Source organism: Scophthalmus maximus, chromosome 5 (assembly GCF_022379125.1).
Source record: "Scophthalmus maximus strain ysfricsl-2021 chromosome 5, ASM2237912v1, whole genome shotgun sequence".
Taxonomy (NCBI): domain Eukaryota; kingdom Metazoa; phylum Chordata; class Actinopteri; order Pleuronectiformes; family Scophthalmidae; genus Scophthalmus; species Scophthalmus maximus.
In genome coordinates, this window is record NC_061519.1 from 7,450,216 (window position 1) to 7,511,163 (window position 60,948).

At 40.5% G+C, this 60,948-nt stretch overlaps 2 protein-coding genes across 3 annotated transcripts; one reads left to right on the forward strand and one right to left on the reverse strand.

The window, feature by feature from the left end:
• Positions 1 to 4,310: 4,310 nt before the first annotated feature.
• LOC118311487 lies at positions 4,311 to 33,381 on the forward strand. Of its 2 annotated transcripts, none has more exons than XM_035635408.2 (10): positions 4,311 to 4,749; positions 7,734 to 7,895; positions 9,851 to 10,048; positions 10,798 to 10,956; positions 14,920 to 15,000; positions 15,222 to 15,378; positions 15,656 to 15,700; positions 16,555 to 17,019; positions 24,921 to 26,425; positions 27,467 to 33,381. In XM_035635408.2, the coding sequence occupies exons 1-10, from the start codon at positions 4,522 to 4,524 to the stop codon at positions 27,512 to 27,514; spliced, it is 3,048 nt and encodes a 1,015-aa protein (XP_035491301.2). In that variant the 5' UTR covers positions 4,311 to 4,521; the 3' UTR covers positions 27,515 to 33,381. The 2 variants fall into 2 exon arrangements, with proteins under 2 accessions (XP_035491301.2, XP_035491302.2); XM_035635409.2 differs by having other exon boundaries at positions 4,311 to 4,722.
• A 5,879-nt stretch (positions 33,382 to 39,260) lies between these two features.
• Positions 39,261 to 60,683, reverse strand: LOC118311386 (tissue factor). The gene is made up of 7 exons (XM_035635228.2): positions 60,454 to 60,683; positions 58,666 to 58,780; positions 56,128 to 56,217; positions 46,027 to 46,133; positions 44,746 to 44,924; positions 43,490 to 43,655; positions 39,261 to 39,783 (listed from the first exon to the last, which is right to left on the reverse strand). Exons 1-7 carry the CDS (start codon positions 60,518 to 60,520, stop codon positions 39,638 to 39,640), a joined length of 870 nt encoding a protein of 289 aa, XP_035491121.1. The 5' UTR covers positions 60,521 to 60,683; the 3' UTR covers positions 39,261 to 39,637.
• Positions 60,684 to 60,948: the final 265 nt, after the last annotated feature.

The window sequence follows — 60,948 nt, forward strand, 5'->3', positions numbered from 1 at the left end:
CATACGAGAGTTAACACTCTTTGATGGAGTTTGGTTCCTAGCGAATAAATATACAATTCATTTCACACATTCTCGCAGAAAAAAATTATATGCAGGAAAGTTTTGTGTTGAGCAAGGTAATAGCTCAAGGGCTAAAAACTTCACTCATAAAGACAATTTGAGAGGGAGCCTTATTGCCGCTGTGGAGCTGCTAAAACCCGACTCCTGGCTCAGGAGGTAGAGCAGGTCATCCACTATCAAGAAGGTCGATCCCTGGACACTCCAGTGCGCATGCCAAAGTGTCCTTGGATAAGACACGTAACCCCAAATTGCCCCTGATCTCTGTGCCGCTCTTTATAGAAGCACTGTATGTGTGAAGGGGTGAATGTGACTTGTACTGTGGTTAAGATAAGATAAGATGAGATTAACCTTTACTGATCCCTCGTAGGGAAATTCAAGATAAGACAAAAAAATCGCTATAAAAATACAGTCCACCTAGTTCATTGGAGTTGATGATATATTATTTGTGTTCACTCCAGAAAATTCTGTGGTCCCCCCTTAAGTTGTAATGAGATATGCTGCCTTGATTCTGTGTCAGTCTACTGACACATTGTGCTTTCCCTGCACTGTGAGCACCCTCTTCTGGCAATGCAGGAGTTGAGCATCATTCCCTTTGTAGACCTCTTCAATAAGCCGTCTCCTACTGCTGGTCCAGGAATCAGTGTGGGCCTATTAGGAAATTCCACATGTTGCACCAGTCTTTTATTTCTGAGTAATTTAATAAAGCTGCAAACAACAGCAAAAAAATAAGCTCTTCATTTCACATTTAGCAAGTTGCACTCATCTGTGCAACCTGTCAACCACACTGCAACAGGCATTACTGCCTGTCTCACTTGCAAGAAAGCAGCTGCTACAAGAAAGTTCTTGGTACGAATCCAGGTTACAACCAACCAACCAAGTGTCTGCATGGGTTTTCTCCAGGGGAGGGGAGGTGTTGAGAGAGGGGAAAGACACATTGTTGGTTTTATTTATTGGGCTTTGTTTATAATAGGAAAATATGAAAAAAAAATTCCAGCATTATTCCTCAAAGCTATCTAATATGTGCATGAAATATCAGCAGCTTTCAACCTCATTCCTGAGCTTCGTCCCGTTTCCTCCCATAAAGGAAATGTCCAAAGTCATACAGATTAGGGTTTGGTTAATTGAAGACTCTAAATTGACCATAGGTCTGAATGTGTGAGAATGATTGTTTGTCTCAGTATGTTGGCCCTGTGATGGGCTGGCGACCTGTTTCTGCCTCTTGCCATGTCAACGCCCCCCAAACTTTAAAGGATAAAGCGGTATAGATAATGGAGATGAAGTTCAAATGCCAGTGGGTAGTTTAAGTTTGTTAATTCGCATTTCATATTAGAGTCAGAATGAAACGTATAATAGGGATTGCAAATATCTAAAAAAAATATCTGTGTGTTTGTGTGAGCATATTTATTATTATTATTATTATTATTATTATTATTATTATTATTGTTATTATTATTATTATTATTATTATTGTTATTATTATTATTATTAATTTATTTTTGTGGGGGAGGGGGGCAGAAATATGGTTGTGTATGCTGTTGTGCTTGTTGTTAAAATGCCAAGTTGTGAGGGTACAAATACATTCAGACCACACTGGCTGAAAACAATAGACCATCTGTGATCAAGAACAGTGGTATTATCACCATTGTTTAGACACACACACACACACACACACACACACACACACACACACACACACACACACACACACACACACACACACAGAGAGAGGCTGGAGTGAAAGGGTGTGGGTGGGAAAGGGAAGGCTTCTCTTTCTGTTCAGATACTGTATGTTGCCCTCTAGTGATCATAAAAGAATACATATACTAGAACTTGTTGTACTATGTAATACTTTGTTTACATGTAAATGTAACATGTAAATATGGATGATACACGGTGTCACTGCTCACATATGGAATAATTTTGTAAAATTATTTCAACGGAGAAACTGTTATCAGTCCATTTACTTTGCTGTGTAAATGGGCTGTATTTATATAGCACCTTTCCAATCTTACAGACCACTCAAAGCACTTTTATAGTACAAGTCACATTCACACACACATTCATATAGCGCTGCTGTTTACCATGCTTTTTCTGTCACATTCATCTTGAGGGATCTTGGGGGGATCTTGAGGTAGGTGACCCAGACCTTCTCATGGCCTCAGATAGTGGACATTTTTCTATTCTCGTCCTATTAGATCTTAGTGCTGCATTTGACACCATTGATCACAATATTCTATTACAGAGACAAGAACACATTGGAATTAAAGGAACAGCACTAAAATGGTTTAAGTCATATTTATCTGATAGATTTCAATTTGTTAACGTTAACAACATGTATTTGTGCTTCCATTTCCATCGTTTCGCTTTGTATTTGCGCTTCCATCTCGGCTTCTTTCACCACCAATACTTGTCTGAGTTTAACAGTTACTGCCCGGGCTTGCAACGTAGCGCTCTCCAACTCTGCCTTCCGCCAACCAGACGAAGCCGAAGATGAAGCACGGGAAGAAACCCTTGGAACCTGATCTGGAAGATCTGTCCGATTGCCGCACCTTTTTGTCATAACATGTAGCCTCTGCAACACGTCTCTCTGCACCGTCTATCCAGACAACAATCTCTTGCATAAAGACCTCGACGGCAACGGCCTTGGGTCCGAACCAGCTAGTTGGATCTCTGTTCATTTCGTCCTCCTCAGAGTGTTGATGATACGTCCCTTTGACGCAGTTATCTGAGTTAACTTAGCTTAGTTTCCCTTAACCCAATGGCTTGCTCCCTATCATTTTCCATTGCCTTAGGTGTGACTTTTGTCACCCATTTCAACAGCTGCATCTTTGCTTCCTTGCTCCATTTGCTAGGTTACTGGCTTACCTGGTTCCTTCCTCTTTAGAGAGATGAACTTTACTCACAACCTCGGTACCTTGGGTTTGACGTACTTCTTTCCTCTCCTTGACCATCCATCCGTGTTGAGCAGGTTTTCTTAAGAATGTGTGAGCTGAGACTCGTTGATTTCCTCGAATGGACTCGTGTACACCAATCTGGTGGGAAAAAGCTTCACGGTACTCCAGTGTAAAGGGTAGAACGAAACATTTAATCCACAATTTGTGAAACCTTACAGATGTATCCAAAGCAAAGTACAGATGGGTGTACTACGGTAAGAAAACCATGTTGCTCGGTAGGTTTCTGAATCTCAACTGAACTAACTGGTCAGCATCAACTGATGCATCAACTGATGCTGACGAACAACAGAGGCACATTGATACGTTGATGTCCAGGACAAAAAAAGCCATAAGCTACTTCTCTTAAGGTGACAGTAACATGCTGTGTTAACTATTAGACCTAAGGTACTATAAACAATATAAACTGCACTCATTCTAGACTAAGCATGAACATGAACATGTCGCAGTATAACTCGGCTCCCACAAAGATCATTGCATTTATAAGTGTCATTATTTCCATAATCATAAGTATCAGTTTCGTAGAGATTAAAGCAACTGTTATACAACACATCTCTCCGCCGATATGTTTACATTAGATGTCACTAACTGTTTGTGTTTTCTCTCTCTCCTAGTGTATCGTTGACTCCAGAGCGGCAGGACCCAAATCCATCATTATTATTATTTTTATTATTACTAATAATAACAACAACATAATTGCATCTATTAGTGTCAGTATCAATTTTGTAATTATAAGTATCCGTTTGGTAAAGATTAAAGTGGCGGTTGTACAACTGTCCTCTCTCTCTCTCTCTCTCTCCTCTCCTCCTGTCTCTTCTCTCCCCCTCTTCCTGCCCACCTCTCCTCTCTCCCCCATTTCTTTCCTCACCCCAACCGGTCTAGACAGATGACTGGCCACAACTGAGTCCGGTTCTGCCAGAGATTTCTTCCTGTTAAAAGGTTTTTTTTCTTCTCCTCCACAGTTGCCAAATGCTTGCTCATTGTGGGAATTATTATGTTTCTCTGTGATAATATTGAGATTTGAGAATTGTTGGGTTTCACTTTGATATAATATTGTGAGGTCGAGTCACAATATAATGTTATGATTTGGTGCTATACTAATAGAATTGAATTGAATTAAATTGTGTGTGTGTCCGTGTGTGTGTGAGAGAGAGAGAGAGAGAGAGAGAGAGAGAGAGAGAGAGAGAGATGCATACTGCAGTGGCCAGTTATGGTGATGGAATAGAGGGGGAGGGGGAGGGGGAACAAGAGAAAGAGGTTAGAAATGTGAGGACTAGAGAAGCAGCATGAGGATAGAAGGGAAAGGGGAAGGAAGAGGAGAGATATGAAAGGAGGAAAATAGAGAGGAGGAAGGACATTCTCCTACCCTGCTGCTTTCACTCTAACTCACCCCCCTCTCTTTCCATTCTCACATTGGTGCATTCTGCCCGTATGCATCGATCACGACACACACGTTCACAGAGGCAACTCCGCCTCCTCTGCAGTGTAGAGACAGCTAGCAAGGGAAGCAATGGAGGAGCCAGCAGTGCAGCAGGAAAAAATAGAGGGATCATGGGAAGGAGGACATGATGGAGGGAAGGCAGACTGGAAGAATGAGTGCTCCCTCTCCTCCCTCCTTAAACACTCTTGTCTTCTCTGCTGGTCCTCTCCCAGGGACACTGACGTCGTTGAAACGGATGAAGGAGTCCTTGCCAAGACGGCCGAGATCAGAGTAAGAAGACCGCAACACCTAGCACTGGTGTGTGTGTGTGAATGTTTATGTTTGAGTAAATGTGTGGAACAAATTATATTCCTTTTCTGTGTGAGCGTAGTGTTTTTATTTTGGGACTGCTCCGTTACTGGATTCCCCATGATGCTGTCATGTAATGTCGTTATTCTGTAAGACTAAGACTACATGAAGCTGTAGATTTACATGTGCTCAGTGCAAGTCTGAATTACCTCGGGGCAAAACTCAGGCCCTGAAAGCTGCTGCTATAATGAAGGGTTTGACTGAAATCATCAGGACCTAAAAACAGCTTCTCCAATCACACCTGATCTAGTTGTAAAGTTGTCATTGTTACAGTTAATGTCATGCTTACTGCAACTAAGACTGCTGGCACATAGACACTCTCCAGCCTCTGAAAACTCCAGTCACAGAAATCACTTAAAGGTGACATATTATGCTCATCTTCTGGCTCAGACTTTTAATTTGGGTTACTACTTGAAACGTTTTACATGCTATAATGTTCAGAAAAGGCATCAGTGTCCTCATACTGCCCATTCCTGCAGCTCCTCTTTTCACCCTCTGTCTTAAACGCCTGGATTTATTTTAACCCCACCTCCCGATGAACCCTAGTCTGCTCTGATTGGCCAGCAGGCCCAGTCTGTTGTGATTGGTCAACCGAACCAAATGTGTAGGAAATGCCACACCCCTTCACCAGAGATGTCGTGGGTGGGTCCAACTGTGACATCAGAGGGGGAGAGAAATCTTAACCAGTTGTTCGGAGCCAGGCTATAGATTTTAGACAGTCTTTTTCACAGTTTGTTGGCGGGCATGCTCCACAGATACCTGGACACTGAAAAAGTTAATTTTGCACAATATGTCACCGACAGAAAAAAACTTATTTCATGACCTGATTGATTGATGTTATAAGGAATTGAATTTAAGATGAAGATTATCAGTATTTACTAATTACATGGGAGACTAAGAAAACCTGCGGATATTCACACTTGAGTAGTTAAAATTTAAAATCATGAATGTCAACTTATGATGTTTAATAATTTTCTGTTGAAAGCGAGTATGTATTTCGCGTTCTCCAACAGATCCGTGAAGACGGGACAGGATATGGTTGAGAATGGAGAGATGCAGCGATGAGGCATTTCCTTACAATACTAATATATACCATATACAATCCCCAACAACCACAACATCAAAATCACTGCTATTTAACTGTACTGAGTTTTACTGAGAGGTGTTACAAATATTTCATTCATATGGGATGGACAGCCAACACTGTTCAAACTAATCAAATAAAAAACATAATATTAAAAACTGGCTGAGGCAGGACTGCTTTATCATTTTCGCTTTATCTAGTTGTAACTAATAAACTGTAAGGTACAGAGTTTTGGTAATTTAATAATGTAATAATATTGAAATAGATTAGCCGACATCCCACATACATACCTCGTCTTCTTGCAACTCAAACAGCTTAATTAGGTGCACACACACACATATATATATGTTAATGTAAGAAGTACCTGTACCTCATCTGTCACATACATCATTAGTAACGTACAGTAATTATACTTTTTGACTCAGAACCTCAGCGATTACGCTGCTTATCAAGCAATATCTCAAGCAGACACCTGACCTGACCACACAGGTCAGATGTTAGAGGGAAATTTAATTCTGGTAGATATCAACAATTCATATCAGACAATTCATATAGTTAAATAAATATTAAATAGTTGAATGAATATGTATAAAATACTAAAGACACAACTAAGCAATAAATATAATAACAACATAGAATAAACAACACTAAAATCCTCTAAAAACGTCACGTAAGAGGTTTGCACATCTGAATGATTATTTGTCTTTGCTGGGTTGTTTTTTTCTGGAGCTGATGTGAAACCTTCAAGCTTCCAGGAACAGCATCAACATACTATTGTGGAGAAAATGACGGCCATCCTGCACAGAGCGACTCATTTCCTCAGACCAGAGGAGATGGAGGATGTGGAGGCCAGTTGCTCGTCTTGCTGGTCATGAGGCGTTCTGCCGTGTTGCTGGTGACGTCGATGGTGCCACATCAGGATTCTTCGTCTTTAAGATTCACAGGAGAGACAATACATCAACAGAAAACTCTTCCCCTCTGTGCTGCGATACTGTGTCTGTTTACATTCGCAAACCAGGATCAGTACATGATGCACTGGTCCTCTGCAGCTCAGCCATGTACGAACAGGTGCTGCATCCACCAGCTGGTAATTTCAGTTGGGAACTGGAGGATATCGGCAGCCTCCGGTTGTAATCATGACACCAAACCTCCAGCCTGTTGAAAGTAGAACACCCTCTGTCTCAATAAACACAGACAAGAGACAAAGCAGATTATTACCTTGACTTTGAAAATACAGTATACATTTAATACATTTAAACAGAAAGTCCCGTACCGAACGGTTTAATACAAATACGTGTATTGTTAAACCTCTAGTTTCTAGGCTGAAACTAGTAAATCCGTCACCGTGCCCATTACAGGGCCAATAAACAGAGACAAACTAATTAACCTAACCACAATCTGCAAGTCTTTGGGCTTTGGGAGGAAGCCGGAGAAAACCCATGCATGCAGACTCTACACAGAAAGGCTCTTGGTTGGTTGGTCTGAACTGGGAATCAAACCACGAACCTTATTACTGTCAAGCGACAGTGCTAACCACTGCACCTGCTCTGTAATAGCATACAGTGTGTGCACCCCCGAATGAATAATCAGCTCCAGGTAGTCTGCTTTTTGCATAGGAGTACTTATAGACAGCAGGATACATAACCAGTGCACAGGGATTAAGATGAAGTCAGTCAAACTATGTGATCTATAAAACATCAACTTGTGCCTGTGTGTGTTTTTACTCCACAGATGGATGAATTGGAATTATTCTAAACTGTGGACTTTGTTTGTGTGCGTGTGTGTGTGTGCGTGTGTGTGTGCGCGTGCATGTGTGGGTGCATGCATGCATTCACATGTATGATCATAGGAGCTGGAGAACGCAGTGGCTGTGGAGAACTTAGAGCTTCAAGAGCAGCAGTCAGACCGCAAGGAGCTGGAGGAGATGCTAGTTAAACTAGAAAGCCACAAAGAGAACCTGGTACAACAGATAAAGGCAACTAGACAGCTCTGCTATGAAGAAAGTCAACAGGTAACGATGAAGACCTACGGTACAACTAGTCCTCTTTCACTGTAAACTGCATGAAAACTTCATACACCTGCAGTGCAGAACTTATGCTGTTCGTCCTTGCTGTCGATATCTCTCTTTTTTAGGCTGTTGTCCCTACACTGTTTCTTTTTATATGGAGCATCAGAGACGTTCCTTATCTCTGATAGACTCTGCTGTAGCCTGTTTTGTCTCTATCATTACAGTTGCTCCCCTCTTCAACTTTGGTAAACTTGTTGCTTGATGTGTATCGCCACAGACACCATATTTTTAAATTTTGAAATACAGAGAGATTTACGTATGTGGTGCTGATGGGCATAATCGGCACTGTGAGCTTATTTGGCATTACATTACATATCATTCATTTAGCTGATGCTTTTGTCCAAAGCGACAAGGTCAAGAAGATTGTTCCAGTGTAGATATGCAGGAAGTTGAGTGAAGACAGCATGTTCAAGTGTTTTGGAAAGGAATGGTAGAAGAGAGACGGGTCTTTAATTTTTCACATTAGATGGGTTGAGTGTGGGTTTCTTAAGAAAGCTGCATTAACAGTGTTGGGAACCTAACCAGTTGTCAAAGAGGTATTTAAGGTCAGGAGTGATAGACTGAATAAGGTGAGATGGGAAAGGATCAAAGGGTCAGGTGGTGGGGTGGTGGGAAGTGACTAGGGATAGTACCTTACTTGGAGAGAGTGGTGAAAAAGATGATAAAGAAGGAGATGAAGGAATGCCAATTTAAGAAAGTAGATATACTCAGCTAATACTAGCAGTCCGAGTAAGATATCCCAGTAGCTAAATGCACAATAAAAAAGGCTTGTGAAACTGGAAATAAAGCTAATTTAGGAGTGCTAATCACAACAGGACTCAACTTAGAATCAGTCTGCAAAGACAATAAAATAAGGCTTCTGAAACTAGAAAATTAATAAATATTAATCAGTAATACTAATCACAACAGACCTCAAATTAAAGTAACCCGCTAATCACAGAAGAAACTCAACTTATAATCAGTCTACAAAGACAAACTGTTAACCTTAAACTACAGACAGAACAGTTTAACAGAGAATGCCAATTTTCAGAAAGTAAATATACTTAGCTAATCTAGCAGTCTTTGAGTAAGAGATCCCAGTAGTCAAGATGCAAGATTGAAAATGTGCCTTCTCTGTTAAAGCCATTTCTTTTGGAGGTCTGTGATGCTGCACTGGTGTCTGTTTTTACATTGTTGAAGGATTTCTGACTGGACACTACTGCAAATCAATAACCATAGTGATGAATCTTCTTCTTCAGATAGTGGTCCCTATTTTAATGATCTGAAGGGTACCGTTTGAATCGCACATGCAGTTATGCAAAACCCGACATGCCACAAAAAATGCTCCAGCTTTCTGAATGCTGTATTGTAATGTATAATAGTACGCTCTTGACGATTCACGCTCAAAGTAGCAATGCAATACTTTCCAATTGACCTTAGGATATGTTTTTTTCATGTCAGTTGTGCAGTGCCTGTCTGCGCTCTCAAAGTAACAACCCGCCACAATTTACCTGGACACACCTCATTGTTAGACCGACATACTCATCAACGCAGACATCGGGCGCAAGGTTATTTGCTACTTTAACAATGTGTGCACGGGTCTGAAAGTTTCAATGGCTGTTATGTTGTGCAAACTGCTGTGTTGCGCAGGTTGTAAGATTAGGGCTGATTATCCCTCTGACTGTGTCAAATTATTTTCAGAAAATTCAATGACTGCCTGAAGTTTGCAATGCATGGATATAATCAGATACTGAGTTTCCAATGAGTGTTTAAAAAGTATAAGAAAAATAAGTATTGACTGAGGTCAGTGTTAGCAGTTTGGCAGCAGTAGCACTATAACTTGGAACAAATAGTCCATGTTTGTTTTATAAACAGTTTACTTTTTTAACAAATAACCATCTGGGCTGGATTCTTGCCAGATCCTGTCTCTACAGGCAGAGGAGGGGCAGAAGGAGAGCCAGGTGGAGGAGTATGAGAGGGAACTTGCCAGAGCCAGGTGGAGGCTGAAGAGGCTCAGAGAAGAGGTGAAACAGGCCAAGAGGAAAGTGGAAGAGGCTGGAGAGAGGAACACCCCTCTGCAAGACTCCATCAGACAGTCCTATGAAGAGATCCTGCAGGTACCAGAGAACATGCATCTTTATATATGTACTGTATCACCATGCACACACACTGCATGATTGTGTATGTATATATGATAGAAACACTAGGTCTGTGCTATGTGGGTAATAATTTAATTGATTTATTGACAACATACATTAATCATAAGTTTTGTAAATATGCCAGTGTTAGCTTGCGGGCAAATTTTCAGTTGCAGTCCTTTGGCTAGATTTTGAGACATTTGGGTGATAAAATTGAAATACCATAGACAAAAAGACCATAAAAGACACCAATAGCATTAAGTAAGAGTTGAAAAGACACAAACCATTCAGAAGGGTACAAAACCACTAGACAGTAACACAACAAATACCAACACAGACAAAAACAGACACAATGGGGAGAAGTAAGGTGTTCCATAGTTGACAGGCACTTACAGAGAAGCATATTTGGTGAAGGAGCTGGACCTGAGAGTGATTTCATAGTCAGGATTTTGGTATTTAACAACAGCATTTCTAAAAGCTTACAGTGTGTGCACAGCTTTCGCCAGAGAAAGGTAGTTTTTACAATGATTCACCACGTAAAGTTATTCTCTATTGATATTCATGGGGAACTAATTATATCTATGAAGTAATTAAGTACAAATTGTCAAAAAATAAGTTCTGTGACGTGTGACTTTATTTCACAGTTTGATTGTTTACTAGCAGGTTTACTACGCCATGGTGTTGGAAAAAAGTATTTAAAGTCTAAATCCATCACTGTTTCCCTGTAGGAGGAGCACACACTGTGTTCTCTGTCAGGAAGTGCAGTCACTCCAGAAAGTCAGTTAGAGGAGTCAACCTCTCCAGCAGACACCACCGAAGATGATCCACTCCCTCTGAGGCCATGGGGAAGGAGCCAATCACTGCCCGCCTATGCTGACCTGATAATGGTAAATCAGAGTAATGATGTTGAGTGCTGCTTGAAGCACTTCTAAGTGAACATTGCATCAAAATTGCATTGTCGGTGTAGGTGTGTAAGTGTACAATCATAGACTTGTGTATAGAAATAGTCTTAGACTCCGGGTCCGTAAAGTGAAACCAATGTGTAAAAGACTAAAACATTAATAGTCTCTCAAATTTCCAGCGGAGGGCGACTCCACTGGTTGCAAAAATCTGTTTCTACTGACGTCTATGAGAAAATTACCCATGTGGGCATTGAAGTCTCCCAGCAGAACAACAGGGTCCCCTACTGAAGCCCAATGCAGGACTCTGAATACTCTGAGCTGCTGTTTGGTGCATATGGAAAAACAACAGCCAGTCTCCGGCGGAGCTTTTCTGGCATCCCTGTAGAGGTTGGGGGCATTGAACCCGAGTGGGTAATGTTCAAATCTTCCATTGCTGAAGCTGAGTGAGCTGTGGTCTCATGGTCTTAGGTGCCTCAAGAGGCGGTAACCCTCGAACACCGTGATGGACACCGGCGGTCAGGGAAGCTGTCCGACTGAAGAAGGAAAAAAAAAAGGAGAAGGACTTTAGGTCGGCACCAAGGTGCTTCTGGAAAACCATTCGGCATCTCAGGAGGGGGAAACGGGGAGCCATCCAAGCTGTGTACAGTAAGGAAGGGACACTGTTGACCTCAACTGAGGAGGTAATCGGGCGGTGGAAGGAGCATTTTGAGCATTTTGATGAGATCCGCCCAGACATGCTGAAATCTTTGAGTGTGGAGGGGCTGTATTGGTTGAAACGTCTCTTCAACATTGCGTGGGAGTCTGGAACAGTGCCCAACGAGTGGCAGACCAGGAGGTGGTTCCCCTGTTCATAAAGGGGGACCAGAGAGTGTATGCCAGTTACAGGGGTATCATACTCCTCAGCCTCCGGCTTAAAGTCTCCTCCAAGGTGCTGGAAAGAAGGGTTCGGCCGATAGTCGAACCTCAGATTGAAGAGGAACAATGTGGATTCCGTCCTGGACATGGAACAATGGACCAGCTCTTTACTCTCGCAAGCATCCTGGAGGGGGCCGGGATGTATTTTGTGGATCTGGAGAAAGCGTATGACGGGGTCCCCCGGGAGATACTGTGGTAGGTGCTGCGGGAGTATGGGGTGAGGGGGTCACTTCTTAGAGCCATCCCAACTCAAACGAGAGCTGTGTCCAGGTTCTCGGCAGTAAGTCTCATTCGTTCCCGGTGGGGGTTAGCCTCCACCAGGGCTGCACTTTGTCACCAATCCTGTTTGTGATATTCATGGACAGGATATCGAGGCATAGTCATGGTGGAGAGGGGTTGCAGTTCAGTGAGCTGGGGATCTCATCACTGCTTTTTGCAGATGATGTGGTCCTGATGGCACCATCGGTTGGTGACCTTCAGCACTCACTGGATCAGTTCCCAGCCGAGTGTTGGGCAGCTGGGATGAAGATCAGCACCTCTAAATGGGCATCTCCCCTGGGAGGTGTTCCAGGCAAGTCCAGCTGGGAAGAGACGTCGGGGAAGACCCAGGACTAAGTGGAGAGATTATATCTCCACACTGGCCTGGGAACGCCTCGGGATCCCCCAGTCAGAGCTGGTAAATGGGGTCCGTGGAAGGGAAGTTTGGGGTCTCCTGCTGGAGTTGCTGCAGCGGTTGAAGATGATGATGATGATGACTCTTATGTTGACAGGTCAGAAACAGGAAGTAGTTTGAGAGGACGCTCTGTGTTGTGAGGACGGAGAAAAATAACTTCATGCCTCAATATGTGGTTCCGCATTAAATCCAGCTTGAGGTTATTCTCATAATCTGTTGCAGTGAAAACGCACATGACAGAAAAAAGCCACGCATGTAGTCTGCACAATGATTTTTTTCAGAAACACGGAAAAGGGAGAGAATATGGGTGAAGAGTGTTGTTGTGCTACAGTTCCTCCCCTGGTTTCCAGGTTATCGCTATCCTGTCTGTCACATCACAGCTCACACAGGAGATGGGTTCCCCGACGTGTCCAGATATTTAGCCTGCTAGATATCTGAAATACGTCGGCGAGGCCTTGGTGAGTCACTTTGATCTTGTTAGTTTTATTTGAAAGCTGTAGTTAACAAGATAAGATAAGATAAGATATACCTTTATTTGTCCCACAATGGGGAAATTCGGGCATTACAGCAGCAAAGTGGACAGAAGAATTTATTTACTAAAAAGGGTTAATATGTACAAAATCTAACAAAAAAATTACATTAAATAAAAAACAAAGGCATATAAATACTATACACAGAGCAGTAGCATAGAGTAACAGGAGAGAATCTGTGCTCAAAGTTAAAAAGATGCTATTAAACAATAGCATTTTAATTTAAATACTTCCTTTGTGTTGATTCTACATTAATTCCAGTTTTTAATTTAAATATTCATTATTACAAACTTCTGTCTTAAGAAGAAAAAAAGCTATTAATCGCGATTCATTACAGCAAATTGTGCAGTAATTAGTTCATTTTTTGATTGATCGACAGCACTAAATAACATTTAATAGCTGTAAGAAGTTTTGTGCTGTTTTTTCAGTGTAGAGCCCTGTTCAGCGCTCTGCACCGCTGTCGCTCTCTCACTCCCTCGAACATATTGACCCATATGTTGTTGAGCCGGGAAACCTTCAAAACATCCACAACATTTTTATTGTCTTTTAACATCAAATCCTCATCATTCTTATCAGTTATCTCCTCTCATCATGTCATTTTACTTCATGAACTACCACTGATACACAAAGTAAGGCAGTAGAGAAGGTAGAGGCAGGATTGGAATGATATATCACTAGAAACTATAGCATTTGGGTACATGCATGACAAACCATAACTCTCTCAACTCTTATCTTTAATTTCTTCAAAGCTGTTTTCTTCAAAGGACCTGCGGTTACCTGCAGCTTACTGCTACAGCTCACAGGGTAAATTTGTTAGACAACAGCAGAGTCATTTCATACTCACCACACAGCTGAGAACAGAAATCTTTTTTTCTGGTTTTAAGTCTTTCGGCCATTCATCACACTATCTTTGAAAGAGCACAAATTCAAACATACAACTTTATGAAACATACATTTATTTTTTGTGAAAAATTACTTTTTCAAAAGAATTTCCTCTTACTGTACTCAGTACATTGTTGAACACTGAACAACACTATTTTGAACAAATAACTACTATCGTCCTCTAAAATGTCTGACATTGACTATAGGGACTTGTATCTGAACAAATTTTGTCACTAAGAGTTTTTTTCACATTCCTCTCCTGGAGTAGGAGATTTCTCTGCAATAAGAAATTCAAACGACTCCTGGGCAAGATTAAGTACGTCACATACACAAAACCAATCGCTGTAAGAAACCCGAAACTTCCTGTGCACCCAGAGGCAGTGCATCCATGAGAGGACGGCAGGTGTGTGAGCAGACAGTTAGAGTAAGCTTTTGCAATTTGTGAAAGTTTTATGGCTGAAACTCGCCTATGTTGCCGCTAGCCATCTTGTTGCGCACATTATTCCACCGGTCAACCTAGCGCCAGCAGCTGTGGTTAGTGGGGCGCGCTGCCTGTGTTAATTGCATATCAACATGGAGGAAGAGTTAGCTCAGGACAGGGGAGGTCAGAAATAACTGCTAGGCATGCAAGGCCCAAGACACTTGTTGAGAATTTTCAGTATATTTCTTTTCTCCACCACAGTCTTGCTTGCTTTTCTTTGATATACGTGTCTGGGATGGGATGCATCACTTGTGCAGTCTTACAGATCTCCAAGTTGAATAATCTTGTAATCAGTATAGACCAATATAATGTATTGCCACCGTAGTTCCATTTTTTTTAACAATACAGGTAGGAAATCCTCTATCTGATTGATGAAGTTTTATTTTATTTTCTGTCGATGAACATTAGTAAAAAAAAAAAAAACAATTTTCCAAGCCTCTCATTGTCTCTGTCTGTGTGACTAACAGGGGGCCAGCGGTTCATCTTTCTGCAATAATCTGGCAGATACCAGAGAAGAAGCAGACGACAGTGGGACCAGTTCTCCGAAGGTAGCTTAATTTCCCCAGAACCCCACAGCATAACTTAGGTCATTCATTAAATTACATTCATTTTTCTGATGCTTTTGAGGCAGGTAGCATTAAGGGCCTTGCCTACAGTAGGATCGAATCCCAACCTTGTGAACCAAAGTCAGCATGTTAAACCACTAAGCTATACAAGCTGCTACATACATACATACATAAAGCACTTACTGTGTTGTCTTGTCCCACAGATGGGCAGATCTGACATAGAGGATTATCCAGAGGAAGGGGAGATCAACAGTGAAGGTGGAAGGGAGAGAGAGAAGGAAGAGTGCATTATCAACCCAAACCCCCTCACCAAGCTTGACTTCTACCAAGCCAACCCCTTTGCCAGCTGTCAGAGTGACTGTATGTATCAGACAGAGTCTAATGTGGGCTCCATGCTTGTTGTGGCTGGTCCAGCAAACACCCATGCATCCCCACTGGGTTCACCACCTGATTATTTCCCTTCCCATCGCCTTCCAAAACATCAATATTTGGATAATATGTTTCTCAAGACTAGAACAACATAAAGCAAACTCAACCCATGAGCTCCCTGAATCAAATGTATCTTTTGATCCCACTTTTGTAGTTCATCTTGCTTTATCTCATTAGTTACATTTAGTGAATTTTCTCTGTCTCATAGATGACCTTTTCGATGAAGACCTGTTCCCTAAAACTGACACATCTGGTGAGTAGTAAACCTTCAGGAGAATCAAGGGTCAAGGTTGGAGTTATCACGCTAACTATGTTCTTGATGGAAATGTTCAAATGTAAATATAACCACAAATATAGTGTAAATTAAAAGTATGATTTTAAATTATTTCAGACAGCAGGGTCATTTAACTAAGTTAATTTACTCAGTCAAATCTTAGGGTGCTTACATTACATACTAATTTTTCCCTTTTATGGTAATTCTATCCCCTCTATCCCACTACAATTCACACACATGCTCATATTGTATATTGTACAATATAAGCTACAATATAATTATAGCTTAGACTACCCAGTGTATAATATAATATAATATAAGACTGAATGAAAGGCATGAAATACTTGATTTTTATTTTAAAGCAACACAATTTTCTTTTTGACCTTAAAATACAGCTTCAAATAGATGATACATAAACTTATAATGGATAGAATGGCATCTCTGTCAGTGCCACAACGCTCCCTCAATGCCTTGTGTTGGCATTATATATATATGCAAATCTTTTGTACTGTGCATTCTTACATTGTTTTGCTTTAACTGTTTTTTAGTTAAGTAACAGTTTGAATGCAGGACTTCAAAATTGTAACAGAATAGTTTTTTATGATGGTATTTTAACTTTTACCTAACTAAAGGTTCTAAATACTTCTTCCACCACTGCTTTTACATACTTGGTTTCCATCTGCTGCTGATCAACATAATGGAATTGTTGCTTCAAAGTGTCAAGTTGCATGACACTGCTTTTTTTCTGTTTTCAATATGACAATAAAAACTGTAATTTAGTGACATGCCAGTCACTAAGTACCTAAGCTTTTGTTAAATGATCTCTTTGGCAGATGGATATGCTTCAGACCCTTTCAAAGGCAGCGACCCCTTTGCAGCAGATATGTTGTTTCCAGAGACAAATATTTGCACTGAAGAGGCAGGAAATGCTGGTGATGAGGCAGACACTAGTCTGTCCCTTGCTGACAACAAAGCCTCCACAGGAACTCAGTGCTTTGAGTCGGAATTCCCAGATGAAGACAGCGACATAGAGATCAGCTACAGCAGAGAAGACCTGGACACCATCGCTGCTGTCGATGATTCTCGTGGATTCAAACCCATTCAGAGCTCGTCAGAGGAGCTGGGGCCAGAGCCTATCCAGGGCTGGAGGTCCCAGGGTCAGTATTCTGTAGAATCAGACCCTAATGGGTACGAGCTGGACCTTGGTGCTATCTCCCCTCCCTCTGACATAGAAGAACACAGTCTGAGATCTTTAGCTGGAGAGGCCACCATTGAAGCACCAACCGGACTGGAAAAAGGTAATTTATACTTTTTATAGTTATTGTACACTGATGTTTACAGTCTTTTGACTGAAGTCATATTAGATGACTGGAATGACCCCACCCTTTCTCTTGTTTTTATTATTATATATCTGCATGTGATACATTTTGTTGAAATAATAATAGGTAATCCCATATTTCCATACAATATATTGGCATAGAGTGTCTCTCAATGTGAAACCCTTTCCTAATTATATACATTTTTATTTTCCTAGGATTTGTTACATTGTCTGAATCCTGTATCCTAGAACATTGAACACTGAACCTTTTTATGTTTTACATATTTATGTTTAAGCAATTTTCATCCCCTCTACAGACTTTTGACTATAGTGTTTCAGAATTCTTAGTTAGAATAAAACTTGTCTCATTTTAATTAAAATGAACTCAAAGTTCAATTTTATTTACATAACGCCGTATTCATTATCTCAAGGCACTTTACATAGTAAGGTCGAGACTTTACAATATTACAGAGAAACTCAACAGTTACCACAAAGAGCAAGCACTTGACTCCCTTTTAACAGGAACACATTCGGGGGGTAGGCAACCCACCGTGACGTCACCCGTTGATTTGTGAACTGTAGTTTTTAAGCCTAGAGTTTCAAAACAAACGATTGAGACCATAAACTCCTAATAAAGGATTGAATTTAATAAAGAGGAAAGAAGTGACTTACTTCATAAGGAATAACTTTATTATATTTCTTATATTCAAAAAATAATAGCATGGAACAATTTGCTCACTGTTTCGGGGGTTTAGTTGTCTGGTGTCGCTTCAGTTTGCAGGGTTTCAAACTTTCATTCGCCAATTTGTCACTGCAAATGACACTCAGCTCTAAATATGCCCATTGCCTCTATGAAGCAAAACTCAATACAACTGTCATGGTACATCCTCTTTCTTTTGAGAAATTAACCACAATCTTCTGACGCTTTGTCATCTTTCTTTTTTTTTTCTTTTTGCACAGTTCTCTGATACAGGCCATTTAGCAGGCTTGGACTGCTAGCTTAACTCCTTGAATACTGCGGATGTTCATGGTTATAGTGACCAAAAATATCAGTTATCAGTATTATAAGTGGTGGAAATGGTGGGGAACGCCGGGGAGTGCCGTTCCCTTTCAGTTTCCCCCAAAAATTATTTGGGTAAATCGTTTATTGTAATTTTACCATATAAATCTATGGATTTGACAGTGTTTTTTAATTGAAAAAATATTTTATGAGCACACTTGAACGCAGCACAGAAGCTTGTCAGCGTTGCGGCTTTTTTCACGCGTCTGTCTTCCGCTGTCGACAACCACCTGGCGACAAGCAGGTGAGAGGTAGTCTTTAAACTTCAGTGGTGTCTTTGTCTAGTTTGTAAAGTTAATTTGATGACTTGACAGTTCATGTGTTTGTTGTTGAACGAGGAGTCAATGAGCCTGAGGTCATTTTGAAATGTCCAATATTGTTCGCTAAAGTTAACGTATAATAACGTAGGTACAGACCGGATGCAGGTAGAAGGGTCTACAATTTGGCGGGGGTATTGCCCTTGCATGTAATTTAATCCATTAAACACTCGACTAAATATTTCTCTACTGCCCAGTGCAGGATAGAGATGTCTCTGTCTTTTGTGTGTATGAGGGGCGAGGGCAGCTCGCTTCACTAGTACTAGACACTGCAGTAGGTGGCAGTTGGGGCTGCAATTGACGATTCTTTTCATAATCGATTAATCTGTCGATTATTTTCTTGATAAATCGATTAGTTGTTTGGTCCATAAAATGGTGAAAAATGTTTATTGTGTGTCCCGGTCCTGATCCCGGTACCAGCGGTGCTGGGAACCCAACTGTTTTAGTACTTATTATTTTTTTCCGGAGCTAAAAGTCTTGCCAAAGCCTAAACCCTGCATGGTGGACTGGTGCCATTTTCCGGACTGGTCCAGAACCCTGCACACACCTCAGGCACAAAAATTGACACTTCTGCCACTGGGGGCGCTACAATTTAAAAAAAAACAAACGTGTTTCGGCCTATAACTGTTACGTTTGAATTAAGAGTAGAACCCAAATGCAGACATAACACAGAGCCAGAGAGTGAATTAACCAGTTTATTCAAAGTACTTAAGTACAAGTACAGGTTTCCGGCGGGGGATGGCAGGAGTGGTTCCGTCAGAGCAATACAGCGATCGGCTGGTGGTGAGGTTCAGTGTTGGCTTTCTGGTCCGGTGTCTGGCAGGAGCGAAGCGGTATCAGGAGTCAGGTTCCAACAGCAGCGTGGTCGTCTTGACTAGGATCTGAGGCAGAGTGGAGGAATGACCGGGTATATGAAGCGGAGGTTGATTGTGGTAGATGAGATGCAGCTGGAACCCTGATTCCCGCACACCAGACTCCACTCCTCTGACGAGCTCTGAATGGGTTTGAATCCACGACAGCCAGAGGGGAGGGGGAGAGGAGAGACAGAGAAACTACCTAGGAGCAGCAGGCCTAACAATAACTCCTATACCATACATCTCACATTCATAAAGCTTATATCCACGTGTTCCCTGAATGGAGTTGAATCGAGATTTATCGGGAACCTACTTTTTCGAGCACGAAACTTGGCATGTAGCATCTCCAGATGACTCTGACAAAAATTGATCAGGCCCTTTTGCACCCAAAAAATATTTTTTTCAGATTCACTGTTTTCGTCCAATCTGCCTGAAACTAAGTATAAAGCAACTTCAGATGGCCCTGACAAAAGTTATCAAAGGAATTTTGCTTGGTTAAAAAATGCGCAAATTACGAACAAACGAATATTTTAGGTAGCGACCGAACATGAACTATAGCATATAGTGACCAAAGTAAATGCTATCAACGCAAAACTTGACATTCTTGTTTTCCGTGTTACTGTGAAGTTGGCGGAGTACCGCAATTAGGGGACGCTACAAAATATGAGAAGATTACATCACATTAGGGCTGCTGCTGAGGCCACACCCACAACATTGTACTGATTGTTCAAAATGGCCGTTGCCTATTACAACCAAAAATGTCGTAGTCACGTGTTAAAGTTTACGTCACTTCTAACAAAATACACAGTTCACAGCTCACATGTCGCCATATTTCCGCTATCGCGTTTTGGGCTCCGCTTTCGCGTACTCCATGTCAGAGATGCACTAGGAGAGCCAGAGATACACTAGGAGAGAGAGAAAACACAGCCAGAGTTATTGACATGTAATGTTAACATATCGGGGGAGAGGAGTTGTATAACAGTGGATTAGCATGATTTTGAATTCAATCCTGGATTTTACAGGAAGCCACTGTAGAGATGCAAACACTGGAGAAATATGATCTCTTTTTGTAGTTCCTGTCAGAACTCGTGCTGCAGCATTTTGGATTAATTGGAGGCTTTTCAGACTTATTGGGGCATCCTAACATTAATGAATTGCAGTAGTCCAGTCTAGAAGTGACAAATGCATGAACTTGTTTTTCAGCCTCCTTTTGAGAAAGGATGTTTATAATATGTTTCTTTATAGATAAATACAACTGTGTATCATCTGCGTAGCAATGGAAATTTATGTGTGTTGCCCATATTGCCCAAAAGGAAGCATATATAAAGTGAAAAGTATTGGTCCCAGCACAGAACCTTGTGGAACTCCATGGCAAACTTTTGTATGAATGGAAGATTTGTTGTTAACGTTAACAAACTTAAACCATTTCTTTAATCCCAATAATGTGTTTAAGTCTCTGTAATAGAATATTGTGATCAATGGTATCAAATGCAGCCCTAAGATCTAATAGGGCCAGAATAGAAACATGTCCACTGTCTGAGACAATGAGGTCATTGGTAACCTTCAGCAGTGCTGTTTCTGTACTATGATGTTTTCTAAACCCTGACTGAAAGTCTTCAAGCAGACTATTCCTTCGTAAATAAGCACATAACTGTTTAGAAACCGGTTTTTCAAGGATTTTAGAGATGACGCAAGATGATACAACAACAATCCAAACTGGTTTTTGACATTTCCAACTTGGGTGTATGAGGCTAACAGTTAGGCTTTTCAAATTAGTTAAAGCTATTTTTGGGTCGGGGGTTAATTAATAAGTCTCAGTGGAAAATTACTGCTACCCCTCCTCCACGCCGGTGATCCAAGGAGTATGAGTATTATTAAAAGTGGGAGGTTTTGATTCATTTAAACTAACATATTCTTCTGGCTGAAGCCAAGTTTCAGTCAGACAGAATAAATCAAAGTGATGATCAGTTATCAGATCATTCACTAACAAAGATTTAGATGGAAGTGACCTAATGTTTAATAATCCACATTTAATCTTTCTATTTTGTGGTTCTTTTATAATGTTAGTGGATTTTCATAAGGTTTGAATGTGTCAAATCCTCTCTTACTTACTTTTGGTTTAGTAGTAGTTAAAGTGGTCGAGAAGACACAGTTTCTATGGGGTGTTGTGGTGAATATCTGGACTGTCATGGTTTTGACCGTCTAGCTAACTGAGTCAGGTTTCTAGAAATGAGAGCTGCACCATCCAAAGTAGGATGAATGCCGTATCTCCGCATCAGACCAGGTTTTTCTCCAAAAGGTGTGCCAGTTATCTATGAAGCTTGCGCTGTTATCTGGACACCACCTCGACAACCAGCGGTTTAATGAGGACGTGCAGCTATCAGGCATGTCATCACTTGTCAGGTTAGGCAGGGGTCCAGTGAAAACTATATATTCCGACACAGTTTTTGCATATGAGCACACCGAATCAATATTAACTTTTGTGACCTCTGATTGGTGTAATCGGGTGTCATTATTGCCGACGTGAATAATAATTTTACCATATCTACGTTTATCCTTGGCCAGCAGTTTTAAATAAAATTCAACGTCACCTGCTCTGGCCCTAGGGATACATTTGACTGGTAGCTGGTTTTGCTAGCTTCACGTTCCTCAGAATAGAGTCCCCAATGACCAGAGTTGATTCCCCAGCAGGAGTGTCGCTGATTTCCTGGCTTTTTTCATAATAAATAAGGTCTAGTGGCTCTGTAAGTACCGTAAAGGAGTCAAACGGACAATAAACAGACAACTACACACAGCCTGCATTCAGCAGCTGATTTTTCTAACGATGTCCCAGGACTTCCGCAGAAATGTGATGTCATAGCGACACAGTCTCTGCCTTCAGCCTTGCCCCCAGCGCTCACCTGTCATTCCGTTGCTGAGCTATCAACGAAACGAGAAAAATCAGGAAGCTACATCATTGCACAGGCTGAGTGACTTGTTCACAAGGGAAAATTTGTTTCACCACCGCCTTCAATATTATCGTAGTTCTCCACAGAGGACTGTAACAAGTTCCTTACCTTCTTTGTTGACAAAGTAATGGCAATCAGGTCCAGTATTCATTCCTTGGCTTGCCCGTCCAACTCTAGCCCCTCACCATCTCCTACTGTTCTGGACTCTTTTTATCCAATCAGTTCACAAGATCAAATGAATGTCATCAGGAAAATGAAGCTATCCTCTAGCCCTCTTGATGTTTTACCATCCTTTACCTGTCACTGGCCCTGCTGTAGCAGCTATTGTAAATTCCTCCTTGTCTACAGGATGTGTCCCTTCTTATTTTAAGCACGCTACCATCCAGCCCATTTTAAAGAGAACAAACATAGATACCGCAATGCCCAATAATTACAGGCCGATATCTAAACTCCCATTTTTATCAACATTTTTAGAGAAGGTTGTTGCCAACCAACTTACTGCTGTGTTGGAGAGACACAACATCCTTGATAAGTCAGGGTTTCGGAAATAGCACTCTACTGACACTGCTCTCTTGAGGGTTTCCAATGACATCTTAATGTCCTCAGATGTAGGTGACTGCTCTCTGTTGGTACTCTTTGACCTCAGCTCTGCGTTCGACACAGTTGACCACCTCATTGTCATTGAGAGGCTACGTGATCGGGTGGGTATATCAGGCATAGCATTAGATTGGTTTTCATCATATCTCACTGATAAAAGTTTAAGAAGTCTCTATTGGTGACTTTGTGTCAAATCCTTCCCCACTGTCCTATGGGATTCCACAGGGCTCGGTTCTGGGGCCCCTACTGTTCTCACTATATTTGCTGCCATTAGGACAGGTCATAAACAGTTTTAACATTTCTTAGCAGTTATATGCAGACGACATTCAACTTCGCTTCTCATTTAAACCCAGTGAGGTTTTTAAGTTGTCTAGGCTCCTTGACTGTCTTAACGCCATTATGGAATGGTTTGCAAATAATTTCCTACAATTCAATGATGAAAAAAACAGAGGTTCTGGTTGTTGTTCCAGAGAAGGTTGTCTCCATAATCTTGAAATGTATTCGGCCTCTTTCCTCTGCTGTCCAACCCTCACCTGCGTAACTTAGGGGTCATATTTGCCCAATCGTCGTCAGTTGACACCCATGTGAAGCAGCTGACCAAATCTTGCTTTTTCCACTTGCGAAATATCAGCAAACTGAGATCTGTAGTTTCAACCGTTGAACTTGAGATGCCCATATGTGCCTTTATCTCATCACGCATTGACTATTGTAACGCACTTCACCCATACTCCACAGGTCGCCCTCTCAGATCAAACATGCTAAACCTACTGTCCATACCACGCACTCGCCTTGAGACCCGATCTCGATCTGCTTATTTCTTTCAGCTCGTTTTAGCTCGTGGTCTTTGTCATATATGTAAGTTACTGGCAAAGGAGGTGGGCAGTTTTTTCGATGCTTGGCGTTTCTCTGCCATTGTGTTTTCAAACTAACTTCGCTTGTGCTGCTAGCTCCTCGTTGCTAAGAACTTGACCGAACGAGTGTGTGCAGAGAAACACCCCCTGGCTGTGATTGGTGTTTTTTCTTCATGTGCAGTGGATTCTTGCAAATGGCATTAAAGGCAGTAGGGGTCGCTAAATAAACTAGATTATTTCTAATATGACCTGTCTTACATATTAGGACCAGGATATAGTGACAGTTTCAGCAAATATGAAAAAAAGTTATTTTTGCAAATCCTATCTACTGAACCTTTAACACATCAAAAAAACACACACGTGAGAATTAGGTAGGTCATTTATTGATTTTAACTGTTCAAAAGATTTCATGTCCTTTTCCCAAAACATTTGCCCATAATTTAAATATGCTTTGGTCATTTTTATAAGGGATGAAGTCTAAGTCATTTTCCATTTCTTTTAACAACAATCATTCTCCCTCCAGTTTGAAACTCTTACAAACTTCCCTCCACACCTTCAATGTAGTGTCTACACATCTGTTGTCCAATCTATCAACCTGGGATTTAGTGTATTTCTTCAAATGAAAAATAGTTATTGGTGTATCTCCACAGTTCAATTCCATCTTTCTCCATTTATTTTTATGAAGGGTTCCTGACAACAGTATTTTTATATTTTTTAGTTGTGCTGCCTGATAATAAGCTTGTAAATTTGGTTAGTCTTAACCCCCTTTTTCTTTTGGCGATTAAAGATATTTAAATTGTATTCTTGTTTTTTTTATTAATCCATATGAATTTCATAAGTAACCTATCCCATCTATATACTGTATATGGTGATTGCTTTAAAAGGAATCTTGGCAAAATGCTCATCTGTATTATTTCTATTATTTCCCAAAGGGATTCAGATTATTAAGGACTTGTAGATGAGGAGCAGGGTTTTCAATTATATTCTGAATTTTATAGGGAGCCAATGCAGAGATGCTGACACAAGAAATATATCTATTTTTCTAGTTTCTGTCACAACTCATGCTGCAGCATTTTGGATTGCTGGAGGCTTTTCACTGACTTATTGTGACATCCTAACAGTAGTTTTTCAGTATCCTCTTGAGATAGGATGTTTCTAATTTTTTTTCTTGTGACTTGTTTAATGTGCAACTCAAGGCTTACCTTTGAAAGTTTATACTTGTAGCTTTGACTCCTAATTGTTGTATTTTCACAGGTCTTAATTCTGGTTCAGCTCAGACAGTCCCTGAGCAAGTCATGTTGGAACCTGATTGGACAGGTGTAAAAGAGCAATCTCTGTCCTGTGATGTTACCTCCAGTCAGGGGGAAGAATGGTTAAGCAACATGGAGGAGGAAACCAATCACCTTGCAACTCCCCAAAACTCACTTGAGTCCCAGAACCTCTTTATCCAGCCCGAAGCAGAACAAAACAGAGAGCTGAGCTTTGAGGTGAGCTATGAACCTACCAGTCAGTCTTCCTTTGACCCATATGGGTTTAAACTCAGTCCAGAGCATTCGAGTCAAACACTCTTAGACCCTGATGAAGCCGAATTGAGCCCAGAACCTACTGAAAATCATCTGACCTTTGACTCTGAGCCCCCCTCTTCTAACCCAGACCAACTGAACTATGATCCTTATGGATTTGACATCACTTCCTCCCAGATGGTACGGGACTGCGACCCTTATGGCTTTAAGCTTAGCCCTGACGAAGAAAACCAGGAGGTACTGGACCTCTGTGGCTATGATAACCTGGAGGTAATGGACCTTTGCGCTTTTGACAACAATGAGCAAGTACAACCCTCTAATTCTAGCAACCAGGAAGTTTTGGAACCTCACACCCATGAAAATCAAGAAGTGCTTGATCATTGTGGCCACAGTAACCAAGATCTGCTGGATGTGAGTAACAATGGAAACCAAGAAGTGTTGGAACCTTCTTGCCTTGACAACAGGGAGTTAGTTAGCAATGAAAACCGAAAACAGGAACTCCTGGATCTTTTTGGTCATGACAACCAGGAGGTGGTGGAACCCTATGGCAATACGAACAATGAGGACTTACTTGAAGCTTGTAACTATGGTAACAAAGAAATCCTTGAATCATGTAGCCATGGCAATCAAGAATTGCTGGATTTCTCTCATCTGGAGAATAAACAAGTGCTGGATTTCGACAGCCTTGGCAACCAAGAACTATTTGAATTTGGTAGTAGAGTAAATCAGGAAGTGCTAGTTTCTGGTAGCCACAACAACCAGGAACTCCTGCAGCTCAGTAGCAATGAAAAACAGGAATTGCTAGACTTAGGTAGCCATGACAACCACAAGATGTTGGACTTACTAAGTAAGGAAGTCTTCTCTGAAGCAAACAATAACCAGTGTACTGTGGAACCAGAGCTCAGTGTCAGTCTCACCAATAATAGCTCAGATAGTGATGCGGCAACAGAAGACCTGCTTGAACTGGAACTCATTAACACCTTTGTCTCCAACACCAGTAAGACCAATACTCCTGACACACTCAACATGTCTGCCAACCAGGACCTGGCTCCAGGCAATGCCCCCATCAGACACAACATGTTAGAAGGTGATTTGGGTTCAGTGTTTGGAGCTGGAGGATATATTGGTTGTCCTGATGTAGCTGATGACCTGGAGCCCCTGAACAGGCAGACAAGCCCAGTAGTGGAGCCAGTGCGACAAGTCAGACCTGTTAGGCCTCCTCGGCCCTCACTCAAGGTAAGTTGGAAACCACTCACACTTCTGAGTACAGGTACTAATGGGTCCACTTGGTTCTTAGTATCAAAGAAACCACCTTGAAACAAATTCGGCTGCATCCTAATTTTAATTCAATAATAAGGATAATTATAATTTTAATACATATATTAATTTTAATCCATTAGGGTATGGGTTTTGTTGGATATGTTCGACTGAACATGTTCCTCTACAGCTCGCCATACCTAGACCCCACCCTACAACACGCTCTTACATCCTCAACTCCAGTTCTGCTATTGGATTCTGTCACGCCTTTAAGCCATCATCGTTCACTCTCCTTATATCCACTCTTGATACAGAAACTCTTTGAAAGTAATTCAACGATCAATGCCTTTCTATCCTTGACCAAATTGCTCAACTTAATACCAGAATATAAAAACAAATAATTTCCAGAGGCTAAATGATCGAACTTTTAAACATTTGGAAGTCAACAATTTACTTTTACACTTACGTAACTAAAAACTCTGATGTCACATTATCAGAAAGCAGTTATGAATGCAAGATCTGCATATATTTCAGGACTGATTGATAGAAATATTCACAACCTTAGTTCTCTTTAAGATAATTAATTCAGTTGTTAATGATCCTAAAAAATCCTGACCCACATTGTCATTATGTATAGAATATTAAGTCCCAAATCCCTCCTGAACCTTCCATGACTTAAATTTGCCATGTAAGTTCTGCTTGTTTCAACCAGTTCCAATCTTAGAGTACAATCCGGCATATTAACTCTTGGCATGCTAGATACCATCTCAACAAGCTACACAAAAAACAAGATACCCCGGTATATTTCAAGTGTGAGTAATGATAGCTCCAGTCAGATAGACAACCAATTTAGTAAAAACTGAAATTGGCCCTTCTGCTTGTATGGATAGCCATGAAATATGGTGCAAACACTCACGTCCCCCACAAGGGGAACTGTTATAATTTTGGTGATACCCTGATGTCCCATCATCCATTTATCTAAAACTTTGGTTTGGTAATTGTCTTTCATGTGTGTTTTAGGCCAAAGAGAAGGCTCAGTCCCAGACTAAGGGCTTTGACCTGAAGTGATCTCTCACCAGCCAACACTTGTGTGGGGGTTACCATGTCATCAGGGTTCCCATGAAAACAATGGCAACACAAGAAACAGGAGGATGAAGAGAAAAGTAAGAGGAAACGTCAAAGAAATGGAGACAAAGGAAGATGACAGGAGGGAGAGATCATTCTTATCTATGCCTATAATTCTAATTTCAGATGATTAAAGTTTGAAGTTTCCGCCGAAAATATTAAAGTCCAAAAGGGAAAGATGTGCGATTGGTACCATTGATTTTTTGATTTCTTTATTGATTACTACTAAGGAAACCTGATTGGCCCTTGGCGTCATTTTTATTTAGAGCAGTTTATGGAAGTCAGGGCTGGAAACACCCACATGAAATGTAACAATATTCTTTTAGTCTTTTTTTTAGAGAAATGATTCCCTCATGTTTTACACCAGGTAATGCTTGTTGATCAACCATAAGGTTGATGTCATCTGTTATTTATTCAGATTATAAAACACACCTGTCTCCTCTGAGTCTCATGAGTGTTCCACCCTTTCCCAAATGTTTTGAGGGCCAACTGTACACAGTGAAAATTGTCTCCCTTATTCTAATTTGAGCTTCATGTTGGAATGTGTAAGTGGACTTTGTCAGATAGATAACATGTATATAAATTATATACTCTGCTATTGTGGTTTTGAGATTATCTAGTCAAGTAGTTTTAGGTATAAATTGGATTCAAGTTGTAGCAAGAGTTTGGTTACATCGTATGAGTGCATATCCATACCATCCCCATGGTAACATCACTAACAGGACCACGCATCCAACTTATGAATATTAAAGTTTATGGAGTATAATGCATCTTGCAATGATAAAGAAAGTGGGAGGATAGAGGGATGAAGGAACGAGGGGTCGAAGGGATGAATGGATGAGGGTTCGAAGGAATCAGTGGTCAAAGGGACGAAGGAGTGAGAGGTCGTCATGACCGAGGAGTGAGAGTTTGTCGTGACCGAGGAGTGAGAGGTTGTCTGGACCAAGGATTGAGAGGTTGTAGGGCAGAAGGAATGATCAATTGTAGGGCCGGAGTAATGAGCTGACGTAGGGACGAAAGATGAAAATGGAGGGCCGAGTCGAGGATCAGAGATGTGTAGTCAGCCAGCTCTGACCTGCGGTCGAGGGAGGCGGAACATGTGATGTCCATGTATGGTGATAAAAGGGAAGGCAAATTCAACTGTGGTGGGCTCCTTTGAGTGTGAAGTATGTGTCGCTTAGCTCGCTTGAGTTTGATGGGGCCAAAAATCATTTGCGATGAGAGGCTGGATCCACGCTGCAGTGCTTTATCATCTATTTTACGATCGTTATTTATGAAATGAACATCATGATGTGACGAACAAGACTTGGAACTGCGATTGAGACCCTGAACGCTTCTGGTAAATGTTTACTGATGTGGTAAATCGAGAGAGAAATAGAGTCATTTACATTCGTTTATTTATGTAAAATATGTGGTCTATATCGAGGTCAGTATGGTAACTGGCGAGGATCTGTTGCCTTGGTGAGGGTGGCATTATGTTAGAAGGTCGGACTGACTTGACGTGTAAATATGTGGTTTCGTCGGTAAACCTGACTCGAGGTTAGGCTCAATTATGGTTAGGGAATCCTTAACACCCGACGCGAAAGGTTAATTATTGAGGATAAGTTTGTGGTCGGTGGGGTACGGTAAGTGCGTTGCACATCTGTCGCTACTTGTGTAAGAATGAGTCAGAGGGGAAGGAAACGGAACGGGTGAGCTTATGTACTTTCTGAGTGGAAATGAGATGTATTTGAGGCGTGGTCCTGTTCCGAAACCTAGTTATAAAACTTTATTTGCCCAGTGTTTTCAGACATCAGTTACATTAAGGTACTCCTTAGAGAATACTTTGATTGCATGGTTTTTCAGTTGATCTTTTTTCTGACCTAACCCTGGAGTTTTTGCACCAATATCAGTTTTTTCTTCATAAACTGACAGCTGTATAAAGACTAGAATGCTACATTGTAGGGGAACATTGTCCATCAACAGCACTCTAGAAATACATTTTTGGAAAAATTAGAGCAAAACAGAAGAAATTCACTTTAGAAAGTGTGACCAGTTAACACATTGAAAATATTGTGATAATTAGTCATAACTGTCATCACTATAGCTAATTCATTCAATTGGTTTAGCTTATTATCCATATAATGTATTAAAACGTAGATATGCATACAGTATATATTTTTTTAGACAAAAGACAGTGCCTCTGTAACAGACCACTGACAAATTGATTTTAAACGGTAAAATGTTTCTTTAACAACCACATTCATATATGTTTGTTTATTTTAAAAAGTTTTTTTTCAAATTCATTCACTTCCCAATATCAACAACGCTCTCAAAAATTCATTCTACTGATGGAACTATATAAATAATTAAAGGAAATCATTCAAGAGTTTGGAATGAAACATTACATTGACGTTCGATTACTTTATTTTTTTGACGTTTATATTTATGATAAATTTTTCTTTGTATATTGCATTGTGGGAATTACACTAACACTACACACAGATAATTTACAGCTCTGGGTTGGATGAAGAGAGTAGTTAGTTCTGCTGTAACAAATACTGTGTAACCACACAATTTTCTCCAAAGGTCTGATGAATTAAAACATTATATTTAATGTACAATGTAACCAATTCATTAAGAAGTTCATTAAAACAATGAAACAAACATCTGTAAAATCATCCCAATGTCAAATGAAGAATGTGAATGTAGAGAATGAAGAGAAATGTTAGTGTTTTAGAGTTAGGGCGTCTGTGATGAATATACAGTTTATCAGTCTACTTTCACACTGGGACAGACTTGGCAGGCACTGAAGGTACCTTTCAGTTAATATTAAGTTTCAGTTCATGCCTACCTCATTACCACTTTGCCATGACTGCATGACAACACTGTGAACCCTGCAAAAGCCGAAATTCTTTTATTTTGACATTTTGTGAAGACATTAAAAAGTGAGAGCTCACAGGTGTGACATGATTTCTAGACAGGTTTGTATCTGTCAAGGATTCCCTGAAGGTCAGTTACTGCTGTCCTCTGTTGTTTGAATATGAGCTGCAAATAATTATTTTTATCAAGAAGAACAACTTATATACATGTGACATAAGAATATGTCAAAGTGAGCCAGTTTTCAGTGTTGTTTTTATTTCATAGTCATGGACTTTGTAACTGGACTGGATGCATTTAGTCATTCATAGAATACATTAAATGTACAGGTTGTATACTTTGATTTAACTATGGGTGATGTGGATGAATCCTCTATTACAATACATGTAATTTCATGTCAATATATATATATATATATATATATATATATATATATATATATATATATACACACACACACACATATATATATTTATATACCAACATTTCATTGTCAATCCATTGAGAAATAATAAAATAGATAAAATAAACAGTTAATGCATTAACACAACTCCTTAAAGCAAAAAACATAAAATTTAGATTTTTGTTATTGCTTTGACTAAAGTCACTCACAGCACAGTAATGGTGTAATATTATAGAAATATAGTAATAGCATTCTTGTATACAATAATGGTACTGGTAAATACTGTCTACAGAGACACTGGTCTATCCTTTCAAAACATTTGTGCTTCCATTTCAAACCACCTGAACATGAATGGAGCTTTGTTCTTAGAAATGTCTGTCAACATGCGTTATTCCCATTCTCAGATGTGTCCGTCTCACAGACTGTATATAAAGATGGCTGGCTTGACAGCCTCCAAAAGTGAAGCCAATTCATCTGGATCACGCTGCATCATCTGGCTGCAGTATAGGTCATAAACCCTGTCTCATCCATGTCAGTGGATGGGGCATGGACCAAACTAAAATGTTTAAATACACGTTAAATACATTCAATCGTTTCTTTCATTTTAAGTAGCTTATATCACACTGAGGTTTGTCAAAGCATTCATTTTTCTGATAAATTAGTTTTTAATTACATCCACCAAGGAGTTTATGTTTTCATCTGGGTTTGTTAATCTAATATGTTCAATTCAATTTACTATCATTTGTATAGCATCGCACCAAATCACTGCATACATCATGTCAAGGCACTTTACATAGTAAGGTTGAGAAGTTGCAATATTACAGAGAAAACCCAACAGTTCCCATAATGAGCAACTTGGTGAACATGGAGAAAAAACTTTGTCAACCTTTTTAACAGGAAGACATTTCTAGCAGAACTGCACTCGGTTGTTGGTTGCCATCTGCTGCGACCGGTTGGTTAGTGAGCAGGATTATACAAAAAACTACTCATCCAATTTACATGAAGTTTTGTGAAGGGGTGGGGCATGACCCAAGGAAGAGCCCATTCCATTTTGGAGCACATCCAGATAAACAGGCAGATCCAGGATTTTTTTCCCCCACTTTCTTTAACATGGCGAGATAGGGCATTAGCCTTGGCAGAAGTAAATGGACTGTATTTATATAGCGCTGTTCTAGTCATATAGACCACTCAAAGCGCTTTACAGGAAAGTCACGTTCATACAGCACTGCTATTTACTGGACATTTTTCTGTCACAATACTACATATTCATACACTGTCGGAAGAGCCGTCAGAGGCAATTTAGGGTTAAGTGTCTTGCCCAGGGACACAACGGCCTTGTGGACTGGCGGAAGCTATGCTCGAACCACCAACCCGATGTTTGGTGGATAAACGACTCTACCTCCTGAGCCACAGCCGACACGTATGCACTTGCTGAGCACCCTTCTAGGTTGTATTTATTTGATGCTATAATAACAGGGTGAAACGTCATGATTGACAATCACTACTGTGCAAACTCTGACAACAAATGAAGTCAATAGCACAAGATGGTGACACCCGTATTCAAGATATTTTAGCTTCACTTTTCTTCAACGGGAGGAAGTGGAGACAATTCGTCCATCTTTATATATGTCTGTGGTGCAATCAATTTCAGATGCATTAATTCATATTTTAAATATATATGATGATGACGAAATATCACCTAGCAAGAAATGTTTGTTCACCTTCAGTCACATGATGTGTTCAGTCCATGGCTCATGGTTTGCCTGACTGCTCATGCTTACTTCTTATTCTCTTTATCCAAACAAACCAAAAACAATCAAAGCTAAATCTTGTTTGACCTGGTTTTTCTATGTTATGACTGAGCCATAATTTTTTCAAAACTTGAGAGGGATCCAAATTATATTGATTTATCAGGAAATATTTGATTTTACAAAAGAAACAGTTGCATGACCAGATTTGTTATTCGTGAACATTTCCCAGGTTTCTACCTGGAGTTTCCTCTCAAAGCTTGAGAAGATATACAAGTGTCCCACATCTGAGTGAAGCAAAATCAACCTCCCAATTCCCAAAGCTAAAACAACCAATTTTTTAAGTTTGCTTACTAAAAATGTATCACTGAACCTAGAAACATATAGCACAATTAACATCTTGTTCTGTGCACTTAAAAATGACAAGGGGTGTAAGCAATTTTATTATTTACACTGATTGCAGTTAGTACTGACATGTATTTACCTTTTACTCCTTTAGATGTATGTCTTAAAACATACATTAAAACACATACATTGCATGTATTTCTTTGTGGACATGATCAGAATATTATTGTCAGAAAAAGACAAAGAAGGTGAAATTTCTTCTGGACCTTTTCATTTTTTGCAGGCTGTGTGTTCTCTGTGAAACAGATATATGCACTTTACAAGCCAAAGTTGAATGAAAAGATGTTTAGATCCGTGAAAGACTATTAGATGATTATCCATTTATGTTTGATGTTGTATGTGTTGCTGTTGAAATGTGATTGTCTGTGTTGAAATAAAACTACTCTGTAATGTCATCATGTGTTCCACTTTCCTTCTTATCTTACACTTACACTGATTAGTGTCTGCATATGCACTGTCTATCCAGACACAGGGCAATAGAGTTTTACTCTCTCTATGACCAACAGAATAAACGTCCATTCTCAGATCAACAGAGGAAGAAAATATGCTATGCAATGCTTTTACAGGACAGCTTTTACAGTCTACAATGCCTGCTCACATCTGATGTCCCACACCAACTCCCTAGAAGGACTGAGAAGGTCAATCAAAGGAGAGACAATAGCAGGAAAGTTACTGCAAAAGGTCCTATTGGAACCTACTAGCCCAAGGAAACAGAAGCTGATGTTTGGTAGTTGGTACTGGGTACTTAGCAACATCACTGATTTTGGCCGCTAGGGGGCGAGCCTGTCCCTGACATATTTCTTGGACAATATAAATGATAGCTTTCGCAAATACAGTCAATTTCAGGGTCAATGAGGCATTTTCAAAGTGCTGAAAAGCAGTGTGACTCTCCCTGTCAGATGAAAACACTACATCATCCAAGCAGACCTCACAATTATCAACCTATTTATATACAGTCAATGTTATCAACACTAGACAACACAGTCCAAATGATTTGCTGAAAGTTGACAGGAGCATTACACGTGCCAAATGTGTCACAGTGTATTGAAGAAAGTTGTCAGGGGTGACAAAGGCGGAAATGTCAGAGGCTCTCTGTGTCAAGGGAACTTGCCAGTACCATTTTAGCAAGTTTAACTTGGTCACATAACAAGCTGTTACTACTCTATCAGTGCAGTCTTCAACACGTGAAAGAGGAAAAGGGTCTGACTTAGTTACACTGTTAACTTCTCTATAGTCTGCACAGGACCTATGAGTCAAGTCAACTTTTGGGACCAGTACACAAGGTGAACTCGAGCTGTTGCTCAGAACTGCCAGCCAAATTTTGTGCAAGTTCTCAACCTCAATTCATGCCTGATTTGGGTTACTCGACAATGACGCTGCTTAATCGGACCAAAATGACATACATCAATGTCATGCTGTATTTTGCAAGTAGATACATCTGAAAACAAAGAAAGGTGGGCCTGAATCAGCCGAAGAACACCCTCCTTTTGAAAATCTGGAAGATAAGCCACATGATTCTCTTGAGATGACATTGGTCAAAAGTTTGTGAGTTCTGGAATCGAGCACCAAGAGCAGTTGCATTTTTCTTTGTCAAACTATAATCTGTAACACAAATTGAAATAACTGAATCTGCAGCAACACAACTCACTTCATCGGAGGGATTTTGTCCCTCTGTGGACCTGGCAGCATAAGACTTCAACATATTAACATGACAAACACAAGACTTACGCTTTCTGTCTGGGGTACAAATTACATCATCTGTGTTACTCAGCTTCATCTCAACAATGTAAGGCCCAGCAAACCTGGCCTGTAACACTGACACCGGTATTGGCAAAAGAGCCAGTACTGAGTCCCCACTTATGTATTTGAATCAAACTGCTGTTTCATTTTAGATTGAGAGTTTGCCATGGCCTGTTTAGTCATGTTGCACACATGGTGAAGGTGTTCTTGAAATTAACTTACAAAGTTGAGCATGTTGACATTAGGTGGCGAATCTGCTATTAGCTGTTCCCCTAACAACTTCAATGGGATTCTGACAGTGTGGCCGACAACAAGTCTGCAGGGCTAAACCCCAGCGATTTTAATTATGGCAGTATCACATTAAAATTGGTATAAAAATATAACTACAAAAACACATTTCATCAGAATTTCAAAATTATTTAAAATTTTTCAGAATGTAAAATGCATGAATGCAACACAATCCATTGAACAATCTATTTTTTTACTTTCTCCCCCTTAAAGTCACACATTAAATGTATAACAATGAGTTTTTCATAAAAATGTAAAATGGATCAATGCAGATTAACATTCCACTGAACAATAGTTTTTTACCCCTTTTTTTCTTACTTTGTCCATTTTAAGTCCAAATCCCCTTAAGAATTTCAAATGTATATTGTACATGTCCAAAGACTGAGAGTCAATTTATTATCCTGGTCTTATTACACTCTATTGAGGTTCAACTTTGACTGTGTTTACATGCAGGTGTAAATCTGAAGACATTGGGACAAGAAGCTTACCGCAAAGAAGCCACAGTGTGTGAATATTGAAAATGTATTTGATCTGAATATTCTCTGCATGCAAATAATCAACAATGAATACATCATTACATGCATATTTTACACTGTCAATAATCACCCCTGAAACACGCTGCATGTTTTGAAATGTGTCTTCACCTCCATGTACACTATCAAGACATCTCTGTAGCGCTAAGGGGAGGGATGAAAATGGAGTATCTGTACTCGTCCCTATAACCATCTCAAATTCATTCACAAAGCGTTGTCTTGGGAAAACTCCCAGCATTGTCGCAATTGGTGCCTGTCACTTAAAGTTTTTGCTACATAGGAAATTTCTGCAGCTACTTGCAACAGTCTTAAAATATTTATGTTTTGCCTCAAAGGGCATGCACCATACTGTAGGCAGGGGGCCGTAAATGGCAATAAGTCTTGAGTAATGTATCATGTAGTGGCATTTTGGAGCAATGACATCTCCAAAAACATCTTTAAGTATTGTAAGAAATTCACAAACAAGTCAGTTTAAAACAGATAGAATTTCCCTCTTAACTTTTGGGGCAATTACAATGTCACGACCGATCAGGTACACATCCCAATAACTATGTGCCATTAAAAAAGACAAGAGCCAAAAAAGACACCATTTCTGAGCGGCAGACCCTGCAAGTCCAGAGTTCTGCCTTAGTCGATCTGATAATTGCACTGGTCTGTTTTTTTTAATCATTTTGACCAATATGTAGTTGTTGTAGTTCTTCATTTATATCCTGAATGGCTATATGTTTCTCTTTGTGTGGTTGGCACACAACTAGCTACTGTAAGTGGAACGACTAATAAGTCATGCATCCTTTTGCCTTCTATCAAAAATATTTCAGCTCACGGAATGTTAAACCATTTTCATCAAGGTGAAGGTGGTTCTTCTACACCTTGTACATCTATATGGCCGTGGCATATTTAGTATAGTAGATTGATCACTCGGGTCACAGTGAATGGAAGGGGCTTTTCACCCACCAGTAATGTTCAGTACTGTAGGTTGGAGAAAGGACAGGTTATTCTTAATGTAGGGTGGGTAAGCCAAGTCGAAAACAAAGTAGGCACAGAAGGCTGCAATTACCCCATCTTCAACTCCTGTTCCCCTCCACAGATAATCCACTTTGACCGTAAACGGAAACTTACTGGTAAAGGCCATCTTCCAGTCGGTGTGTACACACTTGAGTGCGTACTGTTCAAAGAAAATATAAATGTCACAACAATGGTAAAGTTAGTAAGTTATTAAAACAGATCTAGCTTCATGCAGCTCCTGACCATCATCACAGTTGAGCAAAAATTAAATTGAATTAAATTTTATATTATTTATAGTGCCAAATCATAACAAAAGTGATCTCAAGACACTTTCCATATAGAGTAGGTCTAGACCACACTCTTTGACTTATTCATGATTTACAGAAACCCAACAATTCCTTCATGAGCAACAGGTAGATGCAATATCTAAATGTGTCCAGCAATCTTGCGCACAGTGGCATGAAAACCTTCCTTTTAACAGGCAGGAACGATGGAACAGACCCAGCTCTATGGTAGGCGGCCATCTGGGGGGTTGGGGGGAACAGATGTGTATTTATATATATGAATAATAATAAACAGTAGGAAAGTGTAGTATGGCAATTTTCTTGTGGGACACAACCAAGCTTTTTACCCCCCAGCACGGAGGTCAACATCTGTAAGACATGATTAATTAGGTCTTTAAAGTGTCACTTATAGGCTATGTAGCATCCTTTGTTAGCTTGGAAACCATACGAATCTGCCAAAGTCATGTTTCATTTGTTCTGGCAGATCTGTCTGGCCCCTCTACCATACAGACAGATTCCCAGTTGTCCTGGCCCTATGCAGACTGATCACACCTGTACAAATTTCCCTGCTCTAGAATGCTGTCGCGCTGTCTAGAGGCAGTAATTGAGCATACCAAGGGACAGTTACGTCATTCTACATGCACACAGCACCAGCTCAGCCAGAGTTACTGCGACGGGCAGACCCTTGTGTATTAAGGCTGAATGGGTCGCATGCTTAAAAGTTGTGCGTGGATTAAACTAAGAGTTATCCTTTTGACCTTCACTACAGGATGTTTATAATGACGCTAATTAATGTTCCATAAAGAATATTATGTTAAATAAAAGACTGTTTAGAGTCATTGTAGTGTGTTATTTCCATTTAATAGCAGCACTGACGGTATACATCTGCTTCAGGTGTGTTTGTTTCACGTATATATTTTTACAAGTGCGTGATGTGACTATGTAGAAACTGAAACCATTGTTGCGTTGTTAAATGCCTTGTTACGACCACCACCAGCCAATGAAAATGCTCATGTTATGGTCTAGGGAGACCTCTTGTGGATATTTTGTGTAATTGAACATGATACTGTGCGGTCACCGTTGTTTTCCACTGAGCAAGCACCCCCATTTCCTTACTGTGATTGGTTGTAGGTCAGGTTTTGTTACTCTGATCTGTTTTATGTCTATCCAATTGTGTCTAGAAGCATTTTTCTCTGCTCTGTTCATCGAAAATGAACTAAGAGGACCGAGACTAATAAGCATTTGCGATAATCTGCTTATGCCAGGCTAGCCCTTTGTCAAAATGAAGCACTTAGCTACAGTACGATTAAAAACTATATATATATATGAAACATTGAAATCTAAGTTTTTAGACTTAGTTGACTGCCTTTTAATAAGTGTAAACAAAGAAGATCACTTCAGGCAATATGTTGACTTTTCTGCAAATTAAATGTGAAAATGTATTGAAAACCCAGTTAGTTACTATTACATGAACAAAAACAGCTTTTTGCCCTTCCCATGAACCCATTTTGGTACAAGCAACAATAACTCATAAAGTTAAGATAAATTTTCTACGAAGGCAAGTTTAAAAAAAGTACTGACCATATAATGTACCGTATGTGATATGAATATTCACTACATACATAAATAAAACAGTAGAATACCTGGTAGATCCTATGTCAGCATTTCCTCCCTTACTTATGTGTACATTACATCTAGTTTTGTTATTTTTATATTGTATTCTGAAATGATCTTTACACCTCTGAGAAGCTGAACCAACTAATACCAATTTTGCTTCTTGTTTTTTTTTCTTCTTTTTTCTTTATTGGCAGTTGGGAGACCTGCGGAGAGTACACGTGGGATACACACCTCTGCTTACATGCAGGCCTTTTGGTGGCGGTCACTTGATTGACTTGTAGATGTGCTCCTCTTTGCAGTGTACATTGCAGTGTAGTTGCTGTGCAGATTGTAGTGTTAGTGTTCAGTGGGCTCACATGGTGGTTTCATGGCGGCATGCGGTAGAATCTCCCTGCGGTAAGTACCCTGCCTACAGTAGTCAAGAGTTGCCATCCTATATCATTTCATTGTATACTCTGGACTTTTTTCTTAACTGTTTTAGCTGTTTAAGTATTGCAAAATGAAATCTTTTTCTTAACCTTACCATTTCTCTCCTTTCTCAGGTGTTCCCGGGTTATTTTCTTATTTTAAATAAATATTATTGTGAAATGAATGCACGTCTCCTGCACTCCTTAAACCTTAATTTGTGTCAACATGTTTGAAGTTGGGGCCTATCATGGCCCATAGATCTATATAGAAACCTCATATCTGCCTTGCATATGGTGTCTGGTCACAAACAAGTTCTTACTCAGTGCTGATTTATAAACATCACTGTTTACACTATGAGTATAAAGTAAGAAATAACAAGGTTTGGACGAACTGGACAACTTAATTTTTAGTATTTTATTGCTTTTACAGCCTTTTGATCAACAAAAGATACAAACAACAGGCCTAGAAAGGCGGAGATCATATACATCCACTAAGGCTTTCACCTTCTCATGCCATTTTATAGTCCTTTCGAAAGCATGGGACAAATGGCAGAAATACAGAGGTGGTGCTGAAATGGTATTATTACCTGAAAAGCAGAATTCTTATTGATTCCTCAGCGCAATATGTAGCTTCACTTTTAATGTAAATAAAAAAAACGGTAAATAATTACTACAATACAGTGGAATAAAAGAATATAGGAATGTAAAATGTTTTCCAAGAAAAAGGGAGGAGAGATGACCACCTCCTTGTTTTTGAAAAATGCCTAGATACACACCCTAAACAGGTGCCGATGACTGAGATGTGTGGAGCATTTTGTTTCTTCGTTGGCAGCATCTGCAGCAGAGTACCGTCACTGTAACCACGATGATTAGGATTGTGAGTAAGATGAAGACTGCACCAACCCACGCTCCAAGACTTAATTCTGAAGAAACAAGGAAGTCTGTTAGATAAAGGGGTGAATGGACTATTTTTATATAGCACTTTTCTAGTCTTATTGACCATTTAAATTGCCCTACATGACAATTCACATTCATACAGCGCTGCCATTTCCTGCAGCTTTTCTCTCAGGGTACCACATGGTCTTGCCCAAGGACACATCGACATGCAGAGTAGGGAAAGGTGGGATCGAACCGCCAACCAAGAACCTCCTGAGCAACAGTCAGCCTTAAATTTGGCTAATCATTCATCACTTTAAACACACGGTAAGATTTTTAACCAAGATTGGCTTTACAGAGCATAATTCAAAGTATGGGATCGGGTACTGTTTTTATGGGATTCTGTCATTTAAGGCATTTAGTTACATTTGTGACTGTCTACAGCTTTTCAACTCTTTACCACTGTGGTGTCTTTCAGAAACATAAACACTGAACATACCTTTCATCTGCCCACCACAGTGCTGTTAAACCAGAAACAGCCCGAATACACCTTATTTTTATACAGTATGTTGGCTATACACAAAGCGTCTCACTCCGAGGCTTAGACACTGACAGGAGCACCAATATGTGGATGTGACGTGACAGCTCCATTTTACCAGTCTGAATGGCAGCTAGATGGATTTTTTAATTTTTTATATATAATTACAAATATTTTTGGGGGAATTTTTCAAGCCTTTATCAACAGTTCAGTGTGAAAGGGGGGAGAGAGTGGGGAAGACATGCAGCAAAGGTGTTACCCAGTGAGTTAATCAACACCCTTAGATGAATTATTTTTGTTGCATCTCGTGCACAGGGTAACTTTGTTCAGTTGTGCTTTTGGTTGTGTGTTTAGGGGCCACTTTCATAGGGCTTTTTTCAAAAACCCAAACGCAGAGCCATGGGAAGAGGTTTTGAGTTTGGGGTGCTGTGGTAAAAGGTACATTTTTGACATTGGGTGTGCACGCGCACGCACACACACACACACACAATTCATCATTGGCATATTCATTGAAGAAAGAATTTATAAATGCGCAAAGTATTTCAACTGCTGCAAAAGGCCAATTTGCACAGCACACAACAACATTACCACATTCATTTTTTTGCAGCACAATTATCAGTGTGAAATTAAAGTCCAAAGATAATATTAAACTGCCCAGGGACTGCTCTTTGTAGACCAAAAACATTACCTGGGTGTGTGCTCCACTTACATAGCTCAGTGATTCTTGAGATCAGGTACAAAACAAGTAAAGATTAAAAAAAATATATATATATATGCAGTTCAGGTTTTGTAGATTAACCAAGTTTTTTATTCAATTATCACAATGAACAGTGATATGTAGAAACATAATGGCACATGGTCGTTGTGCAAAAACACGTGCTTTAAAACAGACAGATGCTTCTCACTTAGCCTGAAATTATAGTTTAATTACAGGGTTAGGGTTACTTTCAGACCAAAGACCATCAGACCAAAAGTGGATAGTGTTAACATTTGGACATTTAGCATGAATGTCTTTCAGGATTTGATCCCTATAGGTCCAAATGGCTGCATCCTTCCGCTTGGACTTGGAGATTGTGCAGAATACTGATTTTTCATGTTTGGTGTAGAACATGCCTGTGTGAAATATGTTATTTGGGGGGTTTTGCCCATAGTGACAGGATTGTACTTCTGAGCTGAGTTTATTTCAAGGCCTCAGAAATGTCAACATGCACAATAAGTTTCTCTCATATTCCTTTACTCTAAGTGGACATGAATAGTTGTCTCATTTCTTAGCGTGTCTTAGTAGAAATTCATATACTCTGAGAGAGTGCCAGTGTGTTTCTCCAGTTTGGTGAGAATCTAGAATAAAGGCTGGCGCCCTATGATTACCGGCAAACTCCTGAGAGTCTGCGAAGATCAGTGTGTAATTTGTCCGTGGTATTTTTAATTCATCTCTCACTCAGCGCAAGGTCCCATTAATATGGAAGGAGTCTAATGTGGTAAGTGCACTGTGGTCAAGTGCAAATCACCTAAAGAGCTAAATGATTTCAGACCAGTAGCTCTTACTTCACTGGTAATGAAATGTTTTGAGCGATTGGCAAGCAATTCTTTATGGATACAGTGCAGAACCAGCTTGACCTAATGCAATTTGCTTATCGGACGTTCAGAGCAGCGGAGGATGCTACCACTATCCTATTCAACTTTCTTTACAAGCATGTACATGGTATGAAAACCCATGCTAGACTCTTATTTGCTGATTTCTCCTCAGCTTTTAATACAATCCAGCCTCCAATTTTATCCAGTAAATTAGTGTCAAATTTTAATCTTGATATTCCAATGGTGAAATAGCTTATGTTTTTTTTTAACATGCAGGCCCCAGTCAGTTAGGGCAAATGGTGTCTTATCTCCAAAGAAACTGTCCTCAACGGGGTCTCCACAAGGGTGTGACTTGTCCCCGTTATTGTATATTTTGTATACAAACGACTGTAGGAGTCGCCACACTAACAGGCATCTCTTGAAATGTGCCAATGACACTGTTTTAGTCAGTCTGCTCCAGGATGGAGAGGTCAATCATGGGCCAGCTGTGACTGATTTTCGTGGAGTGGTGCGACACTCGTTTCCTCAAGTGAAATGTTCAAAAAACTAAGGACATGGTAATTGATTTTAGAAAAAAACCTACAGCCACCTCTCCCAACCACAATCAAGGGCACAGTGGTGGAGATGGTTGAGTCAAGTAAGTATTTGGGGACAGTGATTGATAAAAACTTGACCCATGACCTCAATGTATCCAAAATCTGCAACAAGGGCCTGCAGAGATTGTATTGCCTGTGCAGATTAAACTTTTTTATGTGAAAGACTTTGATGGGTTTATTCTACATATCTTATATTGAGTCCATTTTAACTTTTTATTTGATTTCATTTCATGGGAACCTTACAGTACAAAACGGAAGTCGTCTGTTCAAAATTGTCACAGAGGCCAGTAAGATAATTGTCATACAGCAGCTCTCTCTCACAAAGATCTTTGACAGACAAGTTTTGCAGAAGGCACAATCAATTTTGTCAAGCTCTGACCACCCAATCTTGGAGGAATTCATTCCTTTCACACTGGGTGGAGATATAGGCTCCCTAGAGCAAAATCAAACGGGTAAAAATGTTCTTTTGTTCTTTGTGCAATCAGAACTATTAACTTGTACAACTGATGACTCTCACTCAAGCCTTCTTAATGACACTTAGAAATCACTCCTTGTTTTTCAGAGACTCAAAGTTTTTAATTTGACACTGTTAACTTTTAAGTGAGGAAATTGCAAACAGAAACAGAAGAAAAAAACTTTTTTGATTTGAGGGTGACTTAAAGGTTTAAGGTGCGCTTGGGTTAGACACTGAATGTGAAAAAATGTGTGTTCATACAATTTCTCCTGGAGGATCGGAGAGCTCTTTTCCAGATGATGTACAATTTTTCTAAGCACACCGCACCAGACAAAATAACTTTTCATTTAAGAGCCACAAACAGGACTCCTGAACTTGTTATTTCTGAATTCCTGACTGTGCCCCCTCTCTGCTGTCTTAGCCAAGACAGGAGGGCTGGAGTGCACAGACATATTTTTCACATGGAGCACTAAAGTTTCACTATATAATAATGTATAGATATTGCTGGATTTACCTGCCCTGCCCATACCCCATGTGTAGTGTAGTGTAATGTAGTGTAGTGTGTGAATGCATATACAGTGTGTGTGTACCTTGCAGGACATCCTCTTGTCCAGTTGTACACCGCTGTTCGCTCCAGGCTCCCTGCTGGGTGGATTTGGGTCTGGAAGGGATGTAAGCTGCTACCATGAAGCAGTATTTTTGTCCTGCATCCAGCTGTGACACCTCTGCCATACTGGATTCAGATATGATGTCTCTCTATCAGGAAATAAATATTACAACCGCTCACATCTCTTACTTCACATTCCGACACTTAGACATTTAGCAGTTTTGCCATATCAGAGCCTACTTATAGATTCCATCTGAATCAGATTCTGAAGCTGCGCTATATAACCATACATTTGTAATTTATATTGTTTATTTTATCTTTTGGTTAGTGGACTGGCCTCCCACATGCCTCTGTCTGACAAAGGTTATTTAATCTCTATGTGTAGTTCAATATATAATGTATCAATTTCTTTAAATTCCATTCTTTAAAGTTCACATTACAAAACAGGCAACATGACATGTTTTATTTTACTTTCTGTAAAAATAAGGCTACAAGCAACAGTTGGTTAGCTCAGTTTAGCATAAACACTTGAAACAGGGGCAAACAGCGCGCCTGACTCAACATCCATACAGCACTGCTTCAGTTTACTGATTATCAAGTGTAAAATCAACATTTTATTCCATTAAAGAGGATTGTTTCTAGAAGTCCACCCTCAACTTCAATTTTGTACGGAACCAAATATAACATATTAACATAGAGCTTTAGAGGTACTGTCACATGTTTTGGATGGACATATTTGGACAGAATCAAGCTTACTATTTCCCAGTGCTTACAGTCATCATGCTAATCTAGGCTAACCAATAGTTGGTTCCATCATATTACCGTACAGATGTATAGATGTAAGAATTGTAACAGCTTATTCAATTTGTATGGTATAATTTTTTTAACAGTTTACAAATATGTATATATAAAAGTGCAAAGTGCACAAAAGTTTCTATCAATACACTAAGGTCTAAGGTCAATATGAAGATATAATTATATATATAATATGTGGTCATGTCGTTCCTCAAGCTCGGGTCCTACCACTTCTAATCCACACTCTGCAAGGATGTTCCTGTACACTATCCCAGCTACTTAGTTATGCCTCTGTGCATGCTGTCCCAGCTTGCATCTTACACCCTACTACAATGTGCCCCAATCACAGCCTCCGTAGAAAAACTTGAACGCTTGAAACTACTCATTGATAATGGGTCCTGTTTTTTTTCATGATGGTATCTGATCATATTCTGAATACAGTACCTTGCCTGTGCTTCCAGACTTGTAGTAGCTGATCTTGTACATGAGGTCATTTTTGAGAACATCTCTAATGCTGAGCTGCTTCCCATCCTGATGGATACTGGTCAGAGGATCTGTGATGTTGACAGTCACTGTCCTTTCATCTACAGCCTGCACAGTAATTTTAACAGCACTGATGTTACCTGAGAAGAGGACAAATCAGCAGTGATGATCAGACTTCTGTCAGACGTATTCCGACTGGTTGAGAGTGACATGTTCATAAATCTGAAGAAAGTGAGTGAGTCATACTGGCAGTGTGTGTGTGTCTGTATGTTCACATATGATCACATAACTTTTTTTTTTTTTTTAAAGTAACCCCGCCAGGATTAATTCTTTTGGTACCAATGGAAAAACTTCTGTTCTCATTTATGATACTTGCAGCATCTTTCTGTATTTGGTTGTGTGGTATGTATTTCCAGTGTGTTTGTCCATGTGCTAGTGTTCCTCTTATTTTTCTAAATCTAATGCCTACATAACCCCAAATGCAACTTGACCACAGTTCAGTTGGAGGTTAGGATGTGTAAATGGTGGTTAATGTATTCAGGAGCCTGGAGCCTACAGCAGAGATGAAGAGCTGGCTACTTTTCACACTTATCTTCTTCTTCTTACACTTCACATCAAATTTTTATACAGTATATACACTAGTACTCCCCAACACCTAGAAACAAAAACTGAGGTGGAGTTGCCCTGCAAGGCCTCAAATTCAGGTGTAGCTGTGGCTCAGGAGGTAGAGATGGATGTCCACCAGCCTGTAGGTCGGCAGGTCAATCCTCTCTTCTCCCAGTAAGCATGCCAATGTGTCATTGGGGATTAACCTTAACCATAAATTCATGGCTCTTCTGGCAGTGTATGAATGTGACAAAAAAGGCAAAAATGACCAAGAGTGAAAAAACTGCCTCTGATGAAGAATTAGTTTACCAATTATAAAATAAGAAATTAAGATTTATACATCAGGAGGAAGATTATATCTTGTTTCATAGAGCTTGTTTTTTTTCTTAAATCTGGAGACTGAGCTGCTCTTCAACATGTGAAACCTCCATCTACTGCTGATTTTCTAATATTGTGACTCATTATGTTGCTGTAGGATGAACTCTTCATCTGTTTCCTTTTTCTTTTTCTCATCATTCTGATAACAATATTCAGAAATACTAAATGCAGTGCAGTATAGTGTGTGTGTGTGTGTGTGTGTGTGTGTGTGTGTGTGTGTGTGTGTGTGTGTGTGTGTGTGTGTGTGTGTATATTTACTTTCTATGTAGGGGTTGAAGTTTCCAGAATAAGTGTGAGGTAACTCCTCTGGGTCATAGTTATGGTTCATGCTGGCAGGTTCTGTTTTGACGTCAGCACTGTAAATCCTGTCCAACAAGAACACATAAATGGTTAGCAGATATGTGATATGTGGACATTGTGTTTGTATTTTGTTCAGTAGTTTTGGAATGAATACAGTAAATACTGGGATTGTGGCCTAAGACTAGTGGTCTTAAGCAGAGAAGAAGAAATTCCTTAGTTTGATTTGTTTTGGTGCCACCGATGTCTGTTTGTTTCCCCGGCGGGTGGTCTGCAGGATTGTCCATTAATCCTGGTGGAAGGATGGGATATAGGCCAAAAAAGAACACATTGAACTTTGGCACGGATCCAGACAAAAGGTCAGATCTACTGTAGGATTTTTTTCCCACTTTCTTTAACATTGCAAGATAGGGCATTTTTTCCACATTTTCACTGATTCCAATTGAATAATGCATGGAAAAAGATGAAAAAAGAGTTGTTGAACTCCTAAGTTTTTGACAATCACTATATTTTACTGTTCAGCATGAAATCAGAGGGAGGCTGTGATTAATATTGACCTACTTCTTTATGTGAACAACCTGCATTTGTTTGTCTGCACTGTAAACACATACCCCAGCTGCTACTTTTGTTGTATTATTAACTAAGTAACTGCCCAACCTCTGTTTACTGTCATTTTGATGTAAACAGAGGTTTTGGCAACCATGGGTCTTGCTACATTAACAAGACTGAAATCTTAAGGGTTTCAACTTTAAAGGAAATTTCCGACATGTATTCATTTTGAACCGAATACCAAACAATTAGTTCAAAAGATGCTGGCATCACCCTTTACAAGGGCAGATACATTGGTAATAACATGTTTAGTTCTTCCAAGAAGAAGGGCCGCATCAGTGATTTCAGCCAAGAACAACGTCTATTTGCTGGAGGAGTAGGAATGGATGTGGGGAACCTCCAGCCTCCAGGTGGGGCTTCAGATTTCCTCTTCAATAGGGATGTTTCTGTTAAGCCCCTTTCACACTGGCCAAAACCCGCTAACACCAGATATTTTCTGAAGTGTGAAAACGTTTAATTGACATTCATCCCCAGGTCAAATGACTCTGCAATAGACCCGGGTAATAATCAGCTTCTCCTCCGATCGGCATTGATGTGAATGTCACACCCGGGTAAAGGCGCTAATTTGCGCGATGACGGAGGCAATGACGGAGGCCACTTTCACACCAAAATTACCAATGTGTCTATGAGAGGAGAACAAGGTTTGCACTGCGCGCTGTGGTTGTGTGTAGGTAGCCAACCTTCTCCTTCTCTCATAAGTGAGTGACAAAGGTACAAGATATAAGGTAACGCTGACCACAGTCTCACTGGCTTCCATGCTGGCTGCTTTCTGTTGTTAACTACATTGTTCTTCTTTTTTGTTTTATGCCCCGCACCGCTCTTTACCGCCACCTGTCACTGCACTGTTTTCCTGCTGCCGCTCATTAGGCCCTCAAGGTCAAACTGAATAAGTGACAAGTTTCCCATTGTATTTTTCTCTTGTGTTGTTACCCGTTCATAGTCTCGCAAGTGTGAGGATATAGTGGACCTCTCTGACACATTCATCTGTCCATGTATTGAAAATGATGACTCTAAGCTGACTGTGGAGCATCCTGATACTATGTTGCTAGTCTTAGTGGTCTGCTTGTTGACTGTGATTCATCTCTAGAAATTAGCAAGGAGCAGCTTGCTAAGGCGCAGAGAGCTCACCCCTCATTGACAACTTGCATAGTTCTAGTCCATGGAGCTCTACATGTTTGTTAGCTCCAAAATCTGACGGGACACCTCGTTTGTGCACCGACTTCAGGAAAATGAATGACGCCACAAATCCAAATCTACAGCCACATTTTTACTTGTTTACTTGCTTAAATAAATACCTAATTTTGGCTAAACCTTAAAACTTGTTGTCTGGTGTCCTTTATGTTGCTTCCCTCTGAGCCGGGGTCGTGACAAATTGAATTTATTGCCCATAACAATATGTGTTTGTATATTAATTAACCTGCAACAAAGAACCAATGTTTAACTTATTGATTTTAACTTGTATGCCGCCATGTTTGCTCCGCCATGGCGACATACAAGCTCGGGGGAACTCTCGCCGTAACGTATTGTGTCACTTCCGGTTGTTGTCGCTTCTGTGAACTGTGTTTATCCACCGCTCCTCCTCGTCTCTCTTTAACACTGCAGTTTCCTCTAACTATTGGGAAACTATCAGCTCCACTCTCCCTTGTTTAGTCTTAAAACTCACAGCTCTCTTCCTCTTTTAGCGACTCGCTCGCTGAAACCTGGCTACAGCCAGAAGAATATGTTAGTTTAAATGAATCAACACCTCCCTCTTATAAAAATACTCATATTCCTCGTACCACAGGCCGAGGAGGAGAAGAGTAGCAGCAATCTATTAATCAGACTTATTGTTTAACCCTCGACCTAAACATAGTTTTAACACATTTGAAAGCCTCACTCTTAGCCTCTTTCACCCACGCTGGAAATGTCAAAAAACAGTTATTGTAGTCGTTTTATATCGACCACCAGGCCCTTACTCTGAATTTTTATCTGAATTGTCAGACTTTTTATCTGAGTTGGTGCTTAGCACAGATAAAGTTATTATAGTGGATGATTTCAACATTCATGTGGATGTATCTACATTACATGTCACTGACTCTCTCTCCTAGTAGATCTGACCCCAGAGCTGCAGGATCCAAACTCGTCATTATTATTATCATTATTACTATTATTATTATTATTATTAATAATAACATCATTGTATTTATAAGTGTCAGTTTTCACTATTTATAAGTTAGTTTGTATTTTCTATCTCTCCTAGTGTATCTCTGACCCCAGAGCTGCAGGACCCAAACCCGTCATTATTATGGTTATTATTATTATTAATATTAAAATCATCACAACAACATAACTGTATTATTTTTTTTAATTATAAGTATCAGTCTGGTAGAGGTTAAAGCGGAGGTTGTACAACTGTCCTCTCTCTCTCTCTCTTCTCTCCTACTGTCTCTCCTCTCCTCCCCATTTCGCTCCTCACCCAAACCGGTCGAGACAGATGACCGCCCACAACTGAGTCCGGTTCTGTCAGAGATTTCTTCCTGTTAAAAGGGAGTTTTTTCTCTCCACCGTCGCCAAGTGCTTTGCTCATTGTGGGATTTGTTGGGTTTTCCCTGTAATATTGTAATATTGACTATAAGTGCCTTGAGACAATGTATGTTGTGATATGGCGCTATACAAATGAAATTGAATTGAATTGAATTGATATGCGGTTGCCCAAAATGGCCAAAACACTCCTAACCCTAACCCGGCAAATTAAGTTTAATAACTAGGTTTGGGAACAAGGACCACACCTCAAACGCACTTAATTTCCGCACAGAAGTGCTTAAGCTCCCCTGTTTCTCTGTCTCAGTTCTCACGTGACAAGTGAAAAACGAGCAAACAATTTTACCACAAACTGCATAGACCACAAACTCCTGCCAAAAACCTTCTGACAGCGACCTATTCGAAGACAATCTCCTCCATCTCCGGTTCAACTCTTCACAGACTCAGCCAGACAGCATCATGCCACTCCGATTCCCCCCAGAGCAAGAGAGGGTGATGATTGAGGGCGGCGACGTTGAGAAGGCAGGCAGAGGAGCACGAGCGAGGCAACGTGAGTTCGGCAATGGTTTTGTGACTGAGTTCCAGGCTTGAGCTTTTCCTGGATTGCTTGCTTTTACCTGGCACTGCCTGCCCTCAGAAAATGAGCAAAACAATCATCCTGGGGAAAGTCACTAAACAAAGCCATAGAAGAAACTGGCTGAGTGTTTAACAGCAGTCGGAACAAAACAATCAGGCGACGAATAGTCAAGCATATGCCCTTGTGCTTTGTTCAATTTGAGTCCATCACATTTCTTGATAGTTTCCAAGCCAAGCCACTATTGTTGGTAATTGTGGTTAAGCATATCGAAGGTGGAGATGGAAACTCTTACAGGCGGGGATTGAAATAAGGAGAGGACTTTGGGTAACACGCTCGTTTCAACCATCTCAACTCTCCCTAGCAGGGACAGGGGAACAACCTCCCATTGTATAATATCATTTTTTATTTCTTTAACTAATTTACTATAATTTGCATCAAATAATTGTGTAGAGGAGTTCATTTACTTGTGTGGGCCAGACCCCGGCCACCATCTTCGCCTCTGATTTGTTTTCATCAGTTTTATACCCTGACAGCGAGCCATAACTACGAAGACATTGCACAGGTTGAGGAATGGAAAGTGGATTTTTTTAAATGAAAATCAATATACCATCCACATATATTTTGGTGAATAGCCTCTGCTAGAGGTACAATACTATGGGCAAATAGGATGGATGAGAGTGAGTCTCCCTGTCTTATGCCCTTCTCCACCCCTAAAAAAATCAGAACAGTGACTATTGACTCTCAGTTTTGACTAAGGGTCTTTTTCAAAGCAAACTCAGGTAACAAATTCTAATAAGTTTCTGCTCTAAAAGTAACCAATCAACTCTATCAAATGCTTTCTCAAGATCTAAACTGCGAAGCATTGAAGGTTGTTTATGCTTTGCCGCTATTGATTGTAAATTTATAAACTCTCCTTATGTTGTTTGTTACTTCACGGCCTGTTATAAATCCTGTTTGGTCCGATTTTATTAATTTATTTATATTATTTTGGATCGTGTTAGCTAGGATGGAATTCAAAAATTTAGACAGAGGGGGCCGCCCTCTGCTTCTCCTCTCCGATCTCTGACCCTCTGTCAGTGGAACCAGCCGACCCCTGCGCCTGATCCCCAGCACCTGCGAGACTGTCTGTTCGTCCCCCCGGTCGCCTCCGCCTGCCTGCAAGGCCTCCGTGCCATCCCTCAGATCGGCGACGCCTGCCTGCACTGCCACCTGGCCGTCCCCCTGAACTGCTATGCCCGTCTAAGTCTTTGCTCTCTTCCCGTCCTGCCTTCCCCTGCCCAGTGCTTCAGAGACTTGTTTTGTTTTGCGTGTTCCCGTTTACAGTAAACTTGTTTCAACCTGTGTTTATGGCTCTTGTTTGCCACCTGTTCTGTTCTGTTCCATGATCACTGCTGTTATATCTGTTTCTACGCCTGTGCGCCCCCTTAGTTGGACCCTTCCACATGTTGACGATAAAACGGGTGTTGAAATGCGTGCATCAGGGGGACTGGTTCACTTCCATAGACCTGAAAGATGCATATTTCCACGTCCCCATAATCCAGAAACACAGGAAGTTTTTCCTTTTTCCACGTGTGTGGAGACGGCTCTGCAGCCATTACGCAGAGTGGGGATGACCTGGACGACCTGCTTTTGCTGGCTCGCTCCAGAGAGGAAGCAGCATCACAGACGAGGGAGCTGGTAACTCACCTGTCGAACCTGGGCTTTGCCATAAACTGGAAAAGGAGCTCTCCTCTACCCTCTCAAAACGTTGTTTATCTGGGGGTGGAACTGAATTCAGCCACTATGAGAGCGCGCCTCTCACAGCAGAGGATAGAGACACTGACGGGGTTTCTCCGCCGTGTGACGCCTCACAGCGTGGTGACAGCTCTGTCCGTCATGCAACTGCTTGGCTTGATGTCACGTCGTGGCGCCCCTGGGCCTGCTTCACATGAGGAGACTGCAGACACGGTTCATTCGTCTGCGCGTCGATCCTGTGCGTCAAAGAAGACGCATGGTTTCCATTCCTCCTTCAGTGAGCTCCGATTTGGCTCACTGGAAAAACCCTCGCCTCCTGACGGAGGGAGTGCCTTTGGGCAGAGCCGCATCACACTTCTCAGTGTTCACAGACGCGTGTCTCTCGGGACGGGGAGGGACGTCACGGGCGCCGGGGGGGACAGTGGCCACCACACGTCTCTCCATATAAACGCACTGGAGCTTCTCACGGTGTGCAAAGTGATTCAGCATTTTGCCCCAGTGTTACGAAATCAACATGTTCTGATTCGAACAGACAACAAGGCGACAGCAGCTTATTTAAATCGCCACGGATGTTTTCGCTCAGCGCAGCTGTTGAACATAGCCAGGCGGTTGCTGTGCTGGGCGCCCACACGGCTGCTCTCCATCAGAGCACTTTACATCCCCGGTGTGCTGAACAGGGGGGCGGATATGATGTCGAGGGGAGGCCCTCGGCAGGGAGACTGGAGTCTTCATCCCGATCTCGTTCTCCGGATCTGGGACAGGTCTGGCGAGGCAGAGGTGGATCTGTTCACCGCAAAAAACGCACATTGCGCTCTCTGGTTCTCACTCAGCACGAGAGACGATCCGCCGTTAGGGGTGGACGCGCTTGCGCATCGGCAGTGGCCCAGAAGGCTCCTTTACGCTTTCCCACTGGTTCCGTTGATCAATTAGCTCCTGACCCGAGTGCAGGAGGAGCAGCTGTCAGTGAACTTGATAGCTCCGGAGCGCACGGGCACGTCATGGTTCCCCAGTCTGCAGCGCCTGTTGGCGGGCCGGCCGTGGTTAATTCCGTGGCTCGGAGACGCTCTTTCCCAAGCGGGGGGGAGCGATCAGGAATCACCCGGTGATAGGCCAGCGTCTGTGGGTTTGGCCGCTGAACGGGACTGCTTAGTGAAGCTGGGTCTCTCTCAGGAGGTTGTGCAAACCGTTCAGGACGCGAGAGCCGCATCTACTAGAGCGTCATACACCGCGAAATGGGCTGCTTTTCAGCAGTGGTGTGTGGAGAGGAATTTGAATGCCACTGCGTGCCCTCTGCCTCTCGTGCTCTCATTCCTCCAGCTGTTGGTGAACAGGGGTTTGGCTTCAAGCACAGTTAAAACATAAGCTGCTGCTATTTCCTGCTGTCACGAGGGCTTCGGTGACAGGACGGTGTTTAGTCACCCTCTGTTGAAACAGTTTCTTAAAGGTGTACGGCGGTGCCGGCCTGTGTCTCCCTCGCTCGCTCCACAGTGGGATTTGGCGCTGGTAAAACCCCCCTTGGAACCTCTGGATCAGGTTTCATTGAAATTCCTGTCAGCCAAGACGGCTCTGTTGTTGGCTTTGACATCCGCAAAGAGAGTCAGTGATTTGTCTGCTCTCTCGGTGGCTCCGTCGGGTCTCTGAATCCAAGGGGATGGCAGTTCTGCGACCTTGCGCCCTAACCCGGCTTTTACGCCTAAGAGCATCACCAGCTCTTACAGATCGAGAGTGATAACATAACGCTCCTGTTATGTTGCACGCACGGCTACGCTGCGTCGATATCAGCGCCTGTTTGTGCACTACAGAGAGCAATCGCTGGGGCAATCCCTGTCTGCTCAGCGCCTGTCACACTGGCTGTGTGAGGCTATTTCGCAGGCATATCTCTCCTCTGGGGTGGATCCCCCGGAGACTGTCAGGGCGCATTCCACCGGAGGAATTGCGTCCTCTGTGGCTCTGCAGGGAGGGATGGCAGTGGGGGACATCTGCACTGCAGCTTCGTGGTCCTCCCCCTGCTCATTCATCCGGTTCGATCCGCGGGACGTTTCCCGTTTCTCTATGACCCACTCTGTACTGAGTGTTTTGTCAGAGTGATTCATGTGGTGATTGTTCGTGTGAACTCTCCATATTCTACTCATTGCCGTCTGTTACGATGCATGACGTCTGCATTTCCTCACAGCGATTGTTCGTTGTTCCCAGCCTTCATCCCGATTGGCGGAAATGTGATGATTCCTTCCCTTAAAGGGCGAAACCTATAAGATATAGAATGATAGTTACGTATTGTAACTCCAGATTCCGGGAGTAAAGGCGCAGCCCTATATGCTATGGGCCTCACTGGCTTCTTGAATGGCTGAAGAAAAGCTATTCTTGGGAGTAGATTGACGGTCTCGGCCCAATTTATACACAAGGTGAGACCGTGGTGAGGCCCACACAGCAGGTGGGCGTGAGCTAAAGTTTTTTCAGTGCTGCGCGGTCGCACGAGGGATAAACCCACTAGCGATAGCCTTAAAGGGCTGCGCCTATACTCATAGAATCTGGAGTTACAATACGTAACTATTGATCTGCTGTCTCGTATTATAGGCGCGCGTGTGGTTTGTGCGTGCGCGAGTTTTGAGACTAAACTAACGCCATACAGGACATTGTATGAATAAGACTTCTATGTTTCTCAAGGGAGAGCACAGGACATGTAACTAACAGAGCAGAGATGTATGCCTGAGTAGGAAAAAAATGTGGGCTTAATTTCAGCTGGTCTTGAAATGTTGGTGCTTAAATCGCCTTAAGTTTGTCAGGTTGACGGCAAATGAACCTTTTGAATTGTACATTACAAGTGTGTTTCATTTAAGAATGTTTCCAACAGTTTTTGCATGCAGTGAGTGTTATTTTAACTGCAATGCTGATAGCTGTTTACTTTCACTCATTTGTAACATTGCGCTTCATAAAATATCACAGATGTTAGGACCAGAAATTAAACGGGCATAATAGCTGGCTCTGATTCATGAGAAATATTAAGTTTAGTCTAATTTATATCATGGCATTGTTCATACAATATATATATCCACATTTCCGTAAATCAGTGACCAGTCATGTGGGGCAATATTTCTGATGTAATATATTTCAAAATGTAATTTTTTATTGAAGATGAATAATAACCTTCTATGTGTATTAAAGTCCATGTGTTGTTTTCAGGACTGTGACCATGTACGCAGCTGTCCGTCTGATGAGGGATCTTGAAAGGCCCTTGGAGCGGCAGTAAGTGTTAAATACTGTTTATGTGTTTGTGTCTGTGTATATATAAATAAATACATATGCACGGTTTGGCTGGCTTCAGGTACTGCCAGCCAAACCGAGAATGAACAGCTGTTTACACACACATGGGCTCACTTAGAGTTTACCTGGTCTTTGTACCAGGGAGTTGGCATTGTAAACTGTTTTGATGTCCTGTCCGATTGAATCGGATATTTGTGTTCACACAGTATTTCATTGGTAAAAAATAAAATAATTTTTCACAGAACCAAAGTAGTGTGATTTTTATTTATGTAAAACAAAATCCAGTGATCGTTGCACTCATTGAAGTCAGTTAGGTTGGAACTACAAAGTAAAGTTCAATTGGTCTTATTAAATACAGTTGGGTAACCAAGGTCCAACATTTAGTTTACATTTATATAAGTGAGTTAAGTCACCATGATTAAATATTTTCATGTTGGCATTAATCAACACAGTTAAGTAAAGCAAAAGAAACAAGATTTTGTTGAATTCATGTTGGTCAGTTTAGTTAGCTGAACACTGACCTAATAATTAAATCCAATTTAACCATACAATGTTTGAATTGTCTAATTCAGTCATGTTTGTTGAACATAAGTCAGTTATTTCCATCTTAATAATATCATTGAATTATATCTAACTCAACTCAGTATCGTGGAAATAGTTGACATATCTGCGTTAATTAAATCCAACAAATTATTTTTTTGAGTGTACCTTACTCTGTAAGGCATACTGTAGGTGAAATATCAGTATATTTTCACAAAAATATATTAAAATTATAAAATAATGTATAAATGTGTAATGGGTCTGGATGTTTTCTACAGGATTAGCTTTCCATGCTGCTGCTGATTTGGATTGATCCTGATCTGCAGATTAAAGGATTGGCAAATGTATTTCTGTAAATACATAGTTGGTTGTGGTTTGCAACTTCACAATTGGATGCCAAAAAATATTACACACTGTAGCTTTACATAATGTAACTTGACTGCAGAGTAGAAGGTATCATTGTTAATAATCCAAACGACCAGGTTCTTAGTGGTAAATTTGTAGAATCCATTGAGAGTATTCCTTTTCGATTAAACCCCTTATCTAATTTCCACAGGTGCATACTGTTCAGCTGGGTGGGATGATCCTGATGTGAATATGTTATGCTCTAACATCATGTTTTCGAATTCACTAAGTCACAGCTGAGTAGCTGTATCATTATTTCATTATGTATGTCACTGTAACAAGAAATCAATAGTCAATCAAAAAATGGTACAGGGCATTAATAGCATGCTGATAAGAAACATTAACCTATGTGATATCTAAGTCCTCTTCAGATAATAAGGAATATTATACAAGGCTTAAAATGTTTTTGATCCTACCTGTCGAAGGGTTTGAGGCAGTTGGTCAAATCACATACCGACTCTATCAATTGGCTGCAGTAAAGACACTCAATCCAGTCACTGTCATCCCTGTTGATCACATGACAAAATGGTATATCTTTTTTTATATTTTGTTCATTTGATTTTCCTTTCAGAAATGCATTTTAAACAACAAATATGAAAAATAAAAACAGAAACAAATCATTTTTCTTTTTCTTTTTCTATTCTGAGACCTCAGCTATAATCAGCAGTGTGGCTGTTGCTCAGGAGGTAGAGTCGATCACAGTTTCCCCTACTCCGCATGTTGGTCGTTGGGCAAGGCATTTAATCCTGAATTTCCTCTGACGGCTCTTCTGGCAGTGTATGAATGTGTGAGAATTCGACAGAAATTAATGTGTGAATTGGTAAAGGTGACTTGTCCTCTAAAGCACTTTGAGTGTTCAATAAGACTAGAAAAGTGCGCTATAAATGATGTCCATTTAAGCATCATAATCCTTACACTCAGAAACGACTTATGAAATAAGACTCTGTCGAATCAGCATCTTCATTATCAACTTTGACTTGAATAATTGAATTTGACACCCTTTAATGGTCTGCATATGAAAACCTGATTGCAGGACCTTTTTCTGTAACTGTCTGGTAACACGTGTGTCAGAACATGTGACAATAACAACTTAGTTTGCTTTCAGTAACATTCAGATGAAGCATATGAATCCTTTTAGGTCTAATGACTAAACATTCATAAGCTGTCATTGATAAACCCAACAAAGATCATTGCACTGTTTTCAAGCTGTACTTTTCCTTGAAAATCATTATAATGTCCATTCATTTCCAGCATTGCTGTGTGTTCCTGCAATGGGAATACAGTTTTTGACTATACATAGATAGACGACGCATCTCCACTTCCTCCCCTTATAAAAAAAAATTAGCTAATGACATGCACTATCTTGCACTTTTGACGTCAGTATCGAGGTCCCGCCTATACATCTCTGCTGTCAATCATGATGTTTCTCCCCCTTCTTATATCATCAAATAACTAATTGAAACCACACTTATCAGAAACATGAACACTTATTTATTAATTTATTAATTTATTTATTAGTTTATTTAAAAGGGGACAGTGCAATTTCATAAAACACATGATTACACATGGTTAAAAAAAGCCATAATTGGCCAGAAGGCTAGTTTTCATCTGTAGTCCCCTGGCCATGATGGGAAAAGGCAATAAAAATTACAATTTAAAAAGAAAAAAGAAAAAAAACTTGATCATACATCATAGGCAGCTGTGGCTCAGGAGTTAGAGAAGGTCATCCACTAACCAGAGGGTCAATGATTCATTCCCATGTGGCAAAGTTTTCTTGAGCAAGACGTTAAATTGCTGTTTATGAATAATGTGTGATAGAAAAGTTGCTGCATATAAGAATGAATTTAGGACTACCTCAAATGACAGAAACCGTCTTTAAGAAAAGATTATTTAATGTGTACTTTGACTTTTTACTTTGGTCCACGTACCATCCACTAATGGAGGAGGAATGTTTCATGACATATACTGCAGCCAACCACCAGGGGGCAATCAAGATGTTTTGGCTTCAGTAATGGGAGCTGTCATGTCATCCATCTTTATATAGAGTCTATGGTCTTTACAGGCAGGCAGAACACAGCTGAACAACTGTCTCAAAACATGGAAATAACGTTTAATTTCTGCTTACTGGTGGTTTTATTTTATTATACATTCTAGAAAAAGAAAATCAAACCATGTTTTAAAGATGTTGCTCATCCCTTATTGACCATGATAAAGAAAACAGCTTCTATTTCAATTAAGATTTTTACTTGAAAATCAAGAAACCATAAATGGTTCCTTTTTTTATAAACTAATTTCTGAAATAAAAACTTAAATGACCAAAAGATTCACGGTCAGGTCAAAAATCTTTTCACTGAGACTGCTGCCACAGAAATGGTTGCTGATCAAGGCTCAATTTTTCAATACTACATCAGAAATAACATATGCACAAGCATTCTAGAGAACACCCTGTAGTGTGATTCATGTTGCCATGAGCTCATTCATTTTATCAATTTTCTGCATTTTTACTGTACATTTGGTAAACAGTATATGCATTTATGTTGTTTTTTTACCCAAAGTGAATAAACATAATTGACTCTCCTTTACGCACACAACCATGCAAGACACAGTGGGTTTAAAACATTATAAGCTAAATAAAAAACAAATCGATTAAATACATCAATTTTAGAAAGGATGAATAAATATGTAATGCATATGATTTGAACCTTCAGAATTGTGTATCATTCAATACAGATGTACATACAAATTCTCATTTAGCACTGGTGGAAGAAGTGTCATTATCCTCTAAGTAATTGACACTAGAAGTACAACTATGTGAAAATAGTTTATTACAAGTTAAAATATTGTAAATTTTACTTCAGCAAACCCTTAAACTTTGACATGAAACCTTTGCTGTTCCACTGTCAAAAATGTGTGGGTGCTTGCGTGCTGGCATGCATGCGTGTGTGTGGTCTCACCAAGAGTACAGGACTGTGTATGTGTAGTTAGATGATTTGGTAGTCCAGTTGAGGGTGGTTTTAAAGTCCAGAGAAAACCAGTGAACATTCTCTGCTCTGGGCACAAAGTTGTCCTCTGTGAATGAAATGTAACAAAACATTACTTTCAACTCTTCCATGATCAGAACAATATTCTCCCTTCCTGTTTTAGTTTTTTCCAGTGAGCGAGTGTAATGTAAACCAACTTGGAAAGAATCTTTGACACCCCCCCCCACCCTCTTCTTCCTCCTAAACACAAGTCAGACTTTGCCAGCGAGTAAAACTGAATGTGAGTCTTATACATTTCTGTGGTTCATGTAAAACATAAAATCATAGAAAATTGTAAAATTGAAAAACATTTCTATAACATTACATTAACATTTTTTTTTACAATTCTATTGGATAGAAAAATGGAAAATAGAAAAATAGAAAATTAGAAAATTGGAGTAATTCACTTGTATTTCTTTTTATGCCTTGGGTTAAATGAGAGGGCCCAGCACAACGTGTCTGTTTGGTGCAGGCTAACTCCCCCATCGTCACACCTGCTTCAATCGATTAGAACACTTTCAGGTGTAGCTGGCACCAGAATAAAGTAGAAGAAAATGTCCAGATTATAAAAATCACTGTAACTTGGCCTCCATCAAAGTGACCAAATGCACGAGGAATTGGTTTAATAAATGTCTAATAAAATTTGTTTGCATTAATTCTGCTTCTGTTCAAATCTAAATCCCTCTTTTTCCTAAAGAGCATTGTTTTGACATTTATAAATGAAAAAATCACAAATGACAAATACAAGCAATATTATTATAATATGTCTTAATCAACCTAATTAAAATGCTGGGTTGGCAACACAATTTGCCAAAACCAGATAATATGTATCCTTTAGACATTATTTCCATTTCCAATAAAAATCTATATCTAAACATGGTGTTTTTACCTACATTGTGTAACAATATGATTTTTGAATATTATATACCAAGAATCTATACATGTAGCACCAAACATGAATATGATTAGCGTCTTCCATAATGAAGAGCTGCTTTCTGTCCATTCTGTATCAGTGGGGCTCAGAAGTGAAGCCTGTAGCTTCATATTAAAACACACCCTTCCTCTGTCACATACTTAACAACTAGAAGAGCACTCAGAGAGTGTAAACCTCTGCCAAGGCTAACACCCTATCATGCCGGGTTAAGAAAAAAAGTAAATAAATCTTGGACCGCCGTTTATCCAGATCTGCCTTAAAACTTAATGGGTTTTTCCTTGGGTCATGCAGCACCCCTCCACAAAATTTCATGGAAATCGGATGAATAATCCTGCTAACTAACAAACAGACAAACAAATGCTGATGACATGATAACCTCCTTGGCGGAGGTATTTAGGTGTATTTAATGTGCTGAACTACCTCCTGGTCACAAAGAGTGACCAGGAGGGGCCGTGGTAATGTAAACACAATGGAGCTGAAGGGATAATCAACGGAGTACATTGTCCATAGTTTGCATGGGGGATATTTCTATTGTAGAAAGTCCACAGTTAAGTTGGAGGACATCTTGTTTCCCTCCACTGTATTTGGGTGGAGTCTGTAATCTTGTAGGCAAGTATTTCCAAATTTCCAAATGAAAGCAAAGCTTGCAGCTTGGTTGTGTATCACCTGACAAAAGTCTGCCTGAAAAGCTGTGACTTTGTGTGAACATATCTATCTATCTATCTATCTATCTATCTATCTATCTATCTGTCTATTTGTTTTTCTGTCTGTCTGTCATGTGGTGTTACCTGCTGTTGTGATGATCCAAGCAGACAGCCAGACTCTCAGATAAAGCACAGTTCTCAGAGATGCCATGTTAGTAAAACCCCAGATCCTTTCTCCTTCGCTCCTCGATCTTGTTAAAACAATCTCACACCAAGACAAGATCAGATAGATCAGATGTTCCTCCGGAACGAAGCCGCTCAGACTGCGTGTGCTTTATGTTCAGAGTGTGGGAGCTGCGAATTGGGGGGAAAGAGGGGGGGGGGGGGGGGCCTGTTCAGGGTTCTGCCTGGTTCCGCCTGCTGATCCTCCCACAGGCCAGTCTGCTGATGGGGTGTTCTGCAGCACTTGTTCAGTTTCAACTCCTCTTGGCTAAATATATGAATATCCATGTACTGAGACATCACCCCCCTTTAAAAGTTGAACAGTGTCACTCTGTGACTGTGTAGTACATAAGTCCACAGAAACATGAGTTATACGTTAACAATAGTTACACCCACCCTTACAGGAACCAAGTGGTT

Bases quoted from the DNA above. Each gene is read 5' to 3' on its own strand.
- LOC118311386 (XM_035635228.2), bottom strand. From the start codon at position 60,520: ATGGCATCTCTGAGAACTGTGCTTTATCTGAGAGTCTGGCTGTCTGCT. The intron at 56,218-58,665 runs GTGAGACCACAC...TGTGATCAACAG, and splicing joins TACACAGTCCTGTACTCTTG to GGATGACAGTGACTGGATTG. The intron at 44,925-46,026 runs GTAAATATACAC...TCCTCTTCTCAG, and splicing joins CTTCAACCCCTACATAGAAA to GTAACATCAGTGCTGTTAAA.
- LOC118311487 (XM_035635408.2), top strand. From the start codon at position 4,522: ATGGAGGAGCCAGCAGTGCAGCAGGAAAAAATAGAGGGATCATGGGAA. The intron at 4,750-7,733 runs GTGTGTGTGTGT...GTATGATCATAG, and splicing joins GACCGCAACACCTAGCACTG to GAGCTGGAGAACGCAGTGGC. The intron at 26,426-27,466 runs GTAAGTTGGAAA...TGTGTGTTTTAG, and splicing joins CTCCTCGGCCCTCACTCAAG to GCCAAAGAGAAGGCTCAGTC.